Source organism: Centroberyx gerrardi, chromosome 3, assembly GCF_048128805.1.
Source record: "Centroberyx gerrardi isolate f3 chromosome 3, fCenGer3.hap1.cur.20231027, whole genome shotgun sequence".
Classification (NCBI taxonomy): domain Eukaryota; kingdom Metazoa; phylum Chordata; class Actinopteri; order Beryciformes; family Berycidae; genus Centroberyx; species Centroberyx gerrardi.
Genome location: NC_135999.1, coordinates 2105328 through 2177416, shown reverse-complemented (window position 1 = coordinate 2177416; position 72089 = coordinate 2105328). Strand labels below are relative to the sequence as shown.

Genomic DNA, 72089 nt, shown 5'->3' with positions numbered 1-72089 from the left:
TTGATTCTTTTAAAGAGGTATATTCAACATTAAATATTGATTTTTTGATCATAGATTTCTCGTAACATTACTTGCAAAGTAAGCTTGCCAGTCGTGTTACAACCTCACACATCTTATAATACAAGTACAACATAATTTGGGACTTTCTTGTTTCGGTACACTAGATATTGCCGAAAACAGTGGCAAACATTTTCAATTATTCATCAAAGGAAATAGTGATTATAGCTCACAGCTTTAAAATGCATTTGTTGTCAAATATTTTCATGTTTATAAAACGTGTTGCACATTTACAAGTACTTCACAACCAACAAATCTACACAAGTTTGCAGTTTGTGTCGTAACATTGCCGCACGCTGTGCACAAACGTGCATGTGGCTTTTCAATTGTTGATTAGAGTTCACATTTGCGGATGTGTGTTCCAAGTTTGATAGTCATGTTTCAACCTCATACATATTATGATACGAGTATGACAGCTTGTGGAGTGATTTTGTGCATGAAGACGCTGCCAAAATGGCTGCAAACGTTTTGAACAATTCACAGAAAGAAATATTGATTATCGCTCTTAGCATCAAGACTAGACTAGTGTCTAGACTAGACAATCTAGATGATCTAGACTAGATCTAGACTAAATACACTAGCTAGACTAGACTAGGCAGATAAGACTAAACTATCTAGACATCTAGATAGTCTAGACTATATATCTGGACTAGTCTAAAATGAACTACAATACTCTAACAAACTTAAACTGTTAAAAATCCAATAAATTAGCTAGAGACTGGACTATCTAGACTAGTGTCTACACTCGATTCAATCTGTCTGTCTAGACTAAGCTACGGTAAACTAAGCTACACTATGCTAACTAACCTAAACTAAGATATACACTGAGCTAAAATTGATTAAAAGAAAATAAATGCTCATTTAAACTTAGTCCTAAACTAAGACAAACTTGACTACACTAGCTAGACTAGACTTGGCAGATGAGACTAGACTAAACTATCTAGACTAGTACTAGTGTCAAGTCAAGTAAAGAGTAATTGAAAATGTCTGAAGAGAATACTTACCATCTCCCACAGCTTAATCCCATCAATTGAAAGCATTATTAGAGATCCTGACCTGGTCAACACCACATCCCTTGAGTTGACGGATTTGTATGGAAGAGGATTAGGGCCACATGTGACAAATTTGAGTTCTTAGAAAAAAGTCAGAATACTGAGTTTAAAGTCAGAATTCTGAGATTAAAGTCAGAATTCTGACTTTGTCCTGACTTTGAGCTCAGACCTCAAATACATTTTTCACACGAGGCCCTAATCCTCTTCTGCAGATTTGCAATGTTCACAGAGGCTGATCCCTCTGTAGTTGTCTGTGCTTGTTAGGTCACCAGACTTTGGGATCGGGATGATATTGAGAAGGTTCCATTGGTCCGGTAGTTCTCTGGCATCATAGGCTTGGTTGATGAAGTCCAGTACGATGTTGTCAACTGGAACATACTTCAGCACCTCTGGAACCACTCCATCCTCACCGGAGCTCTTGCCACTCTTCAGGGATGTCTTTGCCTTCACATACTCTGCCTGTGTAAATGGGCAACCATCAATAGGGAGGTCTGTGAAAACTTGGCCAATGTCTTCATCTTCATCAAGGACAGTTGGGGGGTTGCCAAGGAGATTCTTGAAATGATTGTACCAGGCTTCAACACGCTGTTCGTCACTTTCTCCCTTGATTTGAGTCGCCTGTGCCGATCTTCTGCCACAAATCTCATTTATCAGCTGCCAACTCTTTGCGTGCTGTTGATTCGCATGAGCCACCTCCACTTCTCTGACCTTCTGAGTGAGATGTTCTTCCTCGACGGCATTGTAGATGCTGAAGAGCGCCGTCTTCTTCTCAGCGTACGCCTGTCTGCTGATGGAACTGCAGTCGGCTACAAAGGTGTTGTAAGCTGTGACCATTTCTTCTCGTGCCTTGACCACACGAGGATCAGAGGACCTCACTCTCTTCTTCGCCTTGGGGATCTTCTCGAGACAGACCTCAGCCGCCTCCTCGTTTGCCCTGACGAAGCGTCGGTACCGGTCAGTTGCTGTCTCCCCCTCCTCTCTGCCAAGCAGCTGGAACCTGTTACGGATCTCCGTAGTCAGAATTCTGAGAAAAAACTCAGAATTCTGATTTAATCCTGACTTTGAGCTCAGACCTCAAATACATTTTTCACATGTGGCCCTAATCCTCTTCCGCAGATTTGCAATGTTCTCTGAAATTTCCTTTGGTCTTCTACAACATCTTGCAGAATTAGCAGGAATGTTTCTCTCCAGGTGATGAGGCTGAGGGCAAAGAGAAGGAAGTTGTTGGCTTGGTGTTTCATGAGAGAAAAAGCTTAAGTGTATTACATCTATTTCTGAAACAATCCATTGTAACTTTGAAGCTAAAGTTGATAACGAGGCTCACAGTAGGACTGTAACCCCACACAACCTTCAGGCACCACTAGCGAGACCGGACTATCTAGACTAGTGTCTACACTGGATTCAATCTGTCTGTCTAGACTAAGCTACGGTAAACTAAGATACACTATGCTAACTAACCTAAACTAAGATATACACTGAGCTAAAATTGATTAAAAGAAAATAAATGCTCATTTAAACTTAATCCTAAACTAAGACAAACTTGACTGCACTAGCTGGACTAGACTTGGCAGATGAGACTAGACTAAACTATCTAGACTAGTACTAGTGTCAAGTCAAGTAAAGAGTAATTGAAAATGTCTGAAGAGAATACTTACCATCTCCTACAGCTTAATCCCATCAATTGAAAGCATTATTAGAGATCCTGACCTGGTCAACACCACATCCCTTGAGTTGATGGATTTGTACGGAAGAGGATTAGGGCCACATGTGACAAATATGCGTTCTTAGAAGAAAGTCATAATTCTGAGTTTAAGGTCAGAATTCTGACTTTGTCCTTACTTTGAGCTCAAACCTCAAATAAATGTTTCACATGTGGCCCTAATCCTCTTCTGTAGCTTTGCAATGTTCTCTGCAATTTCCTTTGGTCTTCTACAACATCTTGCAAAATTAGCAGGAATCTTTATCACACAGACCGGTGACTAGTTAGACAGGTACTTAGACAGCTCAGTCAGCTAGACAGGTGATTTGTTAGACAGTTGGTTAGTTAGACAGGTAATTATATAGGCCAGACAGGCGGCCAGTTAGACAGGTGATTAGTTTGACAGCTCAGTCAGACATTTGGTCAGTTAGACAGGTGATTTGATAGAGAGGTAGTTTATGAGACAGATTACTCAGACGTGATTCGTTAGACAGATAGACAGCTCAGTTAGACAGGTGGTCAGTTAGATGTGATTCATTAGACAGGTAGTTAGACAGGTGGTCAGTTAGACAGGTGATTAATTAGACAGATAGTTAGACAGGTTAGTCAGTTAGATGTGATTCATTAGACAGGTAGTTAGACAGGTGGTCAGTTAGACAGGTGATTCATTAGACAGGTAGACGGCTCAGACAAGTAGTTAGACAGGTTAGTCAGAGAGGTGGTCAGATAAGACAGGTGACTGCTTACCTTCCTGCTAATTCTCCAGATGCTCACAAAATAGTTGCAAGTGTGCAAAAAATTGTTGCAAAAAAACTGAACATGCAGAATTTGAAATGTAAATTCCATTCGGCAACATGTTACAAAAGTTCGGAATATTAACGCATCCATATGGCCGGAAGAATAGCGTCCTCCGATACACAAGATGATGCTTTATATGAAACAGCAAGGTGACGATGTTGTTCCACTTCACGTTACGCCTCACAGTTCAAACTATGAAGCGCTGTCTGCTCTTTGAACCGGTTGATTCTTTTAAAGAGGTATATTCAACATTAAATATTGATTTTTTTGATCATAGCTTTCTCGTAACATTACTTGCAAAGTAAGCTTGCCAGTCGTGTTACAACCTCACACATCTTATAATACAAGTACAACATATTTTGGGACTTTCTTGTTTCAGTACACTAGATATTGCCGAAAACGGTGGCAAACATTTTCAATTATTCATCAAAGGAAATAGTGATTATAGCTCACAGCTTTAAAATGCATTTGTTGTCAAATATTTTCATGTTTATAAAACGTGTTGCACATTTACAAGTACTTCACAACCAACAAATCTACACAAGTTTGCAGTTTGTGTCGTAACATTGCCGCACACTGTGCACAAACGTGCATGTGGCTTTTCAATTGTTGATTAGAGTTCACATTTGCGGATGTGTGTTCCAAGTTTGATAGTCATGTTTCAACCTCATACATATTATGATACGAGTATGACAGCTTGTGGAGTGATTTGGTGCATGAAGACGCTGCCAAAATGGCTGCAAACGTTTTGAACAATTCACAGAAAGAAATATTAATTATCGCTCTTAGCATCAAGACTATCTAGACTAGTGTCTAGACTAGACAATCTAGATGATCTAGACTAGATCTAGACTAAATACACTAGCTAGACTAGACTAGGCAGATAAGACTAAACTATCTAGACATCTAGATAGTCTAGACTATATATCTGGACTAGTCTAAAATGAACTACAATACTCTAACAAACTTAAACTGTTAAAAATCCAATAAATTAGCTAGAGACTGGACTAGCTAGACTAGTGTCTACACTCGATTCAATCTGTCTGTCTAGACTAAGCTACGGTAAACTAAGATACACTATGCTAACTAACCTAAACTAAGATATACACAGAGCTAAAATTGATTAAAAAAAAAAAAAAATGCTCATTTAAACTTAATCCTAAACTAAGCCAAACTTGACTGCACTAGCTAGACTAGACTTGGCAGATGAGACTAGACTAAACTGTCTAGACTAGTGTCAAGTCAAGTAAAGAGTAATTGAAAATGTCTGAAGAGAATACTTACCATCTCCCACAGCTTAATCCCATCAATTGAAAGCATTATTAGAGATTCTGACCTGGTCAACACCACATCCCTTGAGTTGACGGATTTGTATGGAAGAGGATTAGGGCCACATGTGACAAATTTGAGTTCTCAGAAAAAAGTCAGAATACTGAGTTTAAAGTCAGAATTCTGAGATTAAAGTCAGAATTCTGACTTTGTCCTGACTTTGAGCTCAGACCTCAAATAAATGTTTCACATGTGGCCCTAATCCTCTTCCGCAGATTTGCAGTGTTCTTTGAAATTTCCTTTGGTCTTCTAGAACATCTTGCAGAATTAGCAGGAATGTTTCTCTCCAGGTGATGAGGCTGAGGGCAAAGAGAAGGAAGTTGTTGGCTTGATGTTTCATGAGAGAAAAAGCTTAATTGTATTACATCTATTTCTGAAACAATCCATTGTAACTTTGAAGCTAAAGTTGATAACGAGGCTCACAGTAGGACTGTAACCCCACACTACCTTCAGGCACCACTAGCGAGACTGGACTATCTAGACTAGTGTCTACACTCGATTCAATCTGTCTGTCTAGACTAAGCTACGGTAAACTAAAATACACTATGCTAACTAACCTAAACTAAGATATACACTGAGCTAAAATTGATTAAAAGAAAATAAATGCTCATTTAAACTTAATCCTAAACTAAGCCAAACTTGACTGCACTAGCTAGACTAGACTTGGCAGATGAGACTAGACTAAACTATCTAGACTAGTGTCAAGACTAGTGTCAAGTCAAGTAAAGAGTAATTGAAAATGTCTGAAGAGAATACTTACCATCTCCCACAGCTTAATCCCATCAATAGAAAGCATTATTAGAGATCCTGACCTGGTCAACACCTCATCCCTTGAGTTGATGGATTTGTATGGAAGAGGATTAGGGCCACATGTGAAAAATATGCGTTCTTAGAAGAAAGTCATAATTCTGACATTAAGGTCAGAATTCTGACTTTGTCCTGACTTTGAGCTCAAACCTCAAATAAATGTTTCACATGTGGCCCTAATCCTCTTCCGTAGCTTTGCAATGTTCTCTGCAATTTCCTTTGGTCTTCTACAACATCTTGCAGAATTAGCAGGAATCTTTATCACACAGACCGGTGACTAGTTAGACAGGTACTTAGACAGCTCAGTCAGTTAGACAGGTAATTCATTAGACAGGTAGACGGCTCAGACAAGTAGTTAGACAGGTAGTTAGACAGGTGGTCAGTTAGACAGGTGATTCATTAGACAGGTAGTCAGACAGGTGGTCAGTTAGACAGGTGATTCATTAGACAGGTAGTTAGACAGGTGGTCAGTTAGACAGGTGATTCATTAGATAGGTAGACGGCTCAGACAAGTAGTTAGACAGGTTAGTCAGAGAGGTGGTCAGATAAGACAGGTGACTGCTTACCTTCCTGATAATTCTCCAGATGCTCACAAAATAGTTACAAGCGTGTAAAAAATTGTTGCGAAAAAACTGAACATGCAGAATTTGAAATGTAAATTCCATTCGGCAACACGTTACAAAAGTTCGGAATATTAACGCAACCATATGGCCGGAAGAATAGCGTCCTCCGATACACAAGATGATGCTTTACATGAAACAGCAAGGTGACAATGTTGTTCCACTTCACGTTACGCCTCACAGTTCAAACTATGAAGCGCTGTCTGCTCTTTGAACCGGTTGATTCTTTTAAAGAGGTATATTCAACATTAAATATTGATTTTTTGATCATAGATTTCTCGTAACATTACTTGCAAAGTAAGCTTGCCAGTCGTGTTACAACCTCACACATCTTATAATACAAGTACAACATATTTTGGGACTTTCTTGTTTCAGTACACTAGATATTGCCGAAAACGGTGGCAAACATTTTCAATTATTCATCAAAGGAAATAGTGATTATAGCTCACAGCTTTAAAATGCATTTGTTGTCAAATATCATGTTTATAAAACGTATTGCACATTTACAAGTACTTCACAACCAACAAATCTACGCAAGTTTGCAGTTTGTGTCGTAACATTGCCGCACGCTGTGCACAAACGTGCATGTGGCTTTTCAATTGTTGATTAGAGTTCACATTTGCGGATGTGTGTTCCAAGTTTGATAGTCATGTTTCAACCTCATACATATTATGATACGAGTATGACAGCTTGTGGAGTGATTTTGTGCATGAAGACGCTGCCAAAATGGCTGCAAACGTTTTGAACAATTCACAGAAAGAAATATTGATTATCGCTCTTAGCATCAAGACTATCTAGACTAGTGTCTAGACTAGACAATCTAGATGATCTAGACTAGATCTAGACTAAATACACTAGCTAGACTAGACTAGGCAGATAAGACTAAACTATCTAGACATCTAGATAGTCTAGACTATATATCTGGACTAGTCTAAAATGAACTACAATACTCTAACAAACTTAAACTAAGTTAAAAATCCAATAAATTAGCTAGAGACCGGACTATCTAGACTAGTGTCTACACTCGATTCAATCTGCCTGTCAAGACTAAGCTACGGTAAACTAAGATACACTACGCTAACTAACCTAAACTAAGATATACACTGAGCTAAAATTGATTAAAAGAAAATAAATGCTCATTTAAACTTAATCCTAAACTAAGCCAAACTTGACTACACTAGCTAGACTAGATTTGGCAGATGAGACTAGACTAAACTATCTAGACTAGTACTAGTGTCAAGTCAAGTAAAGAGTAATTGAAAATGTCTGAAGAGAATACTTACCATCTCCCACAGCTTAATCCCATCAATTGAAAGCATTATTAGAGATCCTGACCTGGTCAACACCACATCCCTTGAGTTGATGGATTTGTACGGAAGAGGATTAGGGCCACATGTGACAAATATGCGTTCTTAGAAGAAAGTCATAATTCTGACATTAAAGTCAGAATTCTGACTTTGTCCTGACTTTCAGCTCAGACCTCAAATACATTTTTCACATGTGGCCCTAATCCTCTTCTGCAGATTTGCAATGTTCACAGAGGCTGATCCCTCTGTAGTTGTCTGTGCTTGTTAGGTCACCAGACTTTGGGATCGGGATGATATTGAGAAGGTTCCATTGGTCCGGTAGTTCTCCGGCATCATAGGCTTGGTTGATGAAGTCCAGTACGATGTTGTCAACTGGAACATACTTCAGCACCTCTGGAACCACTCCATCCTCACCGCAGCTCTTGCCACTCTTCAGGGATGTCTTTGCCTTCACATACTCTGCCTGTGTAAATGGGCAATCATCAATAGGGAGGTCTGTGAAAACTTGGCCAATGTCTTCATCTTCGTCAAGGACAGTTGGGGGGTTGCCAAGGAGATTCTTGAAATGATTGTACCAGGCTTCAACACGCTGTTCGTCACTTTCTCCCTTGATTTGAGTCACCTGTGCCGATCTTCTGCCAGAAATCTCATTTATCAGCTACCAACTCTTTGCGTGCTGTTGATTCGCATGAGCCACCTCCACTTCTCTGACCTTCTGAGTGAGATGTTCTTCCTCGACGGCATTGTAGATGCTGAAGAGTGCCGTCTTCTTCTCAGCGTACGCCTGTCTGCTGATGGAACTGCAGTCGGCTACAAAGATGTTGTAAGCTGTGACCATCTCTTCTCGTGCCTTGACCACACGAGGATCAGAGGACTTCACTCTCTTCTTCGCCTTGGGGATCTTCTCGAGACAGACCTCAGCCGCCTCCTCGTTTGCCCTGACGAAGCGTCGGTACCGGTCAGTTGCTGTCTCCCCCTCCTCTCTGCCAAGCAGCTGGAACCTGTTACGGATCTCTGTAGTCAGAATTCTGAGAAAAAAGTCTGAATTCTGACTTTGTCCTGACTTTGAGCTCAAACCTCAAATGAATGTTTCACATGTGGCCCTAATCCTCTTCCGTAGCTTTGCAATGTTCTCTTAAATTTCCTTTGGTCTTCTAGAACGTCTTGCAGAATTAGCAGGAATGTTTCTCTCCAGGTGATGAGGCTGAGGGCAAAGAGAAGGAAGTTGTTGGCTTGGTGTTTCATGAGAGAAAAAGCTTAAGTGTATTACATCTATTTCTGAAACAATCCATTGTAACTTTGAAGCTAAAGTTGATAACGAGGCTCACAGTAGGACTGTAACCCCACACTACCTTCAGGCACCACTAGCGAGACCGGACTATCTAGACTAGTGTCTACACTCGATTCAATCTGTCTGTCTAGACTAAGCTACGGTAAACTAAGATACACTATGCTAACTAACCTAAACTAAGATATACACTGAGCTAAAATTGATTAAAAGAAAATAAATGCTCATTTAAACTTAATCCTAAACTAAGCCAAACTTGACTGCACTAGCTAGACTAGACTTGGCAGATGAGACTAGACTAAACTATCTAGCCTAGTACTAGTGTCAAGTCAAGTAAAGAGTAATTGAAAATGCCTGAAGAGAATACTTACCATCTCCCACAGCTTAATCCCATCAATTGAAAGCATTATTAGAGATCCTGACCTGGTCAACACCTCATCCCTTGAGTTGATGGATTTGTACGGAAGAGGATTAGGGCCACATGTGACAAATATGCGTTCTTAGAAGAAAGTCATAATTCTGACATTAAGGTCAGAATTCTGACTTTGTCCTTAGCTTTGCAATGTTCTCTGCAATTTCCTTTGGTCTTCTACAACATCTTGCAGAATTAGCAGGAATCTTTATCACACAGACCGGTGACTAGTTAGACAGGTACTTAGACAGCTCAGTCAGTTAGACAGGTGATTTGTTAGACAGTTGGTTAGTTAGACAGATAGTTAGACAGGTTAGTCAATTAGATGTGATTCTATAGACAGGTAGTTAGACAGCTCAGATAGACAGGTGATTCTTTAGACAGGTAGTTAGACAGGTGGTCAGTTAGACAAGTGATTCATTAGACAGGTAGTTAGACAGGTGGTCAGTTAGACAGGTGATTCATTAGACAGGTAGTTAGACAGGTAGTCAGTTAGACAGGTGATTCATTAGACAGGTAGTTAGACAGGTGGTCAGTTAGACAGGTGATTCATTAGACAGGTAGACGGCTCAGACAAGTAGTTAGACAGGTTAGTCAGAGAGGTGGTCAGATAAGACAGGTGACTGCTTACCTTCCTGATAATTCTCCAGATGCTCACAAAATAGTTACAAGTGTGCAAAAAATTGTTGCGAAAAAACTGAACATGCAGAATTTGAAATGTAAATTCCATTCGGCAACACGTTACAAAAGTTCGGAATATTAACGCATCCATATGGCCGGAAGAATAGCGTCCTCCGATACACAAGATGATGCTTTACATGAAACAGCAAGGTGACGATGTTGTTCCACTTCACGTTACGCCTCACAGTTCAAACTATGAAGCACTGTCTGCTCTTTGAACCGGTTGATTCTTTTAAAGAGGTATATTCAACATTAAATATTGATTTTTTGATCATAGATTTCTCGTAGCATTACTTGCAAAGTAAGCTTGCCAGTCGTGTTACAACCTCACACATCTTATAATACAAGTACAACATATTTTGGGACTTTCTTGTTTCAGTACACTAGATATTGCCGAAAACGGTGGCAAACATTTTCAATTATTCATCAAAGGAAATAGTGATTATAGCTCACAGCTTTAAAATGCATTTGTTGTCAAATATTTTCATGTTTATAAAACGTGTTGCACATTTACAAGTACTTCACAACCAACAAATCTACACAAGTTTGCAGTTTGTGTCGTAACATTGCCGCACGCTGTGCACAAACGTGCATGTGGCTTTTCAATTGTTGATTAGAGTTCACATTTGCGGATGTGTGTTCCAAGTTTGATAGTCATGTTTCAACCTCATACATATTATGATACGAGTATGACAGCTTGTGGAGTGATTTTGTGCATGAAGACGCTGCCAAAATGGCTGCAAACGTTTTGAACAATTCACAGAAAGAAATATTGATTATCGCTCTTAGCATCAAGACTATCTAGACTAGTGTCTAGACTAGACAATCTAGATGATCTAGACTAGATCTAGACTAAATACACTAGCTAGACTAGACTAGGCAGATAAGACTAAACTATCTAGACATCTAGATAGTCTAGACTATATATCTGGACTAGTCTAAAATGAACTACAATACTCTAACAAACTTAAACTGTTAAAAATCCAATAAATTAGCTAGAGACCGGACTATCTAGACGAGTGTCTACACTCGATTCAATCTGTCTGTCTAGACTAAGCTACGGTAAACTAAGATACACTATGCTAACTAACCTAAACTAAGATATACACTGAGCTAAAATTGATTAAAAGAAAATAAATGCTCATTTAAACTTAATCCTAAACTAAGCCAAACTTGACTACACTAGCTAGACTAGACTTGGCAGATGAGACTAGACTAAACTATCTAGACTAGTACTAGTGTCAAGTCAAGTAAAGAGTAATTGAAAATGTCTAAAGAGAATACTTACCATCTCCCACAGCTTAATCCCATCAATTGAAAGCATTATTGGAGATCCTGACCTGGTCAACACCACATCCCTTGAGTTGACGGATTTGTATGGAAGAGGATTAGGGCCACATGTGACAAATTTGAGTTCTCAGAAAAAAGTCCAAATACTGACATTAAAGCCAGAATTCTGAGTTTAAAGTCAGAATTCTGAGATTAAAGTCAGAATTCTGAGATTAAAGTCAGAATTCTGACTTTGTCCTGACTTTCAGCTCAGACCTCAAATACATTTTTCACATGTGGCCCTAATCCTCTTCTGCAGATTTGCAATGTTCACAGAGGCTGATCCCTCTGTAGTTGTCTGTGCTTGTTAGGTCACCAGACTTTGGGATCGGGATGATATTGAGAAGGTTCCATTGGTCCGGTAGTTCTCCGGCATCATAGGCTTGGTTGATGAAGTCCAGTACGATGTTGTCAACTGGAACATACTTCAGCACCTCTGGAACCACTCCATCCTCACCGCAGCTCTTGCCACTGTTCAGGGATGTCTTTGCCTTCACATACTCTGCCTGTGTAAATGGGCAATCATCAATAGGGAGGTCTGTGAAAACTTGGCCAATGTCTTCATCTTCGTCAAGGACAGTTGGGGGGTTGCCAAGGAGATTCTTGAAATGATTGTACCAGGCTTCAACACGCTGTTCGTCACTTTCTCCCTTGATTTGAGTCACCTGTGCCGATCTTCTGCCAGAAATCTCATTTATCAGCTGCCAACTCTTTGCGTGCTGTTGATTCGCATGAGCCACCTCCACTTCTCTGACCTTCTGAGTGAGATGTTCTTCCTCGACGGCGTTGTAGATGCTGAAGAGCGCCGTCTTCTTCTCAGTGTACGCCTGTCTGCTGATGGAACTGCAGTCGGCTACAAAGGTGTTGTAAGATGTGACCATCTCTTCTCGTGCCTTGACCACACGAGGATCAGAGGACCTCACTCTCTTCTTCGCCTTGGGGATCTTCTCGAGACAGACCTCAGCCGCCTCCTCGTTTGCCCTGACGAAGCGTTGGTACCGGTCAGTTGCTGTCTCCCCCTCCTCTCTGCCAAGCAGCTGGAACCTGTTACAGATCTCCGTAGTCAGAATTCTGAGAAAAAAGTCAGAATTCTGACTTTGTCCTGATTTTGAGCTCAGACCTCAAATACATTTTTCACATGTGGCCCTAATCCTCTTCCGCAGATTTGCAATGTTCTCTGCAATTTCCTTTGGTCTTCTAGAACATCTTGCAGAATTAGCAGGAATGTTTCTCTCCAGGTGATGAGGCTGAGGGCAAAGAGAAGGAAGTTGTTGGTTTGGTGTTTCATGAGAGAAAAAGCTTAAGTGTATTACATCTATTTCTGAAACAATCCATTGTAACTTTGAAGCTAAAGTTGATAACGAGGCTCACAGTAGGACTGTAACCCCACACTACCTTCAGGCACCACTAGCGAGACCGGACTATCTAGACTAGTGTCTACACTCGATTCAATCTGTCTGTCTAGACTAAGCTACGGTAAACTAAGATACACTATGCTAACTAACCTAAACTAAGATATACACTGAGCTAAAATTGATTAAAAGAAAATAAATGCTCATTTAAACTTAATCCTAAACTAAGCCAAATTTGACTGCACTAGCTGGACTAGACTTGGCAGATGAGACTAGACTAAACTATCTAGACTAGTACTAGTGTCAAGTCAAGTAAAGAGTAATTGAAAATGTCTGAAGAGAATACTTACCATCTCCCACAGCTTAATCCCATCAATTGAAAGCATTATTAGAGATCCTGACCTGGTCAACACCACATCCCTTGAGTTGATGGATTTGTACGGAAGAGGATTAGGGCCATGTGACAAATATGCGTTCTTAGAAGAAAGTCATAATTCTGAGTTTAAGGTCAGAATTCTGACTTTGTCCTGACTTTGAGCTCAAACCTCAAATAAATGTTTCACATGTGGCCCTAATCCTCTTCTGTAGCTTTGCAATGTTCTCTGCAATTTCCTTTGGTCTTCTACAACATCTTGCAGAATTAGCAGGAATCTTTATCACACAGACCGGTGACTAGTTAGACAGGTACTTAGACAGCTCAGCCAGTTAGACAGGTGATTTGTTAGACAGTTGGTTAGTTAGACAGGTAATTATATAGGCCAGACAGGCGGCCAGTTAGACAGGTGATTTGTTAGAGAGGTAGCTTATGAGACAGATTACTCAGACGTGATTCGTTAGACAGATAGACAGCTCAGTTAGACAGGTGGTCAGTTAGACAAGTGATTAGTTAGACAGATAGTTAGACAGGTTAGCCAGTTGGACGCGATTCATTAGACAGGTAGTTAGACAGGTGGTCAGTTAGACAAGTAGCACACAGCTCAATCAGTTAGACAAGTGGTCAGTTAGACAGCTGATTTGTTAGCGAGGTAGTTTGTGAGACAGATTAGTCAGTTAGACGTGATTCTTTAGACAGGTAGTTAGACAGCTCAGTTAGACAGGTGGGCAGTTAGACAGGCTGGACTATAGCAGCTACACAGGAGAGGATAGATGATCTAGACTATCTAGACTAGTGTCTAGACTAGACAATCTAGATGATCTAGACTAGATCTAGACTAAATACACTAGCTAGACTAGACTAGGCAGATAAGCCTAAACTATCTAGACATCTAGACTATCTATCTAGACTAGTCTAAATTGAACTACAATACACTAACAAACTTAAACTAGGTTAAAAATTCATGGTAAATACATGCTAAACTACAGTAGGCTAAGCTAAACTAAGCTAAGCTAAACTAAAACAAGATCAAGAGTCTACAGCCCTGTGACGTTGAATTTTGTGGAAGCGTCTCTGCTGGGAATCCCCCTGAAAATTTTGGGGCGACAAGAACAGTTACGTCAGAGTAAAGAGTCAACACCACATCCCTTGAGTTGATGGATTTTTTCTGAAGAGGATTAGAGACACATAAGAAAAATATGAGTTCTGAGGAAAAAGTCAGAATTCTGAGTTTAAAGTCAGACTGACACCATTGACACACATAGCGTGCTTAACCAATCATAGTCAGTCAGTAACTATGAGTCAGTCAGTAACTGTCAGTCAGTAACTGTCAGTCAGTAACTATCAGTCAGTAAGTCTCTATCAGTCAGTCAGTAACTCTCAATCAGTCAGTAACTCTATCAGTCAGTAGCTTTCTATCAGTCTCTCTCAGTCAGTCAGTAACTCTCAGTCAGTCAGTAACTATCAGTCAGTAACTCTCAGTCAGTCAGTAACTATCAGTTAGTAACTCTATCAGTCAGCAACTCTATCAGTCAGTCAGTAACTATCAGTTAGTAACTCAGTCAGTCAGTAACTCTATCAGTCAGTCAGTAACTATCAGTAACTATCAGTCAGTAAGTCTCTATCAGTCAGTAACTGTATCAGTCAGTAAGTCTCTATCAGTCAGTAACTCTCAGTCAGTCAGTAACTATCAGTTAGTAACTCAGTCAGTCAGTAACTCTATCAGTCAGTCAGTAACTATCAGTCAGTAACTCTATCAGTCAGTACGTCTCTATCAGTCAGTAACTCTATCAGTCAGTAACTCTATCAGTCAGTACGTCTCTATCAGTCAGTAACTCTATCAGTCAGTACGTCTCTATCAGTCAGTAACTCTATCAGTCAGTAACTCTATCAGTCAGTAACTCTATCAGTCAGTACATCTCTATCAGTCAGTAACTCTATCAGTCAGTATGTCTCTATCAGTCAGTAACTCTATCAGTCAGTAACTCTATCAGTCAGTACATCTCTATCAGTCAGTAACTCTATCAGTCAGTAACTCTATCAGTCAGTACATCTCTATCAGTCAGTAACTATCAGTCAGTACGTCTCTATCAGTCAGTAACTCTATCAGTCAGTAACTCTATCAGTCAGTACGTCTCTATCAGTCAGTACGTCTCTATCAGTCAGTAACTCTATCAGTCAGTAAGTCTCTATCAGTCAGTACGTCTCTATCAGTCAGTAACTCTATCAGTCAGTAAGTCTCTATCAGTCAGTAACTCTATCAGTCAGTAACTCTATCAGTCAGTAAGTCTCTATCAGTCAGTAACTCTATCAGTCAGTAAGTCTCTATCAGTCAGTAACTCTATCAGTCAGTAAGTCTCTATCAGTCAGTAACTCTATCAGTCAGTAAGTCTCTATCAGTCAGTAACTGTATCAGTCAGTAAGTCTCTATCAGTCAGTAACTCTATCAGTCAGTAACTGTATCAGTCAGTAAGTCTCTATCAGTCAGTAACTCTATCAGTCAGTAACTGTATCAGTCAGTAAGTCTCTATCAGTCAGTAACTGTATCAGTCAACAATACTGAGGCAAATTCCTGCCTAAAACCTTGTTGGTCAACAAGTTGTCCTGTGAATCACTTCCTTAAATCCATGAAACCTCCCTTTCACAGCCTCAACTCTTTATATCCAGCTTCCTACCTGTTAGCTGTCTTCCTGTCTTCTGCCAGCTGCAGTCAGTCTCAGAGCTCCATCACGCTGTGACATCATCATGCTCCCTTCTGTGACATCACAAAGGCTCCAACTGCACTTGTCTCATCTTTCTTCTTACCTTACATGCTGTGCATAGAACATTTTGAAAAAAAATATATACATTATATTTTCATTCACTGAATTCTGACTTTTCAATTCAATTCAATTCAATTTGCTCTATTGGTATGAAAGTTTACAAACAATGCTGCCAAAGCATTATGGTACAGAGTGTGTGTGTGTGTGTATGCTGGGTTAGCACTCCATCATATAATGACTATCAATAGTCACAACAGTTCAACAATAAATAATACATTCAATAAAGCAAGAATCAAAAACACATTGGTCAGTGTGTGTGTGTGTGTGTGTGTTGGTCACTCACTGTTCCTCAGGTTGTGGCAGGTTAACACATACTGTGCAGTCAGATCTGCTGTGTTTCTTCTCCTAAGACAATTCTTAGTCTGGACTTGTCATCCAGCTCTTTGAAGGAGGAAGTGCATCTCCGAGCACATGTTCTGTTCTTACTTTTCACTGTGGTTGTTTCTGATGTTCTTCTGGCTCTATCTGGCTTTACTTGGTCTCTGGTACAGCCATGCCTCAAGTCTCTTTGTCCAGGTTCTTACCTGTCTCTCGTCTTCTCTCCCGCTGGCTGCTGCACTGTGTGCGTTTTGCACCGTTTCAGCACGTGACGTCATGGCATTCTGTTCTCTGACATCACAATGTTTTGCTTTGGTTTTATTTTGAAAGGCATGGCCGGAATTCGTATATGAGAAACCTGTTGGCTAGTTTTATTTTGAAAGTTCAGACCGGAGATTGTGTTTGTTATTATTCCACCTAACTTGACAGTGGTGATGATGCTGAGCATCCTCCGCTGCGGTTCTCTACCTGGACCGTGTTTTGGTGGATGCAATGACAGAAAGAATAGCAGTGTCGTTATTTCATTAAAGTGATCTGAGGTTTCCCGCCGTTGATCGCAGCTGTTAGTCTGAGCTGAGTGATGGTGGATTTGTCTGTAACTGGTGCAGTCTCGTCTGGACAGAGCAGAGCTGGGCAGGGACCCAGCTCCTGTAATGGGAGGAAAATGTCGAAAAAGTCGCGTACGAAAAAAGGCAAACGAGGCAGGAGAAGAAGGACTAAAAAGACAAGGAACAACAAAACTCCACCACCATATTTACCACCGGAGGTACCGTCCTTAGCCTGGGGATTAACGTTACATCCAGCCAGCTAGCTAGTAGCTGTGATGCAGCTAACCCTAGCTAGCAAGCTAACCGCTGCTGCATTTTTGCCAATAACCTGATTTTATAAAAAAATATGAATGGGTGAAAAATACCGTCATTGTTAGTTAAACTACTTCTGTGACTAGCTGCCCCTGGCCCCGATACGTGCTGCTCTCTCGTACGGAGGGAACGTCACGTTAAACTCTGCACAAGTATCTGGCAATTTAATGTGACTTTGCTTATCTGCGAAGGTACAAACACCATAGAATGTGATTCAATATATTTTCTGAGTCGTAACGAGCTACGTTTTATTTCGGCACATATATAAATCACCAAGCAGTAATTATTTTAACAACATTTCAACTTTAAATATATAGGCTACAGCTCTGTAGCACCGCCCACCTCTGTGTATTTTGGTGGAAGAAGGTTGTGGGAATAATAGGAGAGCCACTTCTAAAAGTTTACATTTTACTAAAACAAGTGATGCTTGGCGAATTATATTTATGCCGAATTGAAGAGTGGATTGTAACGATTAGAGAAAATCTCGATTCATATATTATGATGTGTGTGCCTTCGCCACATAAGCAAGGTCACATTAAATTTCCAGATTTTTGTATGGAGTTTGGCGTGACGTTCTCTCCTGAAAACATTTCATACACAGTATCTCTCTCTCTCTCTCTCTCTCTCTCTCTCTCTCTCTCTCTCTCACTCACTCACACACACACACACACACACACACACACACACACACACACACACACTCTCTCTCTCTCTCTCTCTCACTCACACACACACACACACACACACACACTCTCTCTCTCTCTCTCTCTCTCTCTCACTCACTCACACACACACACACGCACACAGTACTCAAGAGGCTACTGTCTTTTTGTGGCTGGTCTGACCTGGTCTACAGTATATTTGGATCATAACATAACATTTTTTCCACTTCACTTGTATCATCAACTTGGTTCTGTTGGTCACAGTTTATTATACACTTGGTTTATAGCTTACAAAGTAAACAGGAAAATGTCTGGCTCAACAACAGGGTGAGAAATGCATCCAAAATGAGACAGAAAATCATAACTTTTCTCTGGCAGGCTCAATAAATCTTGTCCTGAGTTGTGAATCACATTATCACATTATTCTGCTGTGTAGAGCTTGTCCCTATATTAACACATCATAGTTATAAACCATTTATTACTTACATAATTCAATGTCCCTTGTATTTAATGCTGTGCAGGAAAGCAAAATGCAATATTCAGTTACTGTGAAATACAGGAGATGAAACAGAGACAGACTAAAAGTAAGTGTTGAACCCAAAAGGTGTTGATTAAAAGAGACAGATGATCCAGAAGTTTGTATCCTTTAACCAATGGGGATGTTTTATTATATATTTATTTGTTGCAATTGCAAAAAGAGTTGTACAGTCTGGAGTAGGGAAAGGCGATGTTCCTTGCATTCCTGGGTTCATTTTGTCAGAGTTTGATATGAGAAAATGTTTCAGGATGTAAAACATCAGCGGTAAACGTCAGGTTTTGGTGTCAGTCCCTCAGAATCAAAGAGCGAGGGCTTCTTTCTAGAGCCGCCATTTTGCACCGAGAGACGTTCAACAATCATACAGGGAGAAATCCATCGGAGGAGTGGAGAGAGACCAGTTTCTGGAGTAAAAGTAGAGGAGGCAGGTTGAGGGAAAGTGGGTTCACCAAAAAAAGTAAATGACAACACTAAATAGGCCTGTATGTATTGAACATCACAGATTGATGAGATCTAACAGTGGAAGAGGATCTGAGGAGGATTTTTAAGTACAGAGAGAAACTTAAAATTAGGAAAAACTAGGAAAGTAAAAATCTGTATTTAGAGGGCTAATGTGTGTCTTCTTGCCTTCTGTCTGTTCCCAGGCTGAAGAAGGAAACATCGAGTATAAGGTAACTAACTTTCTCTTTGTTGCCCTTTCTGACTTTAGTGCATGATATGGACAGAAATGAAAGTGTGTTTCTCTTGCTGAATATTGTGATATGTATTGCAGCGCATATTGACACCACTTTTTTCTACATCATTTCTTTTTGAACACTTGAAAGTGTTCAGGTGACGCTGTAGGGGAGACATGAGGTGTTAGGATCAGGGTCCAGCCAATATGGGTTTTCGAAGGCCAACATTGATATTTTGGGATTGAAGCTGCCGATGGCTGATATTTTCTGCCAGTATTCAATACCGTTACATTTGATCATTTCCAAAATTCTCTATTAAAACCCAGAATAATAATGTAAGAGTAATAATGTCTACTTGTGTAGAATCTGATCAAAATGCCCCATGAGAATCAGTTCAGGTTCAGCTCTTCCCATAAACAACCTGTGTAGTATTGATGGACTCTACAATTAATATGTAATCAATCAAACTGCATCATATCTATCATATCAGACTGGACCAGATCCCCTTTTCAATAACAGGATCATTTTGGCTTGATATATCGGCAAACCAATATATCGTTCTAACCCAAGTTAGGATGCTTAGAATTTGGTCAGTTTGGCTAAAATGAAAGATTTTGGTAACATAAAGCGTTACCAAGACTTTCTCCGACATGGAACAACAATTGTAGCCCAGAGATTCTCCACCACATACCACCAAAATACCTTGTTTAAGAAACTGTCCGAAACACCAATCGCATTCGCTTGCGATTTGGAAATTGCCGTACTCAATTTTCGATTCCGTTTTATTTTTTCCAATGAATAGTGCAGCCTTACATCACATCGTTCTGAAACTGTACGTGAAGTCTGTCTCCCTCTCGGCTGTCGTCCTTCAGCTGAAGTTGGTGAACCCGACTCAGTACCGGTTCGAGCATCTGGCCACGCAGCTGAAGTGGCGTCTGCAGGAGGGCCGGGGCGAGGCGGTCTACCAGATCGGAGTGGAAGACAACGGCCTGCTGGTCGGCCTCACCGACGCAGACATGAAGGCTTCGCTCAAGACCTTGAGGAGGATGGCAGAGAAGTAGGTCTCCAAAAATCTCCAAAATGACAACTTTTAAATAACTGTGTTGGACTGTGGGACTGCACACATGGTTCCTACACAGGTCTGGAAAGTCTGGAAAAGTCTGGAAAATGAATTTAATCTTTTCCAGGTCTTGAAAAGTTTGAGAATTGTCTTTCAGTTCCAACATGCATGGGGCTATTTATGTTATATCGGTTTAGACAGCGGTGGAAAGAGAACTAGAATGTCCTACTCCAGTAGAAGTACTGTTACTTTGCTGATATTTTACTTGAGTAGAAGTAAAGGTACTGGTGTAAAAATCTACTGCAATAAAAGTAAAAAGTGTGTGATTTAAAATGTCCTCAGAGTAAAAGTTCCTGAGTTCCTCTTTAGAACAGAGAACGTTGTCAGCTGTGATCTTTTCCATGTGATTCTAAAAGGAGAGAGGACAGAGTTCAGACTAGATTCTTTTCACTGGAAACATTAGAAACGACAAAATAAAGTGCAGAAACAAAGTAACAAGCAACAAAAATCATTGCGGACTCTCAACATCCCGTCTTCTCTGAATACGAACCTCTGCCATCAGGAAGAAGACTCTGTGTGCCTGAAGCTGTCGTTTGTTCCAGCCTCCATCAAGCTGCTGAACTCTAATGCTAAATCTTATTATTGCAATGTGCAATAAATACACAAGCACTTTAGCACTTTTGCACTTTAATTCCTACAGTTTCTTTTTAAGCCGTCGTGTTGTCAATGTCAAATGTATAGTCAAATGTCTTTTTTATGTCTGTACAATCCTAAACTGGCATGAGAGTGCGAACCTTAAGTCGTGTTTCTTCTCTAACGAAAATAACTCACACTGATTCCTCTTCTGAATGAAAGCAAATGTGGGTTTATTGATCCGCGTTGTCTATACAAAGTAAACTTGCTCAAAAATAAAAAATCTAATAGATAAATACAGCCTTGTATCCATATATTCCACAACACTCTCGTCACGCGAGCTACTCACTATATTCCTGAGCCTGGTCCGCTCTTAAAGAGACATGAACACATTTCTCTCAATGAGTTTACTACTAATAACACACATGCATAAAATGTAAATAGTTAACACTAATAATTACTCTAATTGTACAGATTAATGTGCATTATACATAAGATATAGTAATTATAAACAAATATAAAGACATATAAATATGTAAATACTATGTGACTGTACAATATGAATTTGGCTCCTACAATGTCTTTAAGATGTTTTTATGTGAAGCAGCTGTCTAGCATCGTGTCAAACGCTTCTCATGTTTTGTGATGTTTTTGTGATGTTTTATGTGAAGCAACGGACCGTAGCACTGTGCCCAAGACAGGGGACAATAAAGTTTACTCTGCTCTACTCTACTCTAAAGTAAACAGTCAGTGAACGGTCCAGTTTCTGTTGCTGATGGAGAGACACACAATTTGTCCTTTGTACTGGATGTGATTTAAGATGTAGTGAAGTACAATACTTCAGTAAAAATTTACTTAAATAAAAGTAAAATTACTGACTTGAAAAAATACTCAAAAAAGTGTAAGTACACAAAAATCTACATGAGTAAACGTAATTAGTGACTTCCACCCTTGGTTTTAGACCCACTGTCATTCCACAAGAAATGAATATTATTTCAAGAAATTACGTTTTGGAAAAATATGGTAAATAATAGTAAATTTTTAGATGGAAATTGTGCAGGAAGCCTGTGTATAGAACCTGTTGTTGTTTGTCAGTGTTCAGTCAGCGCCGTGTTAAGTCTAGTTTTAATTCGTCTAATGTGGTTTTGCCTCGCTCTGCCCGTGTTGCCAGGGTCGGTGCCGACATCACTCTGCTCAGAGAAAGAGAGGTGGACTACGACTCGGACAGAAACTGCCGGAAAATCGCAGAGGTTCTCGTTCGAAAAGTTCCAGACGACCAGCAGGTGAGACGGTGAAGGCCGAGGCTCTCTGTCCTCCAGGAACCTCTCTCTCCTGGTTCTGCCTCTCGTTCTCCTCATTCCCAGGGGAGAGAAGACGCTGTTGCTTGTTCCTGACAGCAGCGAGAGCTTAGCGTGGTTTTAGAAGTTAAAGGTGTGATGAGTTGTTCAATTTGTCTTAAATTTAAAGGAAATATCCACCAGAAAACATTTTGACTGTTGCTGATGTGCCTTGCATTTAGTCCGTTTAGTAGTTTGGCAAATTTTCTTCTTCATGGATAACGACGTCACATCACGTCAGATATTTCCAGCAGATACAATGGAGTTTCAGCAAATAGACCAGAATGCAATGCAGCATCAAGACATGCTCAGTTTTGACCAAGAGGCGCGACTCGACTGGACCCACAGCTGAAAGCAGCCAGTTCACGCCTGTTCTCTGGGGCTGTTTAAAGGCATTCTGGGAAATGGAGGAAATCACTAAGTAGAAGTAGACGTAAATCAAATAGAAGTAAATTACAATACTTCACAAAATAACTCGTGGATTGTATTGAACATCACAGATTGAACAGTGTAAGAGGATCTGAGGGGGGATTTTCCCTTTAATTCCAAGTAGAGGAAGTAGAAAGTAATATCCTGAGCATTGACTAAATGTAATCAGTCTCCTCCTCCACACTGTTTGAACCGTCAGTTTCTGGACCTGCGTGTGGCGGTTCTGGGGAACGTGGACTCCGGGAAGTCGACCCTGCTGGGCGTCCTGACGCAGGGCGAGCTGGACAACGGGCGCGGCCGAGCGCGACTCAACCTGTTCAGACATCTGCATGAGATCCAGACCGGCAGGACGTCCAGCATCAGCTTCGAGATCCTGGGCTTCAACAGCAAAGGAGAGGTGATTACTCTGACGCTTTTTTTAATGGATAAGTTCATTGATTTTGTTCCTATATATAATGAGTCTCTTCATCCCTGTAGCTGTTGGACCCACAGACAGTATTGTCTCCAGTCAGCTGTCAGTTGAAGCAGCGAGCTCCGCTGCCTCTCACTGCAGCAATGAGTCCAAACTGTTTGTGTCTCCACAGAGTCGAGAGGAAACAGACTGAGTTCCTCCGTTACGCAACTTTCATTAATCAGGAAATCACTATTTTTCTCTGCGCAGCACAGAGCGCTGTGGGGTGAAAGGCGGTTCCATGGCGGAGTGATCTGGTTCCGGACGGTCGGGTCAGATCGTAAACAGTAGAGTTCGGTAGAAGACGATCCGCCGAGTGGAAACGGTCGGTGCCGCCGCTTTCCGGGCCGCGGAGAGAAATACGTCGGTCGCTCTCATATCGTTTTCACAAACAGCTTTTCTGGAGATATTCTGACAAACAGTTTGGACTCGTTGCAGCGAGAGGACAGCTGACTCTGGATTACTACAACTAACAGTTACACTGTTCACTCTGTACTTAAATTGTTTTATTACACCCCTGAAAATGCATTTTATATTAGGGAGATTTCCTTAAAGTACTAACGCTGTATTATGACACATTTACAGTCAGTGTCCAAAATTGACTTTTTGGCTCACAAAACTAAAAAAAAATACCTGCCAAGAATAATTTTTAGTTGAATGAATATACATTTTTCATAGAAATACAGTATGTCATCCTAATAATTTGTGTTTTGTTTTCATACTACAGAATATATTTCATAGTTTTTGGTATGTTTTCATGTTGTGCATATTTGTTTATTTTTTCTTTGTCTCAATATGCTCTGCTGTTGTGATTCATATACTGTATTTTCATAGTTTTCATTCACGTGTTTCTACTTAATACATTCTAACAATGTATTTGTCGTCATGTTTAATATCCTCCCATTTGCTCTGTTCTTTTTTATGTTCTGTTTTTCTTGGCTGGATGTTATTGCTGCAGCGACAACCCAGTTCCCCCACAGTGATCTTCCCCTGTTAAATTCAGTCTAATGATCTAACCTGATTGGTTGTTGGTCGTCAGGTTGTGAACTACAGCGAGTCGCGGACGGCGGAGGAGATCTGCGAGAGTTCGTCCAAGATGATCACCTTCATCGACCTGGCCGGACACCACAAGTACCTGAAGACCACCATCTTCGGCCTCACCAGCTACTGCCCCGACTTCGCCATGCTGGTGGTGAGCGCCAACACGGGCATAGGTGAGCTGCCGAGCCCGGTGTGAACACGGGGAGTAATGAAGTCATCAAATATCTGTCAACGTGCACAGAGGAACCTTGTTGTTGGTCATACTCCGGTTAAGATCTGATCCAGGTTAAGCTCATGACGGACTACCAGAACCAGGGCAGTTCAGACTAAACGACTGGTCTGCAGACGGGTAGAGCCTCCAGTCTTTTTTTGTTTTTTGTGATCAATTTTTTTTATTTTAAAGAATAAGTTGGTATACAGCAACAGAAGCGAATACAATCACAATATGTGCACACTTCTCCCCAACCCCCAACACAGATCTTTAACCAGGTTTCTCATAGTCAGAGTATGAGCTCACCAGGTTATTCTAAACCACTTATGCTGTTTACACGGGTCGACCCAAAACCAGGTTAGTGAGTAACTGTGCTAAGAACACAATGCTCCATGCATGTAAACATAGCCAATCTATCTCTGGTGCTGGATAACACTGAGAAACAGAAAAGTCTCCCATAGTTCAGTGGTTCTCAGCCTCAGGGTCAAGACCCGCTTGCAAAACTTTCTCCAATGTAGGAATATAATATGATATCTATAGTTTTTTGTTTGTGAAATAATAAGCACTGTTCAGCTTCCAGAGCTAGAGGTGAAATAAAAACAGACTGTTAACTCAATCCAGATACCTCAAAGTCACCACTAGAGGTCAGAAATGAACTCTGTTTAAAGCCGTGTGACTCCGACACCTCTATAACACCTCTGAGGTCGTCTTCACGCTGTCAGCTTTTTTGTAGAAAGATGGCTGCCTAAACCTCATTTTGTGCTGATCTTGAAAAGCGGGTTTGTTCCCACGAGGACAACAGCAACCAGTACTGAAAAAAAAATGAAAATGAAATGTAGAAATATAAAAAATATAGCTTTGCCGCTGAGGGTTTGATCCAGAGTGTGTCCCCCACCCGAAAGTTGAAATCAAATCTACACCCTTGGTCCTGTCACATGATTTCATTGCCTACTGTAAAAAAGCATCTCAGTATGACCGGATCCCCCCTCCCTCCCCCCCCGTCCAGCCGGCACCACCCGGGAGCACCTGGGCCTGGCCATGGCGCTGAAGGTGCCGATCTTCATCGCGGTCAGTAAGGTGGACCTGTGCGCCCGCGGCACCGTGGAGCGCACCGTCCGGCAGCTGGAGCGCCTGCTGAAGCAGCCGGGCTGCAACAAGGTTCCCATGCTGGTCTCTAACCCTGATGATGCTGTGACCGCCGCCCAGCAGTTCACCCAGTCCTCCAGGTACTTCAGTACTACTGCTAATACTACTGCTAATACTACTACTACTGCAGTTCACCCAGTCCTCCAGGTACTTCAGTACTACTGCTAATACTACTACTACTACTACTACTACTGCAGTTCACCCAGTCCTCCAGGTACTTCAGTACTACTGCTAATACTACTACTACTACTACTACTACTACTACTGCAGTTCACCCAGTCCTCCAGGTACTTCAGTACTACTGCTAATACTACTGCTAATACTACTACTACTACTACTGCAGTTCACCCAGTCCTCCAGGTACTTCAGTACTACTGATAATACTACTGCTAATACTACTACTACTACTACTGCAGTTCACCCAGTCCTCCAGGTACTTCAGTACTACTGATAATACTACTACTACTACTACTACTACTGCAGTTCACCCAGTCCTCCAGGTACTTCAGTACTACTGCTAATACTACTACTACTACTACTACTACTGCAGTTCACCCAGTCCTCCAGGTACGTAAATACTACTGCTAATACTACTACTACTACTACTACTGCAGTTCACCCAGTCCTCCAGGTACTTCAATACTACTACTACTACTACTACTACTACTACTGCAGTTCACCCAGTCCTCCAGGTACTTCAGTACTACTGCTAATACTACTACTACTACTACTACTACTACTACTACTGCAGTTCACCCAGTCCTCCAGGTACTTCAGTACTACTGCTAATACTACTACTACTACTACTACTACTGCAGTTCACCCAGTCCTCCAGGTACTTCAGTACTACTGCTAATACTACTACTACTACTACTACTACTACTACTGTAGTTCACCCAGTCCTCCAGGTACTTCAATACTACTGCTAATACTACTGCTAATACTACTACTACTACTACTGCAGTTACCCAGTCCTCCAGGTACTTCAGTACTACTGCTAATACTACTGCTAATACTACTACTACTACTACTGCAGTTCACCCAGTCCTCCAGGTACTTCAGTACTACTGATAATACTACTACTACTACTACTACTACTGCAGTTCACCCAGTCCTCCAGGTACTTCAGTACTACTGCTAATACTACTACTACTACTACTACTACTGCAGTTCACCCAGTCCTCCAGGTACGTAAATACTACTGCTAATACTACTACTACTACTACTACTGCAGTTCACCCAGTCCTCCAGGTACTTCAATACTACTACTACTACTACTACTACTACTACTGCAGTTCACCCAGTCCTCCAGGTACTTCAGTACTACTGCTAATACTACTACTACTACTACTACTACTACTACTGCAGTTCACCCAGTCCTCCAGGTACTTCAGTACTACTGCTAATACTACTACTACTACTACTACTACTGCAGTTCACCCAGTCCTCCAGGTACTTCAGTACTACTGCTAATACTACTACTACTACTACTACTACTACTACTGCAGTTCACCCAGTCCTCCAGGTACTTCAATACTACTGCTAATACTACTACTACTACTGCAGTTCACCCAGTCCTCCAGGTACACAGTACTAATACAATTACAATTATTAGTACAGTGCACCCAGTCCTTGAGGTAGTCAAATTATTACTACTATTACTACTACTAAGTATTACATCAACTACTAGAGCAGTTCACCCAAACTTCCAGGTGGACAACAGCCAGCTTTCATTACTCATACTACTATCGCTGCTGCTATTACTACCACTTCCACTACAAATACTACTACTACTGTTACTATTACAACTACTACCGCTACTCTTACTACTAATAATGACAATGACAGGGAACTGCTGAATAGCTGGTATGAACCTGACTGGATTACTGTGTGTGTGTGTGTGTGTGTGTGTGTGTGTGTGTGTGTGCAGCATCACGCCCATCTTCACCCTGTCCAGTGTGTCTGGGGAGAGTCTGGAGCTTCTGAAGGTCTTCCTCAACATCCTGCCTCCACTCAGCAACAGTAAGGAGCAGGAGGAACTGATGCAGCAGCTCACTGAGTTCCAGGTACGCACACACACACACACACACACACACACACACACACACGCACACACACACACGCAGGCAGGTAGGTTTTCCCCTACTTGCTAAATTGTTGTACATTGCTCTAGATGAGCTACTACTAGATAATACTTCAGTGTGCTGTAACTCTAATGTAGTGTAGTATTTATTTTTAATAGAGGCCTTTCAGGTGATGTAACCCCCCTCTGGCGGCCATCTTGGAGGTCTTCAGCTCTGTGAACAGCTGACTGTGTTTCTGTCGTCTCAACAGAATTGAACAGACGGTTATTTTCTGTCTGTTTCTGACTGAACTGATCATTTCATCACTGATCCATCTGATTGATTTAGTGTTTAGATAATGTCAGCTTGTTAGCTAGCTAATCATAGTATCTGGTCAGCTAACATCACTGTCTTGTTGTTAACACATCTGATTAGCACACTAGCTAACGTAGCTAGTAGCAGCTAGCGTTAGCGTGTTCACATTAACATCAGTGTGTTTGCCGGCTAGTTAGCTAGCTAACAGTTTGTTCAGGTTAACTGAGCTGACTCTTCTCAAGCTACAACTCAGAGTGTTTTGGAGTAGAGACTAGGGCTAAAGACAAGACAGTTTACTGTGTCACAGTAACCAAATCCACCTTATCACACTATTCACTTTTACTGAGAACGTTACTGAATGGATCTACAGCCACACCACAACAAGCTTTTTCTAGCCTGGTTGGTCATTATTTGCAAACAGCCAATTCTCCAATGTTCCTCCATGATGGTGCCAGCCGTGGTTGACTGTAAAACCTCTATAGCCACCTCAGCACCTCAGTACCTGTTTTCCATCATGTCTCTGTGTGTCTCTAGGTGGATGAGATCTACTCAGTTCCTGATGTTGGGACTGTGGTGGGAGGAACGCTCTACAGGTCAGCAGAACATCACCAACAGGGTTCCTACGTGGGTTTGGAAAGCCTGGGAAAGTCTGTACAATGAATATGATCACTTCCAGGTTGTGAAAAATTTGGGAATTGCACAAGAAGTCTGGAAAAGTATGTGAAGATATGTTTGTTCAGTTCCTGTGAACATCTGAATATACATTTGATCCAGTAGTTGACCCAATTAAAATTTGATATGCGAGTCTGGTGGAGACGGGGGTTCAAATCCTGACTGAGTGTCTCTTCTGTATGTCCCGGGGCAGCGGAGTGTGTCGGGAGGGAGAGAGGCTGGTGGTCGGTCCGACCGACGAGGGCCGGTTCCTGCGTCTGAAGGTGGGCAGCATCCAGAGGAACCGCTCGGCCTGCAGGGTGCTGAGGGCCGGGCAGGCCGCCACGCTGGCGCTGGGGAACTTTGACCGCTCGCTGCTACGCAAGGTCAGAGGTCACTCAACCCAAACACATCCACAGGGTTCCTGCCAGGGTGGGACACGGTAGTTGATAGACTCCAGAACTCAGACGGACTGTGGGTGTGGCCTGGTGTGACTTCGTGGCATCGCCATCACCAAATAGCAACAAGTGCATTGACTATGGATTTGGTTTGTCAACTCAGCAGTCAGGTGTCAGACAGGCCAATGAATTCATTCATTCTTAAAGCTACAATATTCAACTGTTTAACATTAAAATAACAATAAATCTGATATATATTATAGAGCTGCAACAATTAATCGATTAGTTGTCAACTATTAAATTAATCGCCAACTATTTTGATAATCGATTCATCGGTTTGAGTAATTTTTTAAGAAAAATAAGTCAAAATTCTCTGATTCCAGCTTCTTAAATGTGAATATTTTCTGGTTTCTTTACTCCTCTATGACAGTAAACTGAATATCTTTGGGTTGTGGACAAAATAAGACGTTTGAGGACGTCATCTTGGGCTTTGGGAAACACTGATCGACATTTTTCACCATTTTCTGACATTTTATAGACCAAACAACTAATCGATTAATTGAGAAAATAAGATTAGATAAGATTAATCGACAATGAAAATAATCGTTAGTTGCAGCCCTAATATATTATCATTCCGTTTCTTTCTGTGACCCTGTGGTGTACAAGCCTAAATCCCCTTGTTTACCTGAAACTGGCTTTTCAGTGATGTTCAGGATGTTTTTGGGCGTATACCATTTCCTGTGGGCGTGGCCATTGGTGAGCTGAGTTGAGTCTATCAAGCGCAGGGAAGCCATAGCTACGGCAACAATGGAGGAAAGTCAGAAAAGAAAGAACAGCAAAGCTAAACGTTCAGAAACACGGTGAACACATCAGCGTCAGATCGGCTGCGGAGGCTTTACGCTGCCGGTTACCTCAGCCTCAGGACAGATGACATCATCAGGAGGTTGGGGCGAGAACTTGACCAACTGAGGGGGAGGAGGGCGGGACTAAGGCCCAATCCCAATACACCCCTTGCCCCTACCACTTAGGGCGAAGTGGTAGGGCTATATGGCCCTCCAAACAGAGATTTTTCAGAGGCACACTCAAAAGCAATGATGTTATGAGAAATCTCCCAGAATTCCTTGCGAATCATCGGCAAGATGGCGGCTAACGGTGCACAAGCAAAAAAAGAAAACCCCAAATGTAAATATTTTCTTCATTAGTAAAGATTTAAAAATTATGATAACCATCGTATTATCTTAGTTTCATGTCGTTTCAATGTATTATAGACCTTTTCTTTCTAACAAGCATAACAAAAAAATCGCTAAAAAATCGCTAGTATGCTGATGTCTCTAGCGGCATTGTGAGATTCCGGCAACAAACTCGTCGCGTCTGTTTACGTAAACGCCATCGACGACTACTGATGACGTATCAGGGTCTTGAAGGGTTGTCCCATTTCATAGGGGAAGATTTCAACCACTACCCCTTGTAACTCTGTTCCGAGGGGCAAGTCGAAAAGCGAGGGGCACTCGAAAACGACGGGTAGGGGTAAAAATAAGAAATGGGATTGGGCCTAACACTGACTCAGGGAGAAAAGTTGGATGTTGTAGCTTTAACAGAATATGTGGAACGCATACGGAGAAAGACCCCGGTCTGTTGAAAACATGCAGGCGTGTTATGAGGTGGCGTGTGACGTGTTGCAGGGCATGGTGATGGTGAGTCCGAAGATGAACCCCACCATCTGCTGTCAGTTCGAAGCGGCCATCGTCCTCCTCTTCCACGCCAAGACCTTCCGCCGGGGGTCGCAGGTCACCGTGCACGTCGGCAACGTCCGGCAGACGGCCACCGTAGAGTGCCTTCATGGGAAGGTCGGTGTGCAGATCACATGACATGAGATTACATCAGGCTTTAATGGGGAATAATACACAGAATGATAAGAATAACAAATGGTTATTATAACAAAAAAAACAAAAACCAACATAACAACCAAACCTATTGAGAATAACACAGTATATAATATAAATACAGCATCTTCACAGCTTGAAACAGATGACTAGAAATGTGTCCAAAATGTGCAAATACGCACTGTAAGCCACTGAAAGTTGGTGAAAATTGTGCGAAATGGAGGAACTGAGTCATGTTTCCTCTCAACTCCCCTGTGGAGCCACAAACTGCTTTTTTTAGAGTCTTGTACATTAGAGTATATTGTAGGTCTATATGGTATTTGCAGAGGTGGGGACTCGAGTCACATGACTTGGACTCGAGTCACAGTTTTAAATACTTGAGACTTGACTTGACTGGGTTCTGGTGACTTGGGACTTGACTCTGACTTGTACTTTGATGACTTGAAAAGGTTTCTAAAGTCTTGACTTGAGATCTTGTGTTTGTGTAAATGACTTAGATTGAAAGTGATGAGATTTGTTCCAGCGGACGACTGAATTTAAATTCTGTTTTCTGAATTTGTATGGAATGATTGAATTTATTGAAGTTGAAACTGATTATAGAAATCAAACTCATGATGCTCTTACCAAGTTTTTATCCTATTAAAACCATATTGCATTGAAAAGTCCTAGATATTTAGTTTTCTTTAAGATATTAAATTTGACTTGGCATTAATGACATGGACTTGACTTGGTAATCTGCATTTAGACTTGAGACTTGACTTGAGACTTGTGCCTCAAGACTTGAGACTGAATACCTCTAGGTATTTGTGCTATTTTAGGAACAATGGGGGTGAAGAATCAGCTCTCTCAGTCCAGATATGTTTTAACTTTATTTCCTAGAGTTAATTTCTCAAAGGTTGAGTGTTCTGTCAATAAATTGAGCCAGTGGTCTATGGATAATTTTGTTCTGTCCTTCCAATTTAGTAATATAATCTTCTTTGCAATTGTTAAGGATACTGATATGAACGATTTGAAATGCCTGGGGGGCATGTACATTTGATAGGTCTCCTAAAAGAGACTAGAGTTATTAAATCAAATCAAAATATTGCAGTAACATTCCCAGAGGTAGTCGAGTGGTGACTTCCCCACTGTCTAAATATAAAAACGTCAATAATAATGTCAAAGGAGAGTGGACTGCCAGCTCTCCTTTAAAAAAAAAAAAAAAGATCCCAATCTTCAGTCTGACTGGTTGTGCTCTCTGTGTGGCTGCAGGAGGAGCTGCGTACGGGGGAGCGGGCCGTAGTTCGCTTCCGCTTCATCAAACACCCGGAGTACCTGCGGCTGGGCGCCAAGCTGCTGTTCAGGGAGGGCGTCACCAAGGGCATCGGCCACGTCACCCGCCTGCTGCCCAGCTCCCAGAACCACGACCAGAACCAGAACCACGACCAGAACCAGAACCTGCAGGACCACTGAGGGCGGAGGTCGACAGACGCTCCGCTCCGCCCGCGTGAGAACTTCCGCTCAGCGGTTGGAAGTCATCAACGCACAACCGATCGGTTTGCTCTCCTGCCACATGTCGGTGCTTTAATCCGCCTGCGTCTGTCCAGTATCTATAGCTTTGTCTTTATTTGCTCCCGGCGTGACGTCAAAGACTCTAAACTCCCCTGGAAATGAATCCATCATCCCTCTTCCGGCGGCAAAATCTCAACCACAAATCTCCTTTTTTTTTTGCACAGCAAACGTTCGTGTCTTGGGTTAAAGCCGGTTGATCTCTTCGGGAGCTGAGCCGAAGCTTGGAGCGGTTCATCTGATGTTGTGGCACAGATTGCTTTAAGAGGCTCCTTTTCATCGCTGCGGCTGTCATGAGAATACAGCGGGATTATCTTATGGATTTGAGGAATGGTTTTAAAGTGGCAGATTGCTCGCTTCTCAAGTCTTCTCAGCAGAGCGAGCGGATGATAACCGACAGTCACATGGATCTCTGCTAGGAAGGAAAGGGTTTACCTCTCCACCCCCCCAACTCCCACCCACAACCTCCAAACATCTCTACATGCTAAGACTGGATTTGCAGAGAGAATGATTTGTGGAAGGAGTGTATTTCTGAGGTGAAGGGTTTGGTGGTGTGGGGTGGATTTCTTGATGCAGAGTGTCTGCAAATCCTGAAAGTCTTAAAGTTTCGAACTTAAACTCAAGGCCTTAAAAAGTCTTGAACACAGTTAAATGAAGCAATTTAAGTCTGAAATTCAGTTTAGAGATCCTAAATATGTTCCAGTTTCTTCATGAGCTTTTCCTGGTTAGAAATCAGTTCAGCAGACCTGTGTTCTGACAGGTCTGCAGTTAGGTTCTTTTATTTGTATTTCAGATGTAAAATCAGTCTTATATTTCATTCTCTGGCATTAAAAAGGTGTTAAATTTGTCTAATTCAGAATTTGAAAATCGTGCAGTGACAAAACCACCAGTTCATTCTATTTTACCCCGTTTCCTTGCACTTTATTCAGTTTTAATCAATGTGAAAGCTCTTCCTGTAGGGTCAGGCTGGTTCTGGATCAGCTCCAAATTCACCACATATAGAAAAGTTGACTTTTTGTTTTTTTCCACCAGTCTGAACTGGCATTAATCTAAGTTGGTCTACTTTAGCAGCTACTTCAGATAGCAAACCATCATTTGGAGGCTCTCTGTTCCAAAAATATTGCAGTTTGCTGCTGAATGTTTGAATTCATCAGCCACTGTGGCCGTTTCCTGTCCAGATACATTCATCTTTCTAAATTTGTTTTTTCAAATGAAGCATGGCATTAGAAATTCATCTCCAAACAGCATCCAGGACTCAGTCAGCAGCGCTGTTTGTGGACAAGAAGGGGAAAGTTTTCTAACATTACAGCCTTCTGCCCTGCTGTGTCCGCTGTGCAGCAAGCTGCTTCTGAACTGTAACCAATACAATCTACTGTATATCTGCATCTACAAATGACTGCTACTGAAATATCTGCATCTTGGTTTCAAGTTGGTTAGCAACATCCATCCAGCTGTTTAATGAAGACATCAAAAGCTTGTAGGCAGAAAGCCTCGCTCCAGCTTTCTGCAGCTAAACATATTGAGAAACTGCATGCTCAGTGACTGGCAAAAACTCTAATCCTCTAATACAATCCAAAATATGTATCTAGTGAAGTGTTGAAACAGTTTTACCTTATTTTTTGAGGTTCTGTGCAATTGTAAACTTCAGTATTGAATGTATTTCCATGGACCCTGTGTAGCATCTGAAGTGCTCCAGTCATTTGTGAGAGTTCTTGTCGACTTTGCACTTTGTATTTTGATCAGCCTCTGCATGCGTCTCGATGCCAACGATAAACCTCCTATTGGAGAGATGTGTTGGTGGGTTCTGCAGGAAGAGGAAGACACGGACACTACGCCCGACGCACCACAGGCCGCAGTGTGAGACGACTTCGTGCCACAGATGAAACACAGCAACCGGCTGAACGGCAGCGGATTCGTCTGTTTTTTAAGACCGTCCCTCTAGTTAATCAAGTAAACTATTAAAGTCACAATGAAATGTGTTTTGACAGCATCTTGCTTCCGTATTTGACACATTTTCTGTTACAACAGGACTTGAAGGCGGGACATAACACAGGGGACAACAGTATGAACCAATGGGATATCGGTTATTAGCAGTTTTATATAAAGGGAGAGGCTGATTGATTGTTCAAAAATCTGTTATTAATCTTTTATTGGTCGCCTCCTGGTTCAGCATGATAAAAATACACTGTTTCCCAGGAAGGAAAAGTCATGGGGTTTTGATATGAAAATCCAATAATTTTAAAATGATGTGAATTTCTGGGCATGTATTGCTCAATATGTGTATATTATGACATGGGAAATTAACTAACAAGGTGAAAAAGTCATTTTTCATTTCGTTGTGACTTTAAGGTTTTGGTTTTACCCCAGACACACTGGATTTGGTCAATGCAACATTTGAACCATTTTGTGTGAAAGCACAGATCATTGAAGCTCCGCTTTGTAACAGAGACTTTTTGCTAGCATTGTAATATGTGACCGGAATAATAATAATAATAATATATCAGTGAGGAAACGCTGCAGACTCCTTCAGCTCTGACTACAAGCTGCAGCTGATAGTCGAGCAACATTTGGAATAACAGACTGGTTCTAAAAGCATGTCGAAATGTTTTGGATAGTGATTATTAGCATCCATGAAGTGGTTTCCATTTATAACTCCTAGTCGGCATACCAGTGTGTGTATGCTCTGCTCCAGGCTGCGCATTAAACATGTTCTACTGTGGATTCTGCCGCGTCGTCGTTCTTTACACGGGAGAAACCGAACCGACAAAATGTGTTTGGAAACGTTTCTTCAGGGACAGAATTTATTTGGCTTGCTCATCAGCAGCTTCTTGACATCAACGTGAATTCAGTAGCGGTGAACAGTATTCAAATGATGCTGAAGCCCGAACAAAAACAAAAATTAGATTTGAAGAGTTTTATTCCAAAATGCTTTATATCCGTTTTGGAAAATATACCTGAAGTTGTCGGAGTAGATTAAGTTCAGGCATCCAGGTAGTAAGATGTCCAAAAGAAATTAAAAAACAAAATCCACTGCACTTAAACTGAACATTTTAAGTGCAGTGCATTTTGTTTTTAAAGTTCTTTTGGACATACCTGAAGTATCTCTAAAATCGAGAGGATCCAGTCTGTAAAGTGTCTCCTTTAGTCAACCAAGGACTTCAGTTCCCTGCGATCCTTTAAAGGTTTTGTGCAGTCCATCATGCTGTACAGGCAGGTGTCACTGTCTCCAAACAGAGGATATCTCACTTTGAGATGAAACTCTTCATTCAGCTCTGCTTAGTCCACATTCACAGTCAAACAATTGTAATGGCACTCTGAAGCGCAGCGGGCCTTTTAACCATAGACTGTAAAAAAAAGCTTTTAACTCAACAACACTGAAACAACAGCAAACCACCTGCAGAAGCGACAGCATCACATGACGGCGTCAGAGCCGGGCGGAAAACCCCAAAACAAAAACAGCATCAGTCGAGTCCTTCAGACCTGGTTCTGACAGCAGAAAAAAACATGTTTGTTTTAGCCTGTTGGGAGTACCAGATGGGTGGGGTTTGCAACACAGGACTCATTGATAATCTATCTGACTTGCTCTGATGCCGCTCACCACTCCCATCTGCTTTTCCATTAAGGTTAAATTCAATTGTTTGCTGTGACTTTCTGACCCAAGTCTACAGGGAAACTGTCTCCTTTTACACAGCAGCCAAAAACAAGAAAATGTACATTCAGATTTTTAGCTCCAAGGCTGCATCCACAGAAAAAATCTTTGTTTTATGACTCCTTGTGGTCCAGATCTGGTCTTGTCTTGGCTGTCTAAACAGACAAGACATGAAGATCAGATCTGGACCACTGAGTTAAAATCAGACCTTTTCTTCTCTGTGTGAAACGCAGCTGTGGAAAAAGCCCATCAGAGTTAAAAATCATTTGTTTTGTCGTCGTCTAAATTCAGCTGCATCACTCCAGCAGGGGTTTCTCAGCAAAAAGGCAGTGAAGCCGCCAACGTATCCGAACAAACAGTAGAAAAAGCCTGATGTGTCAAAAACAGTAAAGAAGCTATGGTAGCATTTGTGCTCAAAGACATTTGTCATTATATTAAATTTAAATACAATAAATAAAAAAACAGCATTCAGCAATGTCATTAGATTGGTTGTAGACAGGACTTCAGTACATTCCAGTAGTCGGGGTTCAGAGCAACAGAAACCCGTGATCCAGATCTGATCTCACAGAAAGAATCCAGATCTAGACCACAGAGTAAAAAAACAAAAAGAAGTTTGAATCCAGCCTGTGCAGACAGCAGAACCTGGTCTATGGATTTTTATGTTTTCTAACACTGAAATGTGCTGAAATTTAAAGCAAAACCTTAAAGAAAATATGAAATAAGAATGTATCACGCACATCCCAGGTCCCGTCTGGTTTCCAGTTGAAAGTGATTTTAGCTGCATGACGCGACGAGAGAAGACCGATGATTGTGCGTTATATCTGTCACGCGTCACACTGTGCGCTGCGGCGGGGCGGCAGCTTCCTCTGACCGCTCACACCGTGGTTCACACAGAGCAACACGGCGGCGTCACTTCATTTCAGATGTGATTTAGTTTCATGAAGAACAGCTCAAAATGGAGAAGAAGTCGATTCCAGCCGTTCGAAGCTTCCCAGTTCTCTACAACTTTTATTTGAAAGACGACAGGAATAAGCGTCCATCATCACTGGGGTCGGTAAACTCATTTTCAGCCGAACTTTTGACCAAGAAAAATAAGCTATGTATTTATACAAATCATGTATTTTTTGCTGCATTGCCTTTCATAACGTTTCATTGTTCTGATAAGTTATCATAGCTAGCTAATCAGGTAAAAAAGAACAGAAAAAAAAAAATCACCAGTGTTTATGTTAACTTATGTAACAATGTATCATTATGAAAGGCAAAGCAGCCAAAAATACATGATCTGGCTCTAATCAACTTCTCCGTTTTGTACTTTGTTCATTAAACAGTCACGTTGCTAGGGAAACAAGGAAGCTCTGATTGGCTGTTGACGGTTGATGACGGTGAAACGTTCAGCTTGTTGAGCGTCCACACATTGGCCGAGTTTCCCTCATTTTTTTCCTGTTCATTTTTGATTAAATTCGTCCTGTTGTCTTTCTGATACGAGTTGTAGAGAACGGGAGCGTATCTATGTTCCCAGGGTCCTATGTTCCCAGGGTCCTAAGTTCCCAGGGTCCTATGTTTCCAGGGTCCTATGTTCCCAGGGTCCTATGTTCCCAGGGTCCTATGTTCCCAGGGTCCTAAGTTCCCAGGGTCCTAAGTTCCCAGGGTCCTATGTTTCCAGGGTCCTATGTTCCCAGGGTCCTATGTTCCCAGGGTCCTAAGTTCCCAGGGTCCTATGTTCCCAGGGTCCTATGTTCCCAGGGTCCTAAGTTCCACCCAGCCATCACATCTCCATGCCTGGCTCCGTAAGCTTGCTCTAACCCTAACCTAACCTCAGTGACCCCATGCCTCAACCCAACCACCTCCTCTACCTGGGAACCACTCAACCGCAAACCTGCCCTTATCTCAACCAGAGGGACTTCATGCCTAGGACCCTGGGAACATAGGACCCTGGGAACATAGGACCCTGGGAACATAGGACCCTGGGAACATAGGAATGACCCCGTAGAGAACTGGGAAGCTTTGAATGGCTGGAATCATCTTCTCCTTGTTGCACTTCCAAGGCAGAACTGTTGCTGCTCCTGCTGCTCAGTGGGAACTCAGTTAGGATGACTCCTTGTTTTAGACAGAGAGTATTTGAAAAGTTTCATTCCAAAATGAAATATCAAGCCTTAGAACAAACAGTGTTACCTAACTGCTGACATGAGAGCAAAACTCACTGAAGAACACCGCTGAAGTCATGAGCGATCCTTACATTTATTTGATCTGATCATGGTTATATTTTTGAAGCATTGTGGTATTTTTAAATGGATACGCTGCATTTTGGAATGAAGCCCTTCCTTTCTACCAGAGGAGGTAACGCTAGATGAACCGACGTCTCCACCGGGACTTTCTTCTCATCTCTGCTCGTTCAGCGGGACTCTCGACAGGTTTCACTCTACTGTGTCGTTTCGTTGTGCTCAGGTGGAAAAACCCCAAGGAGGCCTAATGATAGTAAGGAAAATAGTCGTCTCTCTGTTAACAACATTATCTAAATATTTCGTCTCCAGCTCTGTCCCCTGCTCGTCCCTCAGAGCGTTTTGTGTTGAGCTGTTAAGCCAGGCTCCTCTGCCGCGGCTTGATCCGCAGATAAAGCTGGGGAATAAAGCGGAAAAGATAGCTGTAAGTAAGGTATTAAGAGGGAACCCAGTTTCTCATTAAAACACTATAAATACCATTTAAATAACCTTTTATGTAATACTGTTGAGTAACAGGATTCTCCCAGCTGCTTTAAACCTGATTACAGCAGACTGACAGACTGATATATGGGGCCGCTTGACCTTTAAAAATCAGCCAGTTAATTTCGCCCACCTCTGATATGATGATATGGTACAGTTTGATTGATTCCATATTTACTGTAGATATACATATTGGTTGAATCCTTTACTATACTATGAGATACTACACTATACAATAGCAGGCCAAATTAGGTTGGTTCACTACAAATTGTTTTTTTCTTTTGACTAGACACTGACATTTTTTAAGTACATCATTTTTCTGTGAGGTAGACTCAAACTCTTTATTTCCTCAGGTGGCTCAAGCTTCAATCATTTTCTGTTGGAAGAGGAACTGTCACTTATTTTCTCTGTTTCTGTCATTCTTGGTCCTGTCAATAAAGTTGTGAGAGAGCAGGCGTTGCCGGCGATAATATACTATACTATGGAACTTATTTTCCTGGCGGCCATTTTGAACACGTCACACTCTGGGAAGGAAACTCTCCAGAAGAGCCAGTCCAGTCCAGCTCTGTCCTGCTGTTTTGAACTTAGCTTCACAAACTTCAAACATTTATCACATCACAGATACTGAAAAACTTATTAGAAACGAATAGATGTCAAGAATCTGGAGGAATATAGGTTCACAGTTTAAGCTAATATATTTGCCGCACTATAGCTAGCTACCAGAATCTAAACAAGGTAGCTAGCTTGTACCCAACTAGCTAGTCAGCTAGCTAACTTGTTAAATTCGTTGTTGTCATTGAGATTGCGAGCTAATTTCATAACTGTTACACCTTGTTCACAATTGACTTTTGCATTAAGTTATTATTCCTATGGGAGACATTTTTGACGGAGTGACACAGCAACTCCCCCTTACGTCTGCGGGAGTTGTCACTTTCCTCCATATTGCGATCGCTGCATGTGCAACTCGTCTGGTTACAGTATTATGAGAACTTTGGGACCGACAATGCATCAGGTCTATCTGAACTCATGTGAAGTAACACTAATTTTATATATATATACGCACTAGTTTTATGTATATGTAAATCTTGGTAGAGTTTCCCACCCTGTGTGTCACATAAATTCAAAATAGGAAAAGTCAGTACCATTCTATACTATATAGCACATTTCAGTAAACGATACTTTACTATCCTATCCAGTGTCTTCCTCATACTCTACTGTGTTCTACTGTCCTACATCTTCTCGCTGTCTCACCCCCAGCAGGTTACGGGGGATGTATCCCTCCTGGTCGCCACATCGCGCCCACCACCACTCCGTCTCCTCCTCGCCCTCCCGCCTCAGCACCGTCATGCAGTCGCCCTCGCTGAAGGCCAGCTCGTCGTCGCTGTGGGCCGGGTAGTCCCACAGGGCGTACACCACCCCGCGGTTCATCACGCCCATCTTCTCCTGAACGCCTGCCGGGTCACACAGGGAGGGAGAGGAGGGCAGAACGGTCACAACAGAATCACAGTCAGTATAGACTCAAATCCAGTGGGAAAAGAGGAACCCTGGAACCAACTCAAGAACCCCTGGAACCTTCTCAGGAACCCCTGCAACCCCAAAAAGACCCCTGGAACCTCCTCAATAACCCCTGAAACCCCCCAAACAACCCCTGAAACCCCCCAAAAGACTCCTGAACCCCCCTAAACAACCCCTGGAACCCCCAATAAGACCCCTAGAACGCCCTAAAGGACCCATGGAACCTCCTCAAGAACCCCTGTAACCTCCTAAAGGACCCATGGCACCAACTCAAGAACCCCTCAAACCCCCCAAACGACCCCTGAAACCCCCCAAAAGACTCCCGAACCCCCCTAAACAACCCCTGGAACCACAGTAGGACCCCTGGAACCCCTAAAGGACCCCTGGAACCAACTCAAGAACCACTGGAACCTCCTCAGGAACCCCTGCAACCCCAAAAGGACCCCTGGAACCTCCTCAAGGGCCGCTGTAACCCCATCAATGACCTGTGAAACCCCCCACAAGACCCCTACAACCCCTCAAGAACCCCTGAAACCTCCTCAAGAACTCCTAGAACCTCCTCAAGGACCCCTGGAGATCACCTCTGTCTTGAGCCACTGAGTCTTTGCTGTCGAAATGTTAAATAATCCATTTTGAAAGTCCTACAGTGTGCAGTGTTGTTTTTTCTCACCATAGAGGAACTGGGAGCACTGGGCGTAGCCGTCCTCCATCTCCTCACACTTGTCGGCGGCCGTCTGCATGTCGCTGTAGGTGGTGGCGAACACCGCCGCTCCCGACTCCACCAGGAACTTACACACCTGAACGTTGTTACAGGAGGCGGCACAATGGAGGGGAGTCCTGGAGAGGAGGGAGAGAGGTTGAGTTGATTTCTACTGTTGGTTTAATCAACTAGAACTTAAAGATACAGTTGATTTCTACTGTCAACCAATCAGAGCATTCATTAAAGCCTGGGTGTACTGTAGGTGACATCATTTACACCAGGAAGTAGGTTGGAATTCTACATCTGATTGACGTTTGATTCTCTTGACAACCAGTGGAGAGTTTTTCAAAGGGTGTTTCCACAGTGCTGACAGGTAATTTGGATAACTTTACATTAACAGGTCCTTTGTTAAAGTATACCATGAAGTAATGAAAGAAATGCGCTGGACCTTGAAGTATCTGAGTAACAAACTCAACACTGTTACTCTCCTCATCCTGACAGCGGTGTTGTTCTGGGTTTGGTGTTCAGACTCACCAGCCGTCGCTGTCGGCAGCGTTGACGTTGACGCCAAACTGAACCAGGAACTTGACGATCTCGGTGTGTCCGGCGCAGACGGCGTTGTGCAGCGCTGTGATGCCCTCGTCGTTCGGCATGCTGGGATCCTCCACCTGCAGGACGACATGGGATCACATGTGGGACAACTTTCTTCCTTGTGGATCAGTAGAGTAAGACAGAACCGTGGTGTGACTCACGTCGTAGATGACCCTCTGCACCAGGTCGTACTCCCCCTCCAGAGACGAGTCCAGCAGCAGCGCCAGAGGGTTGAACTTGACCCGCATGCCGTGGTCGATCCGCTCCGACCCGACTTTACGAAGGTTCGTCCTTTTCCCCTGAGAGACGGGGTGGAAATAGCAGGTAGAATGTGAGGTGTGATGTAGTACAAGAAAACAGGAATCTCCTATTGGAAATAAATACAAGTTGTGTGTCCAAAATAACTTGAAATCTTGGAAAAAACCCTGAAATAAATCACCTTCTCCTATATCTATGAGATGTTTCAATGAAAAGTCAGTGTTAGTGTAGGCCTGTGCCGATACAAAAAAATTCATAGTACGGTTATCTTGTCCAAAATTATCTAGATATCCAATATTATCTCAATAATTATTAATGTGGTGAAAACCCTGAAAAACAGTTTTGTAAAATGCTTCAATTAATTAAAAACAAATTTTATGGTTGGTGACACTGATTTATCGCTCGCAGCGTGATTATCCCCGGCTTAAGCCATGATTATATTTATGTCTTTAACACGGACTCTTCTCTCTGACGCTGTTCTCTTAGCAGAGGATTAGAGGGCTCCTACTTTAGGGAAAATAACATCAATGATGACAGACGAGACAGACCTGGGGCAGTGCTGTTTGACTTTCTTATTCAGCCTCCCAAGAACTTGCCGGTTATCGTGGTGGTCGCAGTAATAAAAATTAGGGGCGGTGTCATAACCGTTATTCTACCTTCTATTTTTTGGGCATTTTTGCCTTTATTGGATAGTACAAAGTCAAAGACAAAGACGGGAAAGAATGGGAGAGACAGGGGATGACATGTGACAAATGTCCTGGGCCAGATTCAAACCCAGGACGTTTTTTTTTTTACTGCAATATATAGTAATACCGGTTATTGGCCCATGCCTAGTTAGTGCCTTGCTCTACCCGTTGACTTCCACAGGGAATAGAACCCTCCACCCTGGCAGAGTGCCTTGCTCTCTGCTTACCGGTGGCAGTGTGACCTGTCCGGTGACCTCTGGAGGCTGCAGGCTGAGGTCGTCTCCCAGTTCCGCCTCCACACAGCTGGGGTAGGGGGGCGGCGGGTAGGGCGGGTACTCGTCCACAAACGGCTCCTGAGGGAGCGGGGTGGAAGGGCACGCCTCCCCCTCCTCCTCCTCCAGAGGGGAGGGCAGGGCGTGGCAGGAGGCGGGATCAGGGATGGGCGAGCGGGGGGGCAGGGGGGGAGGGGTGTGGCTCTCCTCCGGGCTCTCGTCAAGGGGGGTGTCGAAACCGGAGCCTGTGTCGGTGCCGGCGTTGCAAACAGAATGATGCTCCGCGCCGCCCATCCCATCCTCGGTTAGCTGAGCGTGTGTCATGGCCGTAGCGACGGTCTCCATGGGGATGGTCTCCATGGCGGCCAGAGTGGTCTTCTGGTAGAGCAGCTTCTGGATGTTGGGGCCCGCCGGGCCCTCGGGCTCCGTGATGGAGCTGCGTTTCTTGAGGGGCCGTGGGGCGTGGTGCAGCCGCCGCCGCAGCGCCTCCAGGTCGGCGTCGCTGGGGTTTCGGTGGGGGTTGGACAGGAAGGGGAGGAGCTTGGTGGGGCTGAGCGGTCGAGGGGCGGAGCGCTCCGCCGTCTCCGGTCCGACGCCTTCGCTGTTAGCCAGGCAGCCGCTGTCCACCTCGCTCCCCTCAGACAGAGACGATCCAGAATGCACAGCAGCGTTGTCTGAACCGAGAGACTGCTGCCCCCCGCTGGCTGGGAGGACCGGCTTCCCGTACACTGTGAGGAGGCGGGGAAACTGTTAGTATTAACAGTAGCAGAAGTGGTAATAGTAGTAGTATAGTCATAGTAGTAGTGATAACAGCAGTAGGAACAGGAGTAGTAGCAGTAGCAGTAATAACAGTAGCAGTAGTAGTAATAACAGTAGTAGTAATAGCAGCAGCAGTAGTAGTGGTGGTAGTAGTATTAACAGGAGTAGTGGTAGTACTATTAGTAGTAACAGTAGCAGTAATAGTAATATTAGTAGTAGTAGTAGTGGTAGTGGTAGTAATAGTAATAGTAGTAGTAACAGAAGCAGTAGTACTATCAGTAGTAGCATCAGTAGTAGCATCAGTAGTAGTATCAGTAGTAGTATCAGTAGTACTATCAGTAGTAGCATCAGTAGTAGCATCAGTAGTAGTATCAGTAGTAGTATCAGTAGTACTATCAGTAGTAGCATCAGTAGTAGTATCAGTAGTAGTATCAGTAGTAGTATCAGTAGTACTATCAGTAGTAGCATCAGTAGTAGTATCAGTAGTAGTATCAGTAGTAGTATCAGTAGTAGCATCAGTAGTAGCATCAGTAGTAGTATCAGTAGTAGCATCAGTAGTAGTATCAGTAGTACTATCAGTAGTACTATCAGTAGTAGTATCAGTAGTACTATCAGTAGTACTATCAGTAGTAGTATCAGTAGTACTCGTCACCTCGGGGCTGGCTGCGGGTCAGTGTGCCCTGGCCGGTCTGCTGGTAGCTCTTCCCGGGCGTGGCCTGCTGGGTGTACATGGAGTAGATGGACGACGCCGCCAACGTCTGGGGCTTCTGCAGCACGGGGGGCGGGGCTTCCGAGGGGTCGGGGGTGAAAGGTCGCACGGCGGCGGCCGGCGGGCTGTCCTGCTTGGCGGGCAGCGGCAGGGTGTGGCTGTGGCCGGGCAGGGCCGGCGCGGCCCGCAGGAGGCCGCCCACCGGACGGGCTTTGCCGGGGAAGGTGCCGGTGCTGTAGGGGGGCTTGGTGAACCCCGGCGGGACGCACTGGGAGAACTGTTTGGGCTTACTGGGGACCGGAGGCGGAGCCGGCATCTTGGCCAGACCTTTGCCTGAAGCCTGAGGATGAAATACAGAGCAGACATGAAGATAACGTGCTGTCACTCAGAGCTGCTCATCATACATAACATACACTGTTTAACATACATGATCAAAAATACAATCCAAGTCACATGAACATCAAGTTATTGTAATGAGGAACCAGTCTGATTGAGAGTCAAAGTGCAGCAGTACCTGGTTGTCCCTGAGCAGGTTCTCGGTAATATGATTGGTCCGTGAGGGGACAGGGGGCGGGACGTCGGACCCAGAGAGCCCCTTCTGGTCCGAGAGGGTTTCACCATCTACAGCAGAGACAGAGGAAACACCACCATCACACCAGCATCATCACCTCTTCTGAGCACCTCCAGTGGTCTATCATACCGACTGGCAAATCATTGAAGGAAAAATCCCCTTGGACACTTGCTGATTGTGCTGCTGGCAGTGTGAACACAATGGTTAAAGATACTGGATCATCTCAATCTTAGAAACACTGAATGATGTGGACTTCATATGTGGACTGATTCAGGAAGTTAAAGAACAGTTCCAGTGTGATTGGACTTTTTGCTGCATTCACGATATTTGCTGTTTTTCCTTCGTCTTAGTTGTTCTTCAAAGTAAACGCTGTCTAAATATTACGAGTTACTCCCAGTAAAGAAGAGGACAGCTGTTTAAATCCAGCTTTAATTTCATTTTACAGACTATAGCTGGAGGAATAGTCTTGGTTTGGTTTGACTGGGTGGTGATTGACAGGAGGCGGAGCCTAACGTAATTGTAGAGAATGTTAGCTATTATTTTGGAGAGGAAAATGCGGAAATTGGACACATAGTGAACCAGAAACAGTATCTTTCCTCTTCCTGTCTAAGCAGAAAGTGGAAGTAAGACGCCCCCTGCTGTCTCATCTCATCTCAGTGTTTTCGAATGCGACGCATTAATATGAAACAGTGAACGGACCTTCTTTCAAAATGTAAGTTTATAGCCTGATATCAGCGTTCTGATGCAGATTGTTGCTTCTCATTCACAGTGATGGATTACCTTTATACCGACTGAATTAGAAGTCTCCAGTTGTTTTCTATGCTGTTTGAAATTGAATGGGAGTGAATGAGCCTGAGAGCTTTGGAAAAACTGATTTTAAAATATCTTCAATCGTGGCACATGCAGGTAAAAACAGTCCGAATTTACATTAAAGGGATGGAACATGTAAAAAAAATAGCAAAGAAACTCATGGTGGAACAGTCCTTTAAGTATTAGGAAAGGGAACTTGAGATTTGGCCGTTTCTCAGCTGGGTTGAAGGCCGAGGCTCACCCGAGTCGCGGCAGCCGAGGCTGGACATGCGCGGCAGGGTGGAGGCGTGGCTGTAGCCGCCGCCGGAGTCAAAGGCTGAGCTGCTCCAATCAGAGAGCTTGGCGGTTTTGGATGTTTGGAAACCTGTGAAGAGCAGAAAAAACATACATATTTACATCCAGCACAGGCTCTGGGTCTAGTGTGAATCAGGAGAAAGTTAATAAAACGTCAAATAAATGGTTTCAGGCTCAGCAGACACTGATGGAGTGCCAAAAACATTTGGTCATAAAATAAATATTGCTTAAAGGAAAAGATCCTCTTACCCTGTTAGATCTCATCAATCTGTGATAATCAGTGTATTCCAGGAATTATTTTGTCATAAAGTGTAGTGATGTTCCCTCAACCTGCCTTGTCTACTTCTACATCAGTTATTTTTCCATCATATTTCAACTTAATACACATGCTGTAATTGTTGGTCTAGTTATGTTTAATACCCCATTTGCTCTAATCGTATTTACATCCTGTTTGTCTTTGCTGTATCCTGTTCTCTTTGTTGCTGCACAACCCAATTTTCCCAGAAGGATCAATAAAGTTTAATTTAATTTTATTTATCTCATGTGGATGTTTAGTGTTTTGGAAATGTACTCTTAAAAGACACACACACACACACACACACACACACACACACTCCAGCGGGCAGCAGTGTACCTGAGGCGGGTTTGGCCGGCCTGGGCGGAGGCTTCAGGGAGTCGGGCGTGGGCAGGGTGGCGGTGCCGTCCGGGTACGCCGGCTTCACCGGCAGGTCGTGGCGGGCCGGCAGCGGAGGAGCCTGGGAGCCGCCGGAGCCCGTCCGGATGTACGGCCCCACCGCCGCCACCCGGGAGCTGCCCGCCTGCAGCGCCGTCTGGCCGTCCGCCGCCGCCTGAGGAGACACCAAGAGCGTCACTGCAACATGAGCAGGGCTGCAACTATTTTCATTATCGATTATTCTAGTGATTATTTTTTCGATTCATTGATTAATCATTTAGTCTATAAAATGTCAAAAATAATGACAAATGCCCATCAGAAGTTCCCAGAGCCCAAAGTGATTCTGCAAAGGTCTTCCTTTGTCTGATCAGCAGCCAAACAACTAAATAACATAATAATAACTAAAATAATGATATGAAACAGAGAAAATCAATCAAATCTTAGCATTTGTGAAGCTGTAACCAGCAAATGTTTGGTATTTTTACTTGATGTTTTACTTGTTTAAATTGATAATACTAAAACAATGAATCGATTGATTTTCTGTCAATCAACTAATTGACTAATCATTTCAGCACTAAAAGTGAGATATCAACTATTTGAAAACATTGACACTTCCTCTAACAAAATGAGTTAAGTCCATTGTGGAGTATTCTTAAGACCTTTACTTAAAAACTGTTATTTTTGAGGATAAAATCATCTGTGATTTTGAAATACCGGCAGATGAAATTTAGGAAGCAAAATCTTTCCAAAATCGTTTTGGATTTGTGTTTGAACAGGTACACACACATTCTGGTCGGTGTGTGATGTCTGCTGATAGCAGCTGGACAATATGATCATATCGCTCTATAGCTCAACATTATTATTATCTCTTCAAGACCTCAAATTCATTTTTCCATATTTTTCCAGACCTGTGTAGGAACACAACCTCACAGCACCGACTAGAACAGATGGATGGTGGGGTAGGGGGTCGGCTTCGACCTTTGACCTGCGTACTGTCGGCTAGTGATCTAGCAATTGAAGCTTTTCTAATTTCTAATAAAATCGATTAAGTGTCAGTTATGTGTCAACGTATGAAAAATGTTATTGCCGCGTGTTGAAGCTCACCGGCAGGTTCTCCTTCTGCTGCAGCGCCGCCTTCTTCTTCCACAGCCGCTGCCGCAGCTCGGCCAGCCGCCGGTCCATCGCCGCCACCTCCAGGTTCCTCTTGTTCAGACTGTCTCTCTGCTGCTGCAGCCTGAGGCTCTGGTCCTGGTTCAGCTTGTTCCTCAGCTGCAGGAAGGAGGCGTCAGGTCAGGGAGGGTTTCACTGTAGAAATGTCTACAGTATGTTTTGTTTTTCTGTTGTGTTCGGTCTGGGTTTGATCAAAGTGTGCTAGATCTGTTCTGAAGGGTCTGCAGTGGGCGGAGCCAAAGAACCACAGTGTTTCTGGCTAAGTAACATCAGACTGAAGCCCAGTGAAAAAGACAAGAGGTAAGAGAGGAGGAAGCTAATATTATGAAGCCTAGCGCTCTGCTGCTAACTGAAACAATACAATCTACCATACTAAGTTATCTACGTTAGCTAGTTAGCTAGTTAGCTAGCTGACCTTTAAGTTCAAACTAGTCATACTAGCCTATAGCTATCAAGATTAGCTACTTAGCTAGCCAAGATCATGCATGCCATGGTCATGAATCACTGAAATTTACATTTATATTTTTATGTATATTTTGATCAGAGTTCCTTCTTTGCCATTCAAGTTCACCAGTTAGCTAACTTCTGCTCTGAAGAACTGGTTCTTTGGCTCCGCCCACTGAGGTTTAACTCAACCAATCAGACTGTTAGCCTCCAGAGCAGCTCTGCCTCTGAGAAATGTTTGTAAAGCTAAACTCTATTTAGCAACATACTGGGGCCCATAGAGGCCTTTCAGCTGATGTAACCCCCCTCTGGCGGCCATCTTGGAGGTCTTCAGCTCTGTGAACAGCTGACTGTGTTTCTGTCGTCTCAACAGAATTGAACAGACGGTTAATTTCTGTCTGTTTCTGACTGAACTGATCATTTCATCACTGATCCATCTGATTGATTTAGTGTTTAGATAATGTCAGCTTGTTAGCTAGCTAACCATAGTATCTGGTCAGCTAACATCACTGTCTTGTTGTTAACACATCTGATTAGCACACTAGCTAACGTAGCTAGTAGCAGCTAGCGTTAATACTGAGATCTGACCTGCAGCTCCTTGTAGAGGCGCTCCAGCTCGGCGGTGGAGGAGGAGGAGGAGGAGGCGTTGTGGTGAGGAAGAGGAGGAGGAGGAAGAGACTCCAGCCTGTTGCTCCTCAGCGCCTCCAGCTGGTCGCTCAGCTCCTCCACCCTCGACACGGCAACCAGCAGCTCCCTCTGCTTCTGCTGGAACAGACCGGTCATCTGCTCGATCTCCTCCACTGACACACACACACACACACACACACACAGCCAAGCAGATGTGAATATGAAAGGATACAACATTTACAATTACAGTTCAGGCATTTAGCTGAAATGACAAGCAGCTTAATGTAAATCCTGTAATTTCCACAATGTTGACCCAATGTCTGGGTCAAATCTATCTAATCTATTATAATCTAATCTAGTCCATCCAGTCTGATGGACAGTTCCCATAAATCCATGTTATATTTCCTAGATGTCCATCTGCCCAGAATATTGACTGTTGAATGTATAGAAACAGACTGATGTTGACAGTCTGTTAGTCCTGTTGCTGCTGCAGTGACCCAGTTTCATTTAAACGACACCAGCTAACTTCACACGCTGGCAGCCCCAAACGGCAGCGAAAGGTAACTATTTGAAAAACTTGAACTTCAATACCCAGAATTCCTGTAAGATGGCGTCACTAAACTCTGACGTCATCTGGACGGAGCGCTCGCTCCCTGATGTTTAGGAGACAGTTTGCATTTTGTTCTTAAAGTCACAATGAAATGAAAAATTATGTTGTTTTTTTTAATCTTGTTAGCTAATTCTCCGTATCATAACACACTCCTATTTTTAGGAGTTGACATTTTGTTTGATTTCAGTGTCTGCATTGTGTGTTTCAACCTGAAATGTGTTAAACTACAGAAGCAAGACACCATCGAAATGTGTGTGACTTTAAGCTTTGATTCGTCACTTCCTCTGGGGGGAGAAGTGACCGTTCCCGAAACCAGAATTGAATTTGGACAAACAGGGAGAATCTACAGAGTTCAGTTAGTGGACGAGACGAGACGCTCTGCTGCAGCATCACTTTGTGACTCAGGCTGAGAAGACGCTGCAGTTTTACATAAATACATACATCTTGCCCGGTGCAGCTTTAAGAATAATCTTCTTGCAAAATGTCTACACCCCAGTCCTGATCCACATCCCGCCACCCCCTGCTGTCCCAGACCTCCACCACTCTGACCTAGTTTGCTGTTGCTGAGGCGTTTCTGCTCCACTTGGCCCCTGAGGGCCCGGACCCGCCGCAGCTTGGCCTCCTGGTTGTGGGCGTTTTCTCTGAGCTGCCGCAGCCGCTCCTGTTCAGACTGCTGCTGCTGCTGCTGCTGCTGCTGCTGCTGACGCTCCTGCAGCTTCAGGTACCGCAGCCGCTGCTCCTGGACCGGCCGGCAACACAGTCAGTCAATCGATCGATCAATATTTGATTGTCAGCGTGAAGGCTAATGCAATCAAGGTGTAGTCTGCTCCTGTGTAGCTCAATGAGTAGAGCAAGGCATTAACACTGTCAGGGTTTGAGGTTCAATTCCCAGTGGAGCCACACTGCTGCTGTCAGGTGAAAACATTTTATCTCCAAAGAAAAACTGCTTGTTTTAGCAGGACAAGTTTGAATACTCCGCCCCTCATCCCTCCTCCAGTAAAACCAACATCTAGCTTTGGTTCTGGTTGGTGCACAGTGAAGGTGCAGCTGCCATACAGAGGCATCGTACAAAGTAAGGGTGCAGAACTTTTCGTAACATGTACTAATACCAGCGGCAGTATCAGTAGCAGTACTGAGTGTATTGTACTCGGTGTGTTGTACCTTGGAGGCCAGCAGCTGCTGCTGAGCGTTGATCTGCTGCTGCTGCCGGGTTGCCAGGTCCTGCAGGTCAGTCAGCGTCACGTCCAGACGAGGAGCTGAAACCTGCAACACACACTCAGCAGTCACCTTCACCTTCACCTTCACATGGACTCCTGCTAAAGCCGTCATACTGACAGGAGAAAATACAATCTCTTCTGCACAGCTACTGGAGATGGAAGCATGTCTCCTAACACCACAGTGGAAAGAAATCCAGAAGCTTTGACTTTTAGTCATCCATGATCATTCTGAGACGCGTCTAAATTTTAACATGTTTTACAAATTGTTCAATAAACTAAACTGAACTGAGTCACAAACCTCTCAGCTTATGACTGCCAAAGACAAAGCGATGGCTGCTTGCAACTCCCTGTTCCAGGTGTAAATGTGATGAAATGTGAACTTTGACACACAAATGAGACACTGAGGAAAACCTCACTGCACTAAACTGCACTAAACTGAATGAAGACGCTCCTGATCTGGATCTCTCACCCCGTTCTCCATGCATCGCTCCACAGATCCCTTCACCTGGTTCCGCTTGATCGTCTGATCTGCAGCTCTGGATCCACCTGGACAGTAAAAAAAAATATATATGATATAATAATATTCATATTTTGTGCCTTGGTATTATTTTTTTTTTTACATTTTGCATGTTCCAGCACTAGAGGCCATGATCTCTCTCTCTTTTCATGATCTAACTCCCCGTTTTCCAAGAGAACCTTTGTTGACACCAGCAACTTCATTTTTTATGGACATTTTTTTATGGCTCTTTGCATCTTCTCTTCTACAAATTCTATATAGTCTTGTCTTTTAAGCTCCCTATCAGCACCCATCATTCGGTTTAAATGTGTAAACATAACAGAACTGTCTCCGGCCTCTTGCAGCTCGCTCACACCCGGCGCCTCCTGAGCAGGACGGAGTCCAGGAGGCGGATCAGTCTGTGCTGAGATCCGTTGCAGCGTTACATAACGGATCTTTGTCCCGACCCTGAACCTCCTGCCAACTGAAACCAAGACAGCAGAGGAGCCAGGACGAGCCGCGGGGAGCAGACCGCTTACATGTTCAAAGTTGCTTTTGCATCTGAACCAAAACCAGACTGGAAAAAAAACACTGAAAAAAGTGACACCCACTCCAAAAGACTGATGCACAACATTAAACCCAATGATGGGACTTTTTAATACTACTAAATTATTGACACTTGGATACGTTATTTTTGTTCTTTAACCATACTTAAATATGTATATATACTATTCAAGTATATATATATACAGTATATATATACTTTTTACTGTTTATGATGTTGCTCATCTTCTTTCTGTTGCTGGCTTTCTGTTTCATGAGCCTGAGCTGTTTTTAACCAGGTTTTAAAGCACTGTCCATTGTTGTATGAACTGTGCTACATAAATAAAAATAAATTAAATTTGATTTAATTTGATTTTGAACATTAAACCAAATGATGCCACTTTTTTAAAGTACAGTAGGGAACTGAAGCCCTTGATTGACGGAATGAGACACTTTTTACAGACTGGACCCTCTAGTGAATTATGAACTTAAGGTGATTTATTTTCTGTAATCCTCATACAGGACTTCAGAGATCAGGTCTTCCTGTAGCTGTAAAAAAAGGCCAGCCGGGGTAGAAATGATCTTGTGAAGCGGAGCCTGACCCAGGATGTTTACCAGCGCAGGAAACCCTGCAGGGGATTTGCTGTTTTTCAGGACAAAAAAAAAAAAAAACATTCACTAATCACAATCCATGTTGAAACCCAGTGGAGCCGCCGGGCTGCTGAACCCTCCAGGCATAAGCTGATTATGGTTTGTTGTCCGCTGTAGTTACACAGCGAGCCTCGGGTCCTGTTGAATGGGTCTCTTCTTTATATGTGGTTATGTTGTGTGTGTGTGTATGATTTTTTATATGTATTGTGTATGTGTATGATTATTTTATTTTAAGATGGCTTGTAAGGGTTTGTTCTTCTCTTAAAGTTGTTTTTATGTCTTTTCTTTAACCTCTTTGTAAACTGTGTTTTAAAAAGTCGCTATATAAATAAAATAAAGCTTTACTTCCTGTTATCCTGTACCGTGTGTGTCAGTATGTCCTTAGTGTGTTAGGGTTCCATCAATGGTCTTAACTTAACGATCTTAACCCCTCACGCACTGAGTTTCCCCTCAAATTTCCCCTTAAGTAGTTTCAAAGTTATAAAAAAAAAACACTTTTCCCACACTGTACGACAACGTCTCCTCCGTATTGTGTATCTGCTGTTCCAACGCTGCACTGAAGCTCCAGCTGCTGATACTGAGAGAAATATTCAAACCCAAGATGCTGCAACATTACAGCAAATGGAAAAATCTAGATGTCTTGTGCTTCATTTTCTACACATTTCCCTGTAGTTCAGCCTGACGTGTCTGGTGTCTGGAAACTTTGGGATCTGGACTAGAATTTAAAATAAAGTTCTGTGGGTTTGAACAAAGCTCGGCTGTGAAACATGGGTTTGTAATGATGATCCTGCATGAGGGAGCGGCGGGTAGAAGTGTTTTTTTAACTCGCAGAAGCAAAATCAAACGACCCCGTTTAACTTGTTCACCTAAATTTAATGGAAAACTACCCCGAGGTTTCAAGCGAAAGGCTTTACGTTGTCAGTGAGTCAGTCAAGCTGTGGACTGATCAGATGCGTCACATCTGTAAGACGATCTCAGGTTTGTTTTCATTCAGCTGTCCAACGTTTTCAGACGTCCAGAATTCGATATGAGGCAGGAAGTTCTCTTTTTCACCGCCGCCCCGAGCGCCGGGTCACAGGTCTGACACTCGCTCGGCTGGCGGTTTCCCTCTGACTCTGGACTCGTCTGACTTCCTGTGTATGTGTGGATGACAGGGAGGCGTACGGGGAGCCGGTCCTAGTCTCTTACCGGACTCTCGCCCCGGAGCTCGCTGGTGGCGCAGGAGGAAGCGCACCTCCCCTCTCTGCTGCCCCCAGCGCTGCAGCACCTCCAGCATCCGCTCCCCCTCCCCGACCACGCGCTCTGATTGGTCAGAAAACACACACACACACACACACACACACACACACACATACACAAGGCCATTTTAGATTCCAAAGACATCAACTTCCATTTTTGAAGTAGTTTATTGTTTAGGTGAGTTTATGTAATTCTTGTTCAGCTCAGTAATTTTGTAATTCAATGATCTGTACAAGAAAACGAGTGGAAAATGCTGCAGAGTTCCATATAATCTGACAGACCTCAGCTGTGTTTGAGCTCTACATGTCACTGTGGCAGAAACACTGAGCGTGTTCAAAGCATTACAACAGTCTAAATCCCACCGGGGATTTTGGAGCTTAGACTGAAATTACCTTGAAAAGCTGCTACTGTTCAGAAATTAAATTCACTAAATGTAGGAAGAGAGCGCTGCATCAAAAACGACCAAACCAGAAAAGCATGTTACTCTCTAACTGTGCACATGAGCGGAGAGCGGCCTCATAGAGCCGGTCAGAAAATAAAGCCTCTTTGCACCTGTCATGGTCATCTATTATGTAAATGACATGTAAATGTCTTTGGCTACATATTATTTATTTGAAGGAGAAGCCATGCAAATCAAGATTGCGCCCAGTTCCCCATCACAGTGTGCAGGACGAGCTCCTCCGGACGGAGACGGAAAGACTGGGACAGTTTGTCCAATCAGAACGGCTGCTGTCATCCTATCAGATCAGCTCATCTGGAGAGTGTGTTGGAGATATGATGATGTTAAGACTGCACAATATGGCTGGAATCATAATCCTGATTATTCTGCTGATATTGTGATCGGGATTATTAATCACAATTGTTAGTATTAATAAATATTAGTCATTATTCTCCATGATTTGAGGAGAGGAAAATTATTTTAATGCAATATTTTAAACATGTTTTCATGCCTTCAAGGTGAAATGAAATGCCAACACAGCAGTACTGTGGGAACTGACACCGCACTAGATGTGTAGCTGTGCAGCTCTCTGCCTGTGTCTCCATGTGAACCTGGACCTCCAGCTGCATCATGTGACAGCAGTGATACGGTCGTACTGTTTTCAACTACACTGCAAAAAATGACAAGTTTGATTTGTATCTTGTTTGGAGTTTCTGTTCCAAAGTGGAGCAGAAAGTGAGTTCTGAAAGCCAGAAATCATTGAGTCATTAGTATTGATCACCAACCCTATCAACCCTGCAGATATATTCTGGTGTGTTTGTGTTATGGGGCAGAATAAACTTTACTTAGTCCCCCTTTAAAGTCCCATAACTTTTACTTTTCATGGTGACATCATGCTGCACCAGGAGGCGGAAATATCAATTCCAGCCAATAAAACATCACAGATTTTGAACAAGTCCCGCCCCTCCGCCCCGCCCATCAAATCAAACAGCCTTTCTCCCTCTGACCGATCTCACACACTTTTGAAGGATCCCTGCCTGCATTATGTCCCGCCCCAACATCCTGTTTGAACAGGAAATACATCAAATCAAGGAAGTAAAGATGCCGTTTCTTGGCTCTCTCTCTCTGGCGGTGCAGAGAAACTGACCGGAGCCTCTCCAGGTCTCGGCCAGGTGGCAGTCGGCCTCGCCCGGCTCCTTGCAGAGCTCCACCACGTCTCGGCACAGCGTCTCCGGCGTGACGGGAACCTCGCTGAAGTGCTGGTCGTTGTTGCTGAGGTAAACGGTGAGGAACATCTGGAGAACAGCAGACAGAACAGACAGATGGATGAGGAACCTGTGCTGGCTTTCTGCAAGTTCACCCTTATCTAGGAAAACTCAGATCCTGGAAATCTTTGTTTTCCAGCCTCAAACTGTTCTTCCTTCCTGGTTTGTCAGTGGTTTTTCAGTCTGGTTTCCACTCCAGTTGAACAGAAAACCATCTAATGCAATGAATGTGTGAAACAAGTTTTTAAAACCATTCTTTTATATTCCTGTGACCCATTTGTAGAATTCCCTGATATTCCCGGATTTCCCCAGAGAAATCATCAAATTCCCTGACTTTCCCCGTCTGCAAAGCCAAAGAACAGAGGAGTGAAGCTGAGAAAAGTGACATCATCATTTCTCTCCTGTCCCAAACTAAAGTCCTGCTGGTTCAGAAGCGGACTGGATCTTGTTTCGTAGCATGGGTATCGTTTCTGCTGATATGAAATCTGAACCCTGCTCATTACCTTTGATCTTGAAAACACACTTTCATTCAGTAGCCTATCCATATCAGGTTATTCCCAATTAGGAGCAATGGCAATAAGCGCCAAATGCATGCTGCAGCCTATCCCAGCATGCATTTGGTAGAAGGCAGGGAATCACAGGGCGAATACACACACACACGCACACACACAGACGTGTTCATGAAGAAACTCTCTGAAAAATATGTGATTCTTACAGAAAATCACAAATTTCATTCAAAAACTATATAGCCTATCTACCATTTGAAAAATGTGACTGCAACTCACAACAATGACTGATGGTGCAAAATTAAATCAAATTCTTGTCCTTAAAGGAAAGCAAGTAACTTAAAGCTCCACATCATGTAAAGCAGGACTCCCTCTCCTCTGTGAGGATAAAGGAGTTGGATGTGTATCTAAACATGGTGAAAGCATCAAAACTAAATCCACACAATCCATATTAGAAAAGCGAGCCTCTAAACGAGCCGTTTGGACTTCCGTAACTTTGTGGCGTCACAAAGGTTCGCTCATTATCATTTCTGTAAGAAATAATAGACTAACAAAGTGTTTTTTTCAAAGCGGTCGAGCGGTCGTCATCGTTTATTACCGGAGAGTTTTCCCTACCTGTAGCCGCCGGGCCGCGGCGTCTCACGTTTCGCTCTCGAAACGGTTAGCCGATCGGAACGGAGGGTCGTTAATATTAATGAGCCTTAAAGACACGGAGACAGAAACAGCCTGTTCTTGGTAAGGCTCAGAGAGATGCTGGAAAATGAACGTGGAGAAATGGATTGAGAGTGTTTTTGGTTCATGACACCACACACACAGCTTTGAATGGACAGAAAGACACAAAATAAAACTCTGGAAAGTGGAGGATATGGAGCTTTAAGTCTTAATAAATAAGTCTAATAAAATGTCATTTTTACACAGTGGATCTGCTAGATTTTAGATATGGAATAATTAATAAGGTTTTACTCCAAAATGGATCTAGTATTTTTTGAAATGATCTCTGCATTTCAAGGGCTTGGAGCCAGAAAGGTCTAACTGGCATTTATGTGATGACATTATCATTATTAAAAGATATTTACAACAGCTGGCCGAAGTTAGTTCCACGTTTTTGTTTTGGCTCTCCTGGAAACCTTCTTCTGCTCTCCATATAAACACAGCAGTTGTTGAAAAGCTGTTATTTTGGAGATGCCAGGTTTCCACCGGACAGCAGCGATGTGTTCTGCACACAGCGGTGAAGAGGAAACGGATATTTTCAGGCGTCTGGACGGAGGCAGCTCAGAGACAGAATGAGGACAGAGGACCGAGCCCAGAGACGTCTTAAAATACCGAGAGGCCGAACGCAGTTTTTAACACAGACGGCAGAGAGCGGGTCAGCTGACACGAGCTTCACCTTCCACCTCCATCTGCATCTGAAGCGCTCTGCGGCCTCGCTGCTCTCTGCTGCTGCTGAAGAAGAAGAAGAAGAAGAAGAAGAAGCGTGGAAAGGTCAGAGCGGCTTGTTTTCAGCGCCGGCCAGGCGGAACCGACACAGACGTGTGTGGAGTGAAAACACCGGCCACCGTCCTCCGGGAGGAGACGAGCGGCGGCCGAGAGGTTACAGAAACCGGCTTGTGACCGGAGGGTTGCCGGTTCAAATCCTCTGAGCGGCTGGGGAACTTTTAGCAGGGAAAATGAGGAAAAAACTTGTTTCTGCTGAACATTTTGTCTTAGCTTTTGAGGTATTTTCTTCAATTCTTATTTGCTCTGCCTCTTTCTGTGCCATAAATTGGATTGTGTAAATAATGGCTGTTTACTAGTGATGGACGATACGATTCGATATGCAATATGAGGTTCAGGATTCAATACAGCCAGGATACGATGTGATCAATCTGACTGTGCAGAATTCTGTTTATTTCTGAGACACAAATCTTTCCAGCGATGCCATTGGCTGCTAGAATGTAAACAACAATTAAAAAATGTCATTACAAAGTGACAATAATATAATTTGGATGGAGAGCTTGTGAAACTGTGATGGTCAAGAGTCTCATTAGTGATTACTACAGCAGAATAACATGGAGCTGATATCACCATTCATGTTCCCGACAGCAGAATAACATGGAGCTGATATCACCATTCATGTTCCTGACAGCAGAATAACATGGAGCTGATATCACCATTCATGTTCCCGACAGCAGAATAACATGGAGCTGATATCACCATTCATGTTCCTGACAGCAGAATAACATGGAGCTGATGTCACCATTCATGTTCCTGACACAACATACGGACTGACACATTTTTGTATTGAGATATATTGAATTTCGATATATATTGTCCCATCAATACTGTTTATGTTTAAAGTGTGGATCCCAGGAAGACTAGCGACTGTCAGCTGAAAGCACATGGAGATCCAAATAAAGAATATAAAATGAATCCCCAGTTAGAGCCGCCCAGTGTCCACCAGAGGACTGTGGTTGTACTGGTCGGCTCCCAGCATATAATGTGGAGGCGTGTGAAGGAGAAGCAGGTGGAGCTCCGGCAACCTTCCCTGGATAAATAAAGGTTGAAACCCCCTCTGTGGCGGTGGGAGTGATCTGGCTCTCCGCCTGACAGCAGCCACCCTGCTGGAGGAACAGATGGCCCAGTGCATCATGGGAGGATGTCCTCAAAGATTTGTTTTACTCTCAAATAGCGCAAGGACCTGCCATAAAGGTAAAAAAAAAAAAAAAAAAAAAAAAAAAAAAAGCAGGTGCTGTTTTCAACACATCTGAGTTTGGAGTTTGGTACGACACACATAGTGTTACTTATCAACACAGTGTATGTTAATGTTGTGTCAGTGTTGTGCTTTCAAAGTTCAAATCACTCCAGAGAAGATTTGATGAGCACTTTTCTCTCAATCCTTCTTCATATTCACACTGGGAGCTGCCCAGTACAACCAGTCTACTGTTACACTGAGCAGTTCAACCAAACCAAACTGAAAAGCGCCTTGATCAAAAGAGGGTGTCATTCTTTCTTTATCCGCCGCCACATTTCACCAGCCAATCTGAAAATGTGAACGTGCAACCTTCCGGTCAGAAGTCTGTTTTTCTGAGTCAACATTCAGACATTCAGCAGAGCAGTGGAGACACACAGAGGCAAACTGACAAACTCTGTCTCAGTCTACTTCAGCCAGTCAGATTATTCCTGCCTCCGAGAAATGTTTGTAGAAAGGGCTTCAGGTGACCTAACGCCTCTGGCGGCCATATTGGAGGACCTCAGCTCTTCGCTAACAGTAGCCGTCAACAGAATAGTTGTTTCTCAGCGTATGATTCAGCCGTCTGAACAGAACTGAATAAACCTGTGTTTAGATAATGTCAGCTTGTTAGCTAGCTAACCATAGTATCTGGTCAGCTAACATCACTGTCTTGTTAAAGCCACTGGAAACTTGGCCTCAAATATTGAAAATGTATATATAAAATATCACAGTTGACCATCATATTAAATATCCTCCCAAATATGAGTTAAAAAAACCATGTTAATAACTATTATAAAAACAGCACATCTGATTAGCACACTTGCTAACGTATCTAGTAGCAGCTAGCGTTAGCATGTTCACATTAACATCAGTGTGTTTGCTGGCTAGTTAGCTATAGCTAACTTAAGTGGTGGTCAGTTAACCTGCTCAGCTAACCATGTTCAGTTAACCTGAACAAACTGTTAGCTATAGCTAACAGTTTGTTCAGGTTAAAGTCGAGATGAAACGGCATTTGGAGAGTATCTAACTTCCGTATCGTGACGTATTTCCGAGTGAAACAGGAAAGACAGGCGGGACGTAACGTTGGGAGGAATTTGATTTGAACGTTGAAAAGTGGGCGTGTCCTAACACCCGAAGACACACCGAAGTACCGTGCTGCTGCTAGCTAGCTAACTAATGAATCTTAGCTCTGTGCGCTAAAAGTTGAAGATTGATTGATGGGTGGATGTCATGATATTATTGGTTGAAATTGGTTATGGGCATGCTTACGTAAGCACACGGCATATTTTGTTTTACAGGAAGAAACCATGATTGAATTTTGATATAAGAATACAAAGAAATTGATTTTTTGTATTTTTTTGGCATATATTGTTAAATAGGTGCACAGTATGACCGGGGATGTGATCTAAAAGGGTTAAAAAGGCATTTTTCATTTCATCTCGACTTTAACTGAGCTGACTCTTCTCAAGCTACAACTCAGAGTGTTTTGGAGTAGAGACTAGGGCTAAAGACAAGACAGTTTACTGTGTCACAGTAACCAAATCCACCTTATCACACTATTCACTTTTACTGAGAACGTTACTGAATGGATCTACAGCCACACCACAACAAGCTGCAGCAGCTGCTCACTACAGATTTACACCTTATTAACTAACACACAATTCTCCATGTTCCTCCATCATGGAGCCAGCTGGGGTTGCTGGGAGATTTGTGATGCAACTGCAAAGCCTCTGTAACCAAACCAATCTCCCTGCCAACAGTCTTTTCATCAACCCTTCATTAAGAAAACCAATGGAGGCTAACTGAGACGGGGAAAACAAGTGACGGAGAATAAAGTGGAGATATTACTGCGGGTGGAGAGCGACCCTGCAGCCTCCTGTCCTACATACGGCTCTACAGCAGAACTGGAGCGCTCCTGTCTTCAGGTTCAGGAGAGGAAGTGGGTCAGCGCCGTCAGTCACCATATGGAGGTCAACCGGGAACCGCCGGAGCCAATCGGGACCCGGGGAGGCGTGTCCGTCCCTCAGGGCGACGACGGGGAGAGGGAGTGACACCTCCTGTCACCAGGATGTCACAGGTTCGATCCCGTTTCGATGCGTTGCTCATTTGTAAGTCGCTCTGGATATCAGCTCTTATAAGAGGAAAGTAAGAGGAGGAATAAAATTCGCTGGATTTGGAGAATCATCTGAAATGTTTTTACCTCAGCTTACTTCTGATAAAAGTAGCCTATGTTGAATATAGAGATGTAGACTGATATTTAGAGTCTACTCTCTATTCTCTGTGTATCTGAACGAGCTGACTGGCTGACAGCGGTGCTTTAGACATCAGATATGTGATATGTAAAGCACCTTGCTCCATGTGTTGCTGTGCCACATATTGCTGCTGTTTGATGACAACCTTCAAAGAGTTCCACTTACAAAGAAAACAAAGAAAATTGAAGTCACACTCTTATAAAGACATTTTTCTTCATAAGTGGAACTGTCACAGAAGCCTCATGTCTGCAGCTCGCTGGGTTTGCGTTCTTTCTACTAAAGTTCAACCTTCAAAGAGTCACATTTTCAGTAATTTGGAGAAACGGCCTCATTTTCAGGCTGACAACCTTCAGTGTTTGAAATGTTTTCCCCGGGTTCAGAAAGGTTTAATCCGGAGCGCTGGGTTCAGGAGAGCGGCTGCACCGAGAGAGAGCCGTGGAAACAAGTTGCAGTAAAAATATGACAATCAAACAAAACCGCAGTGCCAAGGGTTTTCCGTGACAGCAGCATTTATTTTCATATACAAATTTGCAGGGAGGCAAACAGCTGGAGAGGCAGATAAAACAGAAAGGCCTCATTTAAAGGAGAAATCCACCCTGGGATCCTCTGTAGATATCATGAGTTACTGATGTTCAAGTCGAGTTATTCTGTGATGAAGTGTTGTCATTTAGTTACTTTCCCTCAACCTGCCTCGTCTACTTCTACTGCAGTTAGTGATTTCCTGTAAGAAGCAGGAATGGAAACTGCGATGTGAACATCAGCAGCAGGACAGACAGAGGACAGAGAGGACGCTCAAACGGTTTTTGTCCATGGCTGCTTTTTGGTAAAAAACAACAAATCTGGACTATCTGCTCCATCACAGGGAGATGAATATGGATATCAGATAACATGAATATGGGGCGTCCTGGTGGTTCAGTGGTTTAAGGCTCGTACCATGTAAATGGGACGTCCCGGGTTCAAATCCGACCCAGGATCTTTGTCTCATGTCATCCCTCTCTCTCTCTCCCTCTACTTTGAACTGTCGAATAAAGGTAAAAATGCCCCCAAAATAATCTAAAAACCCGCAAAAAACATGAATATGGGTGGCAGGTTGGACATAAAGGCCCAGCAGTCAAAAGGAACCTAAACGTCATGTATTTGTACCAGCTTGGACCAATAAAGCACACTGGGAACTAACAGCAGTAAAGGATGCTGCAATAAAACACAACAGGAAGAAAAGAGCTGCCAGTTCAGCAGTCTTCTACTGTCAGCTGTGGAGGGAAACAGGATGAAACTCTTTCTCCAGATTTGGGATTTGAACCTTGACCCTTCCAGTCACAAGTCCTCATGTCGACCCTCTAACTGCAGCTCTGTAAACAGCCGAGGCTCCAGATCCTCCTGAGGCCGCGGCTCTTAATCCAGCAGGAATTAGCACAACATCATGCTGCTTAATACCATCGACCCACAACCCCCCCCCTCCTTGTTTTTAAAGAAAAAATGAATTATCCATTTAGCGTGACGGAGGGCGCCCGCTTGTTGAAAAGAATATGAATTAATCCAACATGGAGTCGTGTCCTAATCCCGCCCAGTGAGCTGTCAATCATTCAGCTTGAAGCAGACATCAGCAGGTCAGAGAGAAACTCAGTGAACTTCCTCTGAACTGAGACCAGCGACCGACGGGAAGGGAAGTGGATCTGTTATCAGCACTAAACTCTTCCACTGTAAGAATAATAATAATAATAATAACCTTTATTTGTATAGCACCTTTCATACACAACATGCAGCTCAAAGTGCTTGTTTTTAGTTCATTTCTGGCATTTTTACTGTTTTATCTTACTGGGTTTTGGTTATTATTTTTGACTGTTTTGGAGATGCCTGCAAGTTTCATCAAGTTCAATTTAAGACTTTTTCTGATCTTTTTAACACCAGTCAGAAATTTAAGACCAATTTGGCAACTGAAACAAGCAGGAAAACAACTGTAGGCCGATCAGAATACACCGCTACCCGACTGGGCCGACTTCTCACCAGAAAACTAACATTGTTAAGACCTCTAGTACTGAAATCAGTATTTAAATTGCTTTGGTTAACTGTATTCAAATCCTTTTATAACCGTAAGTTTGGATGATATGATTTGAAGACATTTTAAGACTAAAGGAGAAAAGGTAAAAGTGTGGAAAGAAAATAGTTGGAGTATGTCCAAATGATTACAAAATTCACTAAAAATAAAGTATTAAATGTTTTTTTGTTTTTTTTCATTCATTCTTGGTCTATTTGTGGTCAGAGCAGCATGGTGGCAGCTTGCGTGCTGCAGGTCAGATCCCAAATGTTTTGGAGGCGGTGTGTCCGGCCCGGGCCATATGGCTGACAGAGTCATGTGACGCCACAATATTGGATTAACAAGCTGCCCCCCCCTCTCCCCCCTCTCCCCCCCCCCCCCCCCCCTCCCCAACACAGCGCCTGCTGTTCAGGAGAGCAACACGGTCAACAGCATCAACACACTGGGGTTAGACCGATATCTCAGGCTGATATTGTGCTTTAATTAATTACTGGATATCGGCCAGCCAGAGCTGCTAACCTAGAAAAAATGTATTAGTCTGGTTTCAGTGGAGAGTTTTAGTGTCCCATGATGCTCTGAATGCCGTTTCAGAGGCTTTTCACCCTGATGAGAAAAAAACTGTGGGGGAAACACTGAATACTTGTCATGGTTTGGCATGAAAATGGTTTAATTTACATGGTTTACATACTGAGTATTGGCACAAAATATCAGCTATTAGCAACTTTAAAATAAAACTATCAGTATCGCCAAAAACACATATTGTTGGAACCCTAAAACACTCTGACATGGTCAACATGAACACCCAGACAGGGGCTTTTCTCAGTCTTTTCTTAGGATTGGTTGTTGTTGTTGTTGTTTTTTGGACACAAAACTCCCCGTCATTTGTAACGGGACGTTGACGGGGCCTGACCACGCCATGTGTCCTGCTGAAGTGTCCCGGAGCGAGGCACGGGACCCTTCCTGCTCATCAGAAGTGTCAACTGAACGACTCCAAATCTAACAGCAGCTCACCGCCCTCCTGCTCCAGTTCCTCATCTCTTCCCTGTTTTACACACAGTGGCAAACGAGGAATACTAAAATACTGTTCCCATATGACCTTGAACAGTGGGTGTGCGTGTGTGTGTGTGTGTGTGTGTGTGTGTGTATTTCTGGTCACTGTGGCAACAGTTACCAAGAAACTAGTGAGCTCTAAAGAGTCTGGAAGACGATCAGGACGCAGTAACGGTGGGTGCGTGCTGCATTTAAAAAGACTTTATGAAACATTCAGGTGTCATTTTACTGCTCAAATGATCCAAACCTGAAGCGCCTCACACAGTCTAAGGTTTCTGTTTTGTATGCAAAAGACACACACACTGGAAGATTTGAGCAAATTCAGCTGCAATGCGGCAGTCCAACACAAAATCCGAGTTGAAAATCATTTGACTGTTTTTTTTTTTTCCTGGAAGCCGGCGGATGGTAAACTGTTATCTGGAACAAACACACTGCTGTTTAAATCACAATCAGCCTGCAGGCGTTTCAGAGAAGCTGCGACGGGAAGTTCGGCTCATTTCTTCCCCATCGTGCCGAGAGTTTCCTCCACTTCCACCTCATCGGGTTCCTGTCTCGTTTATCGTCACACGCACTGAAATCTGGCTTTGACAATAACAACTTCAGCTAAATACACAAGGCCTACATATTGATGCTGTATGCTGCTGTACGTTTGTCACCGCTGTGGACGTGCACCAAATGATTTTCTTTCTGGACAATGAATACTATTATACTATTATACCGCTGTGAAAGGAGACTGGGGTCTAAAAATGGAAACACATCTCACTAACAGACTGTGCTGCAGCTCTTCATTAACTGAGACAAAGCTCATTCAGATCTGGAGGAAACGGACATTTACACTCCAGTCAATTAGCGGATTCAGAGCTTCAATTCAAACTTTACAAGCAACCAATAGGAAGGAGGTCAAAGGTCACAGCACCCAGACAATAGATGGAACAAATGCTCCTGTGAGCCCAGAATGCAAGGGAAGTAGCTAATTACATTTACTCTTGTTACTGTAGTCGAGCAGCTTTTTTTGTGTACTTGTACTTTTTTTGAGTATTTTTAAAGTCAGTACTACCTTTTAAATCCCATCCATCACAGAACAGATCGTGTCTCTCCATCAGCAACAGAAACTGGATCAACGTAAACTGACAAACTGTGGATCCATTCACAGTGAGAAGAGGAATCTGACTTTACTTTGTTTCTGCACTTTATTTTGTCGTTTCTAATGTTTCCAGTGAAAAGAATCTAGTCTGAACTCTGACCTCTCTCCTGTTAGAATCACATGGAAAAGATCACAGCTAACAACGTTCTCTGTTCTAAAGAGGAACTCAGGAACTTTTACTCTGAATGAGACACTTCTTACTTTTACTGCAGTAGATTTTTACACCGGTACTTTTACTTCTACTTCAGTAAAATATCAGCAAAGTAACACTACTTCTACTTGAGTAGGACACTCTAGTTCTCTTTCCACCGCTGGCAGAATGATGATGATGGCAGAAGAGTTAGGGAGGGAATAAGAGCTGAGCAGAGAGGTAGGACGTTTTTCCTCCGTTCTTTTTCTGAGCAGCATTAGTTGGGCGAAGCAGCGACTGTTCCCTCAGTCAGGACCGGCTGAAACACGACACCGGTCCCAACACCAGTCATGACCAGGAGTGAGATAATCTCTGTATTCATCATTACTATTAATAGAACAATACCATTGTGCCATTGTCCCTGCTTTGAATGGAGGCACACTAAAAAAAACCCTTTGACCTTTTCATCTACCAGCTGCAGTGGCTGATGAATCCTCGAAGGCCAGGGGTCCTTGAGGGGGTTCCAGGGCTTCTTGAAGGGGATCCAGGGCTTCTTGAGGGGATTCCAGTGGTCATTGAGGGGGTTCCAGGGGTCTTTGAGGGGGTTCTAGTGGTCCTTGAGGGGGTTCCAGGGGTCTTTGAGGGGGTTCCAGGGGTCTTTGAGGGGGTTCTAGTGGTCTTTGAGGGGGTTCTAGTGGTCCTTGAGGGGGTTCCAGGGGTCTTTGAGGGGGTTCCAGGGCTTCCTGAGAGGGATCCAGGGCTTCTTGAAGGGGTTCTAGCGCTTCTTGAGGGGGTTCCAGGGCTTCTTGAGGGGGTTCCAGGGATCCTTGAGGGGGGTTCCAGTGGTCTGTAAGGAGGTTCCAGGGCTTCTTGAAGGGTTCCAGTGGTCCTTGAGGGGGTTCCAATGCTTCTTGAAGGGTTCCAGTGGTCCTTGAGGGGGATCCAGGGCTTCTTGAGGGGGTTCCAGGGCTTCTTGAGGGGGTTCCAGGGATCCTTGAGGGGGGTTCCAGTGGTCTGTAAGGAGGTTCCAGGGCTTCTTGAAGGGGTTCCAGGGGTCTGTGAGGAGGTTCCAGGGCTTCTTGAAGGTTCCAGTGGTCCTTGAGGGGGTTCCAGGGGTCTTTGAGGGGGTTCCAGTGGTCCTTGAGGGGGTTCCAATGCTTCTTGAAGGGTTCCAGTGGTCCTTGAGGGGGTTCCAGGGGTCTTTGAGGGGGTTCCAGGGGTTCCCCAGTAGTTAAACAGTCTACTATAACTTCCCAATGCCAATTAGAGAATCTATAAGAATGCATTTTCTCATCATAGGTTTCACTCTCACCACTCTCTCCACAATACAGTGTACACATTTATATACAAAGCTCTGCTGTAATCCACAAAGCATTTTCACTATTTCACCAGCCAAATAAATAGAAATGATTAAAAAAACTGATGGTGTCTGGTGGTTGGTGGTATTTCCCAAACCTGGACGGGTTCAATAAGAATCTGTAAGAAGATTGATTTCCAGTAAGCACCAAGCCAGGCTGGTGAAGGAGATATCGATCCAACACTGAGTCATTTACAAAGTCCATCTGCAGAAACAGACATCTTACCTCAGAACTTTTTAAATTGCATTTCCATTTTAGGCATCTAGGTGACGTATCCACGGCAACAGGAGCGGCTCAGCGTCTGACTCCAGGACCCACGGCTGTTGGAGGTATGGAACCTGTGACCTTGCAGTAATGCGGCCGTTTCTTGTGTCCTTCAGGCTTCATCGGACCGTGATCTCTGATGTGAACCGGAGCGGTTTGCGGCTGAGTGACGCAGTCTGGATGAAGATCAGCACCGCCAGGTCTGAAGCCACGCTTCTGTCCCGGACAAAGACGGGCCGTCCCATCCGGGTGGGGAGTGGAGGAGTCGTATTGTGAAATTGACTGCCGGTTAGCTGCATCAGCTGCAGTGATGTGGGCGTTGTATCAGACCGTGGAGGGGAAGAGTAGGAGTGCACACATACCATTTCTTTCCAGACTGAATATAAGCATGAGTACTTAAGTTTCTGGTGTTAAACGATTTCAGATTCTCCCCTCCTGCCTTCAGAGTAACACCACAAACCCTGCAGTCTGCAAATTTATTTTCTTCTTTCACAGTAAACTGCTCCCCTAATCGCTGACATTTTGGTTTTTGAAAAGGCGCACACAACCCACGGTGTCGTATCTCTGGCCGCCGGCTCACTTCAGCGCTGCCGAGTTCTTACATTTTAGCCCGGTATCGGTCCAGATACCGATACCGGTGTACGGCTAGTTTATTTGTTTATTATAAGGATCCCCATTACCTGACGCCTAGACGACCAGCTAGTCTTCCTGGGGTCCAAAAAAAAAAAAATGTGAAGAAAGAGCTGAGCCACAAAGCAAAGCTCTTGGTTTGCTGGTTGATCTTTCCTTCCGACCCTCACCTACGGTCATGAGCTTTGTGTAGTGACCGAAAGAATGAGATTGTCGATACAAGCTGTCGAAATTACGTTTTCCTGCCGCGCGGCCGGTCTCACTACTGCCCGATAATCACTGCTACTATGGATTAGAATTAGTGTTCGACCGGTACAGGGTTCTGAAGGCTGATGCTGACGTGTTTAGACTGAAAAGTGGCCATTTTCATACCAAAACGTTACAAGAATTCAGTGTTTCCCCCAGAGTTTTCTTCTTGTCAGGGTGGAAAAGCCTCTGAAACAGCATTCAGAGCATCATGGGACACTAAAACTCTCCACTGAAACCAGACTGATGAAATTCTTTTAGTGTCAGCAGATCTTTAAGGCAGAGAGACACCACACCTATTCAGTGGTAGAGAAACTCTGGGACACATTACTGCCTTAATTCATTCACAAGAAGCAGTGTGTGTGTGTGTGGCCGGTCAGTGGAGGAGACACTGACCGGCTGATATCTGATATTTAATAAAAGGAGAATATCGTATTCATATCAGTCTAATCTTGATGAGAATTCAAACCGGCTCAGTTAAATTCAACAATATGCCTGTTAACAGCAGTGAGGGTGGATTCAGTCACTGTTCATATAACAGTAACACAACAAGGAAACAGCTGACAACATACAGTAGCTGGTAGTTTCATGAATTTGTTGGCTGTTCAGTTTCTGTGTTTGCAGTGCCAGTCTTCCCTTTAGAAGATTATTTACTGACATGTTTGCTTTGTTCTTTTTGATTTACAGCATCTTGTAACTTTGTTAAGAAAGGTTCAATAGTTACAGCATTTTGACTGTTATAATTAGGATGATTATAGTCATTGATAATGCTGTGTAAATAATCAAAACATGGTAATGCAAGTCTCCATTTTATCATAGCTGATTGTTTTTGTTTCTTTTAATTTACAACACCTTGTAACTACAGCAGGTCTGGGCAGTATGGACAAAATTAATATCACCATATTCATTACAAATTATTTCAAAATTGATATATAAAGATATCTCCTAACAAAATCACATGCTAAATAAATAAGTGAATTGATATTCATGGCATTGAACCTTCTGGTATCCTATACACTGAAACTCAGATCATATTCCCTCATTTGTCTCAGATCTCATTTTGTAAGAGATTTCAATTAGTATAAATATAATATTATGATTTCTTATAAAGACAACTTTGTATCATGATAACTTGATAACATTCTTTCATCACGATACGATTCTTTTGAAAGACGATAAACTGTCTAATTCTACTGGAAAATATTGAATTACTGCCCAGCCCTACTTGTAACTTAAAAACGTGAAATGGAATTAATATTTTATTACTATGATTAATATTATTGTTAGCTGTTAGTAGTAGTAGTGGTACTATATAATAAGAAGTCAATACCCTGAACATGGTACCAGTTAGTACAGACAGGTACAATGCAAACAGAGGATCAGCTGACTATATGAATGGATAATAAGAATAGAGAATATGGATCTACACATTCAGAAAGTATTTTTACACTCACCGGCATCATGTTGGCTCTTCTCTGCTGTATCGCGTCCAAACTGCAGTGTGTTCAGAGTCTGATCCAAACCATCCTGCTCTCCTCCGTCTGTTTTCTGGTTTTATCTGCGCTGTTATTCCTCCTCGACCTGTTGCAGCAGCGGCAGGCCTGTCTGCAGCCGGATCCCTCAGACCTGCTCCGGGGTTCAAAATAATAATAAATTCAGAGACCGGCCCGGGAGAGAGAGAGAGAGAGAGAGAGAGGCTGCAGGGCATGTGGCTGCGGGCTGCTCGGCTCGCTCCAGAATAAAAGCCCGTGTCTTTACTGAGATCCGCAGCAGGAACAAAGCGCCGGGCTGCTGCTGCTGACGCTGCCGGCCGGAGCCGCTCTCATCTCGGCTGTAATCCGATTGAAGATCCGAGATGTGTGTGTGTGTGTGTGTGTGTGTGTGTTTGCATCACGACCATTCAATCAACATAACGTCAAACCGGCCAGAAGAGAAAAAGAAATACATTTCCGGTCACCGTTTTCACAATAAAAGCCTTATTGAGGTATGGTTACAATGCACAGACGATCACAAGCAGAACCTGATGCAAACTGCATTCACGTGCTCTCGGATATATCGGAAAAATAAATGTCCTAATCTGGAAACATAAAATCACGTAAACGCCATTCAAAGTCGATAGTAAAGTTGAAATGTCTTGCTTAGTTATGATGCAATGATAACCTTTAACCCTCTCAACATAGCGGAAAATCAATTTTTGTGTGAGTCAACGGTAACAAAACACTTGTATACTTGTACATACACTTCTATAGCCTCTACATACACCTTAGATTTTACATTCTGCTTCTAAACGTCCAAGTATTCAGTGTTTCCTACAGAATATGAGGTGTAAAAGCCTCCTGAACAGCATTTAGACCATGAGACTGAAACTCCTCATTGAAACCCAGGATAATAATAATTTATAATAAAACATGTTTATGCAAGCTTGTGGGGAATTTGAACTAAATAGCCCATTAGAATCAGTTCAGGTTTCCCACAGACAACAGGGCAGTGTTGATCAATTCCACAACAAATATCTAATCAATCAAACTGCATCATATCAAAAGGTAAACGACACTGACTGGATCATATCCCATTTTTAATAAAGGCCAATGTCAGCCTCGGACCCACTACTCATTTAAGTTGGAAAATAAGTCCTCTTTACCCCGCTTTTATTTTGAAGAACTATTCACCCAACTTCCTGCCTTAATGTGTCTAGCTTGACACGGTTCTCTGCCACGATCTCCTGGCAACGGGAATAAACTCCTCCTTATTTCTCCAGGATGGTTGGAGTGCGTGTGTGTATATGTGTGTGTGTGTGTGTGTGTGTGTGTGTGTGTGAGGGGGTGGGGTGGGGGGGAGTTGTCTTACTGTCGCCCTCTACCGTTCAGCAGGCTGCGGTGCAGGTCTGATCAGTGTTAAATAAGGTCACCAATAAAGCGGATATCACAAAATATTTGCTATATGTCCTAAAAGAAATGCACTAAAACTATGCATGATAAAAATCCATCAGTGCACAAAACGCTTGTAACTGGAAATAAAAATAGAAAGCTTGCAGGTAAATAGTGAAGGTGAGTCGAAACTCTTCTTCCCATAGTGAGGAAAAAATACATACATATAATTAATGTCTAGAGATATGTTTCCAAATAAATACTGGCACCCAAAACATATATTTGTGCATGCAGATGACGTTCACTTGAAAGATATTTTAGACGACATTTACCTGCAAGTATATCCAAAATACATTCAGGCCACTCCAAATATTTTGAATGAATGTATTTATATATACAAATGCATTATTATTTTTACCTTTTTTGTTTATTTTGAATCATATCGAGCTGCTCCACATGGTGCAACAGAGCCAAACGGATATTAATGCACTTTTGACAAAAATATTTTAAAATACTGTACAAAGTGAGAACTTTGTTGCTATCTACTTCTGCAAATACCTTGTAAATTTCAGTAAACTAAGTCAGTGTGTACAATGTGAAACTGCTATCGACTGTTATTAAATAGTTCAGCAGCATATTGTTGGTTTGGACAAATGCGTTGATAAGCTTTCAATGTTTGTGTAAATAAAAATAAAACTGATCAAAGCTATATTTCCTTTATGAATGTTTTTATTATTAAAATATTATAGAAAAGAAAAAAGGAGAGGAAAAAGGAAAGGAAAGAAAGAAAGAACTGATCTAATTTCTGGTTTGTCTTTTCTTCTGGCGGAGAGGAGACTGGACGTTCCACTGCCTCGGACCTGCAGCTCTGAAACACAAGGAGGAGAGGTGAAGCCCACTCAGCATATACCTGACAACACCTTCTCTACATGTACCCACAACACCTTCTCTACATGTACCCACAACACCTTCTCTACATGTACCCACATGTACCCACATGTACCCACAACACCTTCTCTACATGTACCCACAACACCTTCTCTACATATACCTAACAACACCTTCTCTACATGTACCCACAACACCTTCTCTACATGTACCCACAACACCTTCTCTACATGTACCCGACAACACCTTCTCTACATGTACCCAACACCTTCTCTACATGTACCCGACAACACCTTCTCTACGTGTACCCACATGTACCCACAACACCTTCTCTACATGTACCCACAACACCTTCTCTACATGTACCTAACACCTTCTCTACATGTACCCAACACCTTCTCTACATGTACCCGACAACACCTTCTCTACATGTACCCACAACACCTTCTCTACATGTACCTAACACCTTCTCTACATGTACCCGACAACACCTTCTCTACATGTACCCAACAACACCTAGAGAAGGTGTTGTTGGGTACATGTAGAGAAGGTGTTCTTAGGTACATGTAGAGAAGGTGTTATTAGGTACATGTAGAGAAGGTGTTATTAGGTACATGTAGAGAAGGTGTTATTAGGTACATGTAGAGAAGGTGTTGTCGGGTACATGTAGAGAAGGTGTTGTTGGTACATGTAGAGAAGGTGTTGTTGGTACATGTAGAGAAGGTGTTGTCGGGTACATGTAGAGAAGGTGTTGTTGGTACATGTAGAGAAGGTGTTGTTGGTACATGTAGAGAAGGTGTTGTTGGTATATGTAGAGAAGGTGTTGTCGGGTACATGTAGAGAAGGTGTTGTCGGGTACATGTAGAGAAGGTGTTGTCGGGTACATGTAGAGAAGGTGTTGTCGGGTACATGTAGAGAAGGTGTTGTCGGGTACATGTAGAGAAGGTGTTGTCGGGTACATGTAGAGAAGGTGTTGTTGGT

The 72089-nt window shown here is 43.0% G+C and overlaps 3 protein-coding genes across 3 annotated transcripts in view; 1 reads left to right on the top strand and 2 right to left on the bottom strand.

The window, feature by feature from the left end:
- Positions 1-16824: 16824 nt before the first annotated feature.
- Positions 16825-32045, top strand: gtpbp2b (GTP binding protein 2b). The gene is made up of 12 exons (XM_071906680.2): positions 16825-17010; positions 18946-18972; positions 19848-20032; positions 21840-21951; positions 22634-22831; positions 23925-24099; positions 25144-25363; positions 27214-27349; positions 28196-28254; positions 28527-28698; positions 30393-30557; positions 31845-32045. Exons 1-12 carry the CDS (start codon positions 16825-16827, stop codon positions 32043-32045), a joined length of 1836 nt encoding a protein of 611 aa, XP_071762781.1.
- Positions 32046-38271: 6226 nt separating this feature from the next.
- On the bottom strand, positions 38272-68865 carry tp53bp2b (tumor protein p53 binding protein, 2b). Its single transcript, XM_071906648.2, has 18 exons — positions 68808-68865; positions 54911-55058; positions 53274-53387; positions 50865-50941; positions 50340-50441; positions 49728-49917; positions 48530-48741; positions 47432-47596; positions 46289-46502; positions 45602-45724; positions 44494-44600; positions 43923-44319; positions 42467-43239; positions 41457-41594; positions 41239-41372; positions 40675-40841; positions 39741-39940; positions 38272-38406 (listed from the first exon to the last, which is right to left on the bottom strand). Exons 1-18 carry the CDS (start codon positions 68814-68816, stop codon positions 38365-38367), a joined length of 3312 nt encoding a protein of 1103 aa, XP_071762749.2. The 5' UTR covers positions 68817-68865; the 3' UTR covers positions 38272-38364.
- A 2080-nt stretch (positions 68866-70945) lies between these two features.
- The window catches only part of ncapd3 (non-SMC condensin II complex, subunit D3), a 28105-nt gene continuing 26961 nt past the window's right edge, over positions 70946-72089 (bottom strand). The window contains exon 35 of the mRNA XM_078282634.1: positions 70946-71088. Coding sequence (XP_078138760.1) covers positions 71019-71088 — 70 coding nt within the window. The 3' untranslated portion in view covers positions 70946-71018. The remainder of the gene's footprint in view (positions 71089-72089) is intronic.

Coding starts and splice junctions, on each gene's coding strand:
- gtpbp2b (XM_071906680.2), top strand. CDS start 16,825: ATGGTGGATTTGTCTGTAACTGGTGCAGTCTCGTCTGGACAGAGCAGA. Junction 24,100..25,143: donor GAGCGCCAACACGGGCATAG/GTGAGCTGCCGA, acceptor CCCCCCGTCCAG/CCGGCACCACCCGGGAGCAC. Junction 28,255..28,526: donor GTGGGAGGAACGCTCTACAG/GTCAGCAGAACA, acceptor GTCCCGGGGCAG/CGGAGTGTGTCGGGAGGGAG.
- tp53bp2b (XM_071906648.2), bottom strand. Junction 41,595..42,466: donor GACAGGTCACACTGCCACCG/GTAAGCAGAGAG, acceptor CCCGTCTCTCAG/GGGAAAAGGACGAACCTTCG. Junction 39,941..40,674: donor GTGCTCCCAGTTCCTCTATG/GTGAGAAAAAAC, acceptor GTGACCCGGCAG/GCGTTCAGGAGAAGATGGGC.